Raw genomic sequence first — 72,089 nt, 5'->3', positions numbered from 1 at the left:
CAAGACAATTAAAGTTAATAGTTGAGCAATTATAATTAGGAATGCACAAGAGGGCACAAGTAGAGGAGTACAATTATCTTGTCGGGTTGGAGGAGATTACAAACGGTGAAGGACAAAAGCATGGAGGGACCTGAAGACAGAATAATTTGGTATATAGTGTTTTGAAAGGTGCATGGTATATTCTGTTCATTTGGAGCTACCTAAATATATTTGTACCAGCAGAGAGAGTCTGCTAAAATCTCAGCAGCAGTCGAATAAAGTAAGTCATTTTCCCCATTCAGTTCTTATTCTGACTGTGGCCATCTTTGGTCTCATGAAAGAACTCTGTGGGAAGCTAGGGGAATAACTGCTGGGCCCCTTGTTGAGATATTTGTATCATTGATAGCCATGGGTGAGGTGCCATAAGACTAGAGGGTGGCTAACATGGTACCATTATTTAAGAAATGTGGCAAGGAAAAGTCAGAGAACTAAAGGCCAGTGAGTCTGTGTGCTATTGGAGGGGATTCTGAGGGACAAGGTCTACATCTATTTGGAAAGGCAAGGAATGATTAGGGATAGTCAACATGGTTCTGTGCATGGGAAATTGTGTCTCACTAACTTGATTGAGCTTTTTGAAGAACTGACAAAGAAGATTGATGAAAGCAGAGTGGTAAATGTTGTCTGTATGAACTTCAGCAAGGTGTTTGACAATGTTCCATATGACAGACAGATGAGCAACCTTAGATCACATATAATCCAGGGAGAGCTAGCCATGTGAATACAAAGTTGGCTCAAAAGTAGGAGATCGAGGGTGATGGTGAAAGGTTTTTTTTAATTGGAGGCCTATGAGCAGTGGTGTGCCACAACGGTCGGTGCTGGGTCCACTGCCTTTTATCATTCATATAAATGATTTAGATGTGAATATAGGAGGAATGGTTAGTAAGTTTGCAGAAGACACCAAAATTGGAGGTATAGTGGAAAGCGAAGAAGGTTACCTCAGAGTACAAAGGGACCTTGATCAGATGGGCCAATGGGCTGAGGAGTGGCAGATGGAGTTTACTTTAGATAAATGTGAGGTGCTGCATTTTAGAAAGACAAATCAGGGAAGGACTTAGACACTTAATGGTAAGGTCCTGGGGCATGTTGCCAAACAAAGAGACCTTTGGGAGCAAGTTCACAGTTCCTTGAAGGTGGAGTCATAGGTAGACAGGGGAGTGAAGAAAGTGTTTGATACATGCAGTGATTGGAACGAGGGCCAAGTGGCTTTCATTGACTATGAGATTCTTGCTTGGGATTGTTAACTTGGGCTAATGATGGAGCCCTGGCTGACAGAGATAAATAGGAGATTCCATAAAGTCTCCTCATTGTAAGGATTGGCTCTGAGGTGGCTGGTCAGAGCCCTTGTACTATGTATGCATAAATAAAGGTTGACTTGGAGATGGGATACTGGCTTCTGTGCAGTCATTTCAGTACACTTACTTAGTTTTGGAACACTGTGTTCAATTCTAACCTCCTTGCTATAGGAAAGATGTTGTTAAACTTGAAATGGTGCAGAAAAGATTTACAAGGATGTTGCCAGGGTTGGAGGGTTTGAGTCAAAGGGAGAGGCTGAATAGGCTGGGACTGTTTACCCTGGATCATTGAAGGCTGAGGGGTGACCTTATAGAGGTTTATAAAATCACGAGGGGCATTGATAGGATGAATAGCCAAGGTCTTTTTCCAAGGTAAGGAAGTCCAAAACTAAAGGGCACAGGTTTAAGGTGCCTGGGGATGGGACATAAGGGGTAACATTTTCATGCAGAGGGTGGTGCATGTATGGAATGAGGTGCCAGAGGAAGTGATGTGGACTGGTACAATTATAAAATTTAAAAAGCATTTGGATGGGCAAATGAATAGGAAGGGTAAAGAGAGATATAAGCCAAATGCTGGCAAATAGGACTAGATTAGGTTAGGAAATCTGCTCAGTGTGGATAAGTTGGATCAAAGGGTCTGTTTCTGTGCTGTATAACTCTATGACTCTATGAAATTCACAGATGAGAACTTCCTTGACCTTATAGGAGAACAAGACGTGTTGCTAATTAAGACATAAGAAGCTGTGTTTTAGAGTACATTATGGAAGGGTAAAATAGAACATAGAACATAGAAAAGTACAGCACAGAACAGGCCCTTAGGCCCGCAATGTTGTGCTGAGACTTAATCCGAATGTAAAATATAGTAACTTTGGCGGCACGGTGGCACGGTGGTTAGCACTGCTGCCTCACAGCGCCTGTAGACCCGGGTTCAATTCCCGACTCAGGCGACTGACTGTGTGGAGTTTGCACATTCTCCCCATGTCTGCGTGGGTTTCCTTCGGGTGCTCCGGTTTCCTCCCACAGTCCAAAGATGTGCGGGTCAGGTGAATTGGCCAAGCTAAAAAAATTGCCTGTAGTGTTAGGTAAGGGGTAAATGTAGGGGTATGGGTGGGTTGCGCTTCGGCGGGTCGGTGTGGACTTGTTGGGCTGAAGGGCCTGTTTCCACACTGTAAGTCTAATCTAATCTAACTTAACCTACGCACCCCTCAACTCACTGCTATCCATGTGCATGTCCACCAGTCACTTAAATGTCCCCAATGACTTTGCTTTCACCACCTCAACTGGCAATGCATTCCATGCATTCACAACTCTCTACGTAAATGTGGAAGATCAATAGGAGTGCAGTGGAATAGTTGAGTCCAGAGAAAATGAAAGCAGCTGCACAAACCTCTGGTGCAGCCGCACTTGGAGCATTGCATACAGTTCTGGTCACCGCATTAAAAGAAGGATGCGGAAACTTTGGAAAGAGTTCAGAGGAGGTCTGGTATGGAGGGAAGGCCTTATCAGGAAAGGTGAAGGACTTGAGGCTGTTTTCGCTCAAGAGAAGAAGGTTGAGAGGTGATTAAATTGAGATATATAAGATAATCATAAGGTTAGATAGGGTGGATAGTGAGAGCTTTTTTCCTCAGATGGTGATGGCTCACAAGAGGGGACATAGCTTTTAATTGAGGGGTGAAAGATATAGGACAGATGTCAGAGGTAGATTTTTTACTCAGAGTAGTAGGGCGTGGAATACTCTACCTGTAACAGTCGTAGACTCGTCAACTTTAAGGGCATTTAAATGGTCATTGGACAAATGTATGGATGAAAATGGAATAGTATAGGTTAGACAGGTTTCAGATTGGTTCCCCAGGTTAGCACAACATTGAGGGCTGAAGTGCCTGTACTGCACTGTAATGTTCTGTGTTCTATTAAGCATGGAGATTAGGCAATGTTACAATAAAGCTGTTGAAAGAGATTATATACACAATCACCCTGTGAATTGTCACTTCCTGTTGATTTTTCACCTCAGCAATTGTTTAAGTTGTTAGCCAGCCATCTCAAAGCAATTTGAAATTAGTATTTCATCTTTATTTCCAAGGTGGACATGAATATTCCATTTACAAGACTGTAAATGTCTCCTGAAAATCCAACTTGAAGTATAGTTATTCTCTGAGGTATCTAATTCTTCGTGTAAACCATTATAATACTGTCTGTCCTGACACTCTGCAGCTGATTTAAATATCCTTCAATGATTTCCATCCCTTTTGGATGCTGCAGGTACCTTTAAATCATTCTTAACCTACATAAAAGAAGCATTCTCTCCTGGCTACATATGTTTCTGGACCACAAAGATGATTAAACAGAGCACCTCAAATTGCTGACTTCTTATAAGATGTTATTTGCTGACTTAAATGCATAAGTTGCCTGATAAAGCTGGCAAAGAAATTGCTGCTGTGGAGTTGGTTCCTCTGAATTTCAAAAGAAAACAAACATTAACATCATTAATGTCTTTCTCATAGTTTTTAAAGCACTCTGTGTGGCACTTAAGGCAGCTGATTTAGCATTTTCAAAGAACATTCAACCAACTTTTATCTCCATACTTGTATTTTATAGCTCTTTAGAACAGACATCACATCTCCACGTTTTTTTGTGCGCTGATCAAAACATGCAGAGTTCTAACTTGGCTTCAAACCAGAACACAGCTTTGAATTATGGCTGTTTATCGGTTTCATCACAATCCAGTGATCCTGTTTAACTGCGTTAAAAAAAAACCCTGCAATTTGTAGCAGCTAACTTTAGTTCGAAAAGCCTTTTGGCCTTTGCAATGCATGCTGGTAATATTCAAGGAAAAAGTGAAGTCTGCAGATGCTGGAGATCAGATCTGAAAATGTGTTGCTGCTTAAAGCGCAGCAGGTCAGGCAGCATCCAAGGAACAGGAAATTTGACGTTTCGGGCATAAGCCCGAAGGGCTTCCTGATGAAGGGCTTATGCCCGAAACGTTGAATTTCCTGTTCCTTGGATGCTGTCTGACCTGCTGCGCTTTAACCAGCAACACATTTTCAGCTCATGCTGGTAATATTCGTCAGCTTCTGTTTGCCTGCCCGTAGTAAACAGCAACATGTATTTCACTTAAGCATTGTTGTTACTGGGTTTGCTAACCTGGCCAATCTCAACTACATATTTCCATGAAAGTAACATTACCCTCTCTTACATAAGGGAGCTGGAAGCTTGTTGACAGAATGATGTATTGGCAATTCGAAGCAATGAGCCAGTTGCCATGCTTGTACATACCTCTCCGCATGCATTTTGCAGAGGTTGCTTTTCTGGGAGGATGACCCTTCATTGAGTGCCAGTGGTCAATCATGGTGATTGGTCAGGCTGGCTGACTTTATTTGCAGTTTATCTGAGTGCATGTGTCCCACGGTGCATCTGCAGGTAGTCCAAGGGGACGATACAACAGGAAACCCTTGCCTAAAGCAGTACCAATCAAATCCTTTGTATGAAATAGGGAATTATGGTCCTTGTGATTGAGGATGCATTTGGACATGGGCAAAGTGGCTTAGATATTAGACTTCAAAACTGTCAAGGTGAGAGTGGGCATTTTTAGCACTTTTCAGGGAACTGTGTGGGATCTCACAGGTAGAGTAGGAGATGACATTGACCAGGCAGCACATAGCCTCTATGTGACAGCATTAGTCTTTTATTATTTTCACCACAGATGATGCTGACCGTCATGCATGTGGACTGTGGGGTTTAACTTCATGACAGGATCCCTGAAGGCACAGGGGATGATTGACTGACTCATGAATCCAGCAAGGCAAAGGTTGTGTGTCTTGGTGATTTCAGTTAATGAGAAGGCACATTGACAAGGATCATGTTTAGAAAAGACCACACAGAGTGTTGACAGGAAGCTGTTTCTTCCTCTGTCTCCCTTGCCCAGCTGAGACAGTACCTTATTTGCTGAACTTTTTATGTACCAATGTACTATTAAAAGGAAGTCTTCAGTTTCTACACCATAATTTCCAGAAGGAGAAGATATCACCACATCCTTTGACAGGTTTTTTGAGCATCAAAGATTTTAGATAGCTACAGCCAGATATGACAACAAGTTACAACTAGTGAATGCCTTTGTCTGCCTCTTATTGAATGTCAATTTAGCCAGTTAACTTAGAGTCATGGAGTCATAGAGATGTACAGCACAGAAACAGACCCTTTGGGACAACTCGTCCATGCTGACCAGATATCCCAATCTAATCCAGTCCCATTTGCTAGCACATAGCCCATATCTCTCTGAACCCTTCTTATTCATATACCCATCCAGATGCCTTTTAAACGTTGCAATTGTACCAGCCTCCACCACTTCCTCTGGCAGCTCAATTCGTACATGCACCATCATCTTTGTGAAAACATTGTCCCTTAGGTCCCTTTAATATCTTTCTACTCTCATCCTAAACCTATGCCCTCTAGTTCTGGACTCCCCCATCCTAGGGAAAAGACTTTGTAGTGTCACTTTTGAGAGTCTGTTGCTGGAAAAGCACAGCAGGTCAGGCAGCATCCAAGGAGCAGGAAAATTAATGTTTCGGGCCAGAGCCCTTCACCAGTCTTTCCTGTGCTTTTCCAGCAACACACTCTCAACTCTGATCTCCAGCATCTGCAGACCTTACTGTCTCCTTTGTAATTTCACTGTTTGTTAAGTTTTCTTAGACGCACTCCGATGTCCAGATATACATGAATTCAAACAGCAAAGACAGTTACTGCACAGATGCACTGCTGTGTCAGTTTTCTTTCTCTCTATCTATCTGTCTCTCTCTTTCTCTCTCCCCTTCACTGACCAGGTGCGGCCTATTGTCTGCCCTTCTTCCTTTTAAATATACCGTTGTTTTGCCTTTTTTCCTATGAAGTTCCAAACTATGAAGTAACAGTATATAAAACAGTAAATGCTGCTCCTGGAATTCGAGGAAGTCACCTCAAACACCTAAAATATCTCAAAAAAGGAGCAGCTCTTACAGCCATAAGTTTCTCCCGTCCTCCATCTTGGCTTACCCAGAATCCTCCTCCTCTTCAACTTGTGTTTTGCATGTTTAGACAATAACATATTCATTTTCATCTCTCATCAACTGATTTTAATACCTGGGACTCTCATGGAGTGAAATGGTGTAAAAAAGACAATCACTGACTTACAAATGGCTGCAGAATCACCAGACACAGGTTGAACAAAGTTCTTGAAACCACCAAAAAATTAAAAAAATGTCCAAACCAAAATTAAAAATCACATAATATTGTTATTGTCCAAGTTATAGTCCAACAGATTTATTTGGCAGTATTAGCACTGCTTCTTCATCAGGTGGTTGTGAAGTAGAACCATAAGACATAGAATTATAGCTTAAGATCACAGTGTCATGTAACTGAATCAATACGTTGAAAAACCTAGATTGCTGTTAAGTCTTTCATCTTTTAGAATTGGGTTGCAGGTTTTGGTTCATTATTATGTAAACCGCAGAACTGCTTTCCTGTCACATTCTTGAGATAACTTAAGGTTTTATATAAAAAAAGGTGACATCTCAGCTCAGACAATGACCACCTGCAGATTGCTTTTTGAACAAACTAGAATGTACTTTACTACAATTCTGCAAATGCAAATTCACCCCATTGACTTATGTGCGTGCACAAGTATTGTGGGGGGTGGTGGGGTTGGGGGGGATGTTGGTGGTGGGAATGGGGTAGTGTAGGAGAGAGAGGTGAAGCACACGATCTGCAGGCAGTCAATCCATGTAGCATTTTATGCATTTTGACTTTGGAACTGGAACCAGTCTGACTCAAGATTGGGATACAGACAAATGCTAACCTCACACCTCTAATAAACTGTCTGAGCTGAGATGTTACTTTTCCTTTAATAAAACCTTAAGTTATCTCAAGAATGTGACTGGAAAGCAGTTCTGGGATTTACATATTAATGAACTGAAACCTGCAACCCATTGTGAAAGACAAAAGACTTAACAGCAGTTTTGGTTTGTTCAATATATCGTTTCAGTTGCATGACACTGTGACCTTTTACTATAAATTCTGTGTCTTATGATCCTGCTCCACAGCTACCTGATGAAGGAGCAGTGCTCTGAAAGTTAACAAATAAACCTGTTGGACTATAAGCTGGTGTTGCATCATTTTTAACTTGTCCACCCCAGTCCGACACTGGCACCCCCACATCATGAACTGAAATTGACATTTTAAGCATATGAGACTGAAATCATTGAGCGAGAACTGTAGATGCTATTTGGTTTACACCTCTATGAGAAGTTCACATTGGGGAAAAGATATTGCTGGTGATTATGCAGTAAAAACCAAGGAATTCAGACATTGGAATACACAAAAAAAATGTATTTCAGGCAGCTGCTTTAATGCAGAGCAAAAGGTGTGGATTCATGAGTGAAATGATTGGAGCTGCCTCTCTTTCAGTTTCTCAAAAGAAAAAGCTCACAATGACAACACAAACTGAAGAGAAACATCTGAACACACAGAGAACTCAAAGTTGTCAGGAATATTCTTGGCTGCCATTAATCAAGGATATCCTGAATTAACTAAGGTCTCATGTTAAAACCTAACACTTTAAAAGTATATCAAGGCCTTTTATGCATCAAACACTGTCGTCTTTTTAACGCTGTATATGGGTTTGAGTGCATTTTGATGCCTCATCTTTGTTATTTTCTTGGGGTCAGTAAGGGTTTAAAATTATTCTTCATGCAAGAAAACCTTACAATTAGCTTACTATTTGGTTCTCGTGAGCTAGTAAACTACCTTTAAAATGGAGTGAAGTATATCTGCCTGGTTGATTGCTCAGTTTACAATCCTGAAAGCCACAGGTTCAGTTAATGCTGTGTATTTTAACCAGGCTTACTCAGCCAGGATTGTGCTAGGAATGCTGTCATTGATTTCCCTATGATGAGGGAGTGGAGATTTTGAAACTGGTCATTGTTTAGTGACACCATTAAAAATTCATGTCTAGTAATTAGTTAGCATGAAGATCATCAGGATCTTTCCTTGCCATGGCTGTTTACACAAATGTCATCTGTGAAAGATTGTAATGTAAGGAACATTTAATCACACCTTTTATCTTATTCATTCATGATTATGGGCATTACTGGTCATGCGAACATCCAACACCCATCTGTATTGCTGTGAGACTGTGAACCAGGCAGATATACTTCACTCCATTTTAAAGGTAAATATAGGTCAGTTCAGGTAGGGATGATAGATTGCATAAGTGAGTTAGATGGGTTTTTACAGCAATCTATAGGTCATCATTAGGTAAAAAGTGAGGTCTGCAGATGCTGGAGATCACAGTTGAAAATGTGTTGCTGGTTAAAGCACAGCAGGTTAGGCAGCATCCAAGGAATAGGAAATTCCTATTCCTTGGATGCTGCCTAACCTGCTGTGCTTTAACCAGCAACACATTTTCAACTATAGGTCATCATTAGCCTAACTTGTAATTCTATATTTTTAATTGAATTCAAATTTCACCACCCACTCTGGTGGAATTCAAACTCATGTTCCCAGGGCATCAGCTTGATGTTCTGGATTTCTCACTTAGTGACTGCTGTGTCACCACTTCCCATTTGTCACCCTTCTCATTGTTTCATTCTGTCAGTACATTTCCCACTCTCTATGTCTCACATACTCTGTCACATTGCATATCACAATTACAGAACACATTATTCCAAATTTGTATTCAGTTGTAGTTAATGAATTATTCGTTATTTACCTTTTGTCACAGATAATACATAATTCAATATTAACGGTCTGCTCAGAGATAATGAATTATTTTGTATTGACAGTCTGCCACAGTTAGATAATGTCAATGTAAGGCCGGTTAAATTCTTCCTACGTTGTAGAGAACCAGCCAGTCCTGGGTGGGTTTGATATCTCATGACTTTCCTTGCAGTACTGTGAAAAAAAATGAGGAAAAAAGATAATCTTGCAAATGAGTTTCACCCCTGCCAAACTCATAATATAATGTTGAGAGAAAATAGACATCAGTTTCAGTTTTACCTTAAATGCACAGAAGCCCAGAACAAATATTGAATTTCAATTGTTAGCTGAAATGTTTAACATAACTTAAGGATTTGTGTCAGATTTTCACTTTAACAGAAACAACAAAGCAGGGACAAAGTTTCTGTTTGTATACCACAAGTTTGTCTAAATCAAGCACAGTAGGAGAATTCTAACACACTTTAATGTGCATTTTCATGAGAAGTTATACCAACGCTGGAAGTGCAGAATCCAAGCTGTCACAAGCTGTTTGCTCTCCATCTTCCCAATCAAAATAATTTGTTGAATATAATGTCTATAAATTAAGATTGCGGCACGGTGGCTCAGTGGTTAGCACTGTTGCCTCACACCAGAGTCCCTTGTTCGATTCCAACTTTGGGTGACTGTCTGTGTGGAGTTTGCACATTCTCCTTGTGTCTGAGTGGGTTTCCTCCCATAGTCCAAAGATGTGCAGATTAGGTGAATTGATCATGCTTAAATTGTCAATTAGGTGCATTAGTCAGAGGGAAAAGGGGTTTGGGTGGGTTACTCTTTGGAGGGTCAGTGTGGACCTGTTGGGCTGAAGGGCCTGTTTCCACACTGTAGGGAATCTAATCTAATCTAACTTGGGCACATAGCCACATATTTGTATAATTCTTAACAGTATTCACTTCATTGTTTACTAAAAGGAAAGTAGCATTATACTTTTGCTCTCAGTGAAAAACAATATATGCATTGTAAGTAAACTTGAGTTAAAATTAACTGGAACTGAAAACAAGGTGGGAATTGTTCCAAGTGGATGAAAAGCTGTCTGTTCAGCAATATTGTTTGTCACTGGTACAATGATATGAAAATTGGAAATGAAAAATGCTCCAGAGATTTAGAAACAGGATAAGGAATTCATCATGGCATATTAAACATTAATCATTATTGTCACCAATCACAAATTACACTGAACTAAATAATTTCATACATCATTTGGTAATTATTTTATTTAGAAATGTGCTCTGAATTTACAAAAGACTAATTAATGAATCTAACTTGAACTAAGTGCCAGAAAGAAAGAAGGCTGTGGCTTAAAAACAGAGATTTTGCAATAGAACATAGAACAGTGCAGCACAGTACAGGCCCTTCAGCCCTTGAAGTTGTGCCAGCCTTTTATCACACTCTAAGATCCGACTAACCTACATAGTCTTCATTGTACTAACTTTCATGTGCTTTTCCAAGAACGGCTTAAATTCCCTAATGTATCTGACTCTACTACCACCACTGGCAGTGCATTCCATGCACCCACCACTCTCTCAGTAAAGAATCTCCCCCAAACCTTCCTCCAATTACCTTAAAATTGTGCCACTTCATGATAGATATTTCTGCCCTGAAAAAATATCTGTCTATCCACTCTATCTGTGCCTCTCAACACCTTGTACACCTTTATCAAGTCACTTCTCATCCTTCTTTGGTCCAATGAGAAAAACTCTAGCTTCCTTAATCTTTCTTCAGAAGACATGGCCTCCAGTCCCAGTAGCATTCTGGTAAATGTCCTCTACACCCTCTCTAAAGCTTCCACATCTTTCCTATAATGAGGTAACCAGAACTGAACACAATATTCCAAGTGTGGTCTACCCAGGACTCTATAGAGTTGGAGCATAACCTCGTGGCTCTTAAACTCAATTCCCCTGCTAATGAAAGCCAACACACCATACTCCTTCTTAACAACCCTATCAACCTGGGTGACAATTTTAAGGGAAGTATGGACATGACCCCAAGATCCCTCTGTTCCTCCACACTGCCAAGAATCCTGCCTTTCACCCTGTATTCTGCATTCAAATTTGACCTTCCACAGTGAGGAGCTTCACACTTTTCCAGGTTGAACTCCATCTGCCTCTTGTTTCTGGATAAAGGAAATTAAGGGCTGGATTTTCTGATGTGTGGCAATCACACACGGAGTACCACCCTGTTCCTTTTGTATGTTATGAAAGAGCTCTGCATTTAGAACATTCTGATCAGGCTTCCTCAGGAATTAGAAGCCATGCTTACACTCGATAGGTCTTTCATAATGCAGAACAGGTGGGGGAAAGCAAACAGCACTTCCCTTTTCCCTGCATCAGTTGCCATTTTCTGTGAATTAAAGGTGAAGCATCACAGTTCCTGTGAAAGGGTAAGTACATATTGAATGTATGAGCTTAGGGTTCTGGGGGTGTAGATGCCAGATGGGGACAGGTAGATTGCCAGGTAGGTAAGAAATAGGTAGGGTGTGAGATAAGTAAAGTTGCAGATGGGTATGGTGCCAGTGCACAAGGTTGCAAGTGGACCATGTAAATCATGGAATATTTCTGGTAGATAGGGATGGACAGAGATGTCGGTCCTGGTAGATCCCAGGAAGGGAAGGGGGTTGTTGGGTGCAGGAGCTTTGGTTGGGGTTAGTCCCCAGGTGTGCAATGAGGGGTATTGGTTCCAGTAGCTGGGTGAAAGGGTGTCAGATTCTGGAACAGACAAAGGGGATGTTGGGTCTTGGAAGTGTGAAACCTGTCGGGTACTGTGCATAGTGGGGAGCTGTTGGATTTGCTAACAGAATGGGACTTCAAGTCTGATAGTGGAGTGAAGCATGTTAAGAATTGGGGTAGAAGGGTTTGCTGAATCCCAGAGTGTAGAATAGGTGTTGGCCAGGTTGTGGAAGGTCTAAGAGATCCGCTGGAGGTGTATTTGAGTGTGTGTGTGCTAAATTGGGAGTCAGTTGAACTTTTAATTTTTACAAATTTGTTTGCAGAATGTGGGTATCACTGGCTGGCCAGCATTTATTGCCCATCCCTAGTTGCCCTTGAGAAGGTGAGGGTGAGCTGCCTTCTTGAACCGCTGTAGTCCACCTGCTGCAGGTTGGCCCACAATGCCCTTAGGGAAGGAATTTGAGGATTCTGACCCAGATACAGTGAAGGATCAGCGATATATTTCTAAGTCAGGATGATGAGGAGCTTGGAGGGGAACTTAAATATGGTGGCGTTTCCATATATCTTCTGCCCTTGTCCTTCTGGGTGGAAGTGGCCATCAGTTTAGAAGGTACTGTCTGAAAATGTTTGGTGAATTTCTGCAGTCATCTTGTAGATGGTACACACTGCTGCTACTGAGCATCAGTGGTAGAGGGAGTAGATGCTTGTGGATGTGGTGACAATCAACAGGGCTGTTTTGTCCTCGATGGTGTCAACCTTCTTGAGTGTTGTTGGAACTGCTCTCATCCATCCAAGTGGAGAGTATTCCATCACACTCCTGATTTGTGCCTTGTGGCTGGTGGACAGATTTTGGAGAGTCAGGAGGTAACTTACTCATTGCAGTATTCCTAACCTCTGACTGCTCTTGCAGCCACTGTGTTTATGTGGTGGGTCCCATTGACTTTTTGGTTAATGATAAGTCCCAGGATGTTGATAGTGGGAGATTCAGTGATGATAACACCAATAGATGTCAAAGGGTGGTGACTAGAATATCTCTTATTGGTGATGGTCATAGGCTGGCATTTCTGTGGCGTGAATTCTACTTGCCACTTGTCAGCCCAACCCTTGATATTGTCCAGATCATGGACTTTTCCAGTATCTGAGGAGTACCAAACAGTGCTGATCATTGTGTAATCATTGGCGAACATCCCCACTCTGACCTTATGATGGAAGGAAGGTCATTTATGAAGCAAAGAACAAAAAACAACGAAAATTTACAGCCCAGGAACAGGCCCTTCAACTCTTCAAGCCTGAACTGATCCAAAACCACTGTTTAAACCTATCATCCAATTCCTGAACATCTGTATCCCTCTGCTCCCCACCTCCTCATGCATCTCTCCAGATGCACTTTAAATGAATCTACCATGCCCGCCTCTACTACCTTTCCTGGTCCTTGCTGCGTGTATCCCCCTTACACTTTTCACCTCTCACCTTGAAGGTGTGACCTTTCGTTATTGAATCCCTCACCCTGGGAAAAACATTATCTCAAACTACCCTGTCTAATTATCCCGAGCAGATGAAATGATTGGGTGTAGGATACTACCCTGAGAAACTCTTGCAGAGATGTCCTGGAGCTGACATGACTGACCTCCAACAAACACAACCATCTTCCTATGTGCCAGGTATGACTGCACCATTGGAGAGTTTACCCCTTATACCAATTCATTTTGCTAGGGCTCCTTGATGCCACACTCAGTTGAATGCAGCCTTGATGTCAAGGGCTGTCACTTTTTACCTCTCTGGAATTCAGCCCCTTTGTCCATGTTAGAACCAAGGCTGCAATAAGGTCAGGAGCTGAGTGGCCCTGGTGGCACTCAAACTGGGCGCCACTGAGCAGGTTATTGCTGAGCAGATGCTTCTTGATAGCACTGTTGACGACCCCTTCCATCACTTTACTGATGATTGAGAGTAGACTGATGGGGCGGTAATTGGCTGGGTCAGATTGTCCTGCTTTTCGCATCGAGGACATACCTGGGCAGGTAGATGCCAGTAACTGCACTGAAATAGCATGCCAAGGGGAAGTGCAGATTTTGGAGCACAAGTCTTCAGTCCTATTTTTGGAATGCTGTCAGGCCCCATAACTTTTGCAGAATTCATTGCCCTCCACTCTTACTTGATATCGCATAGAGTGAATCAAGTTGGCTGAAGCTGATATTTGTAATGTTGGGAACCACTGGAGGAGGCCGAGATGGATAATCCACTCTGTCCTATTGGCTGAAGATTGCTGTGAATGCTTCAGTCTTATCTTTTGCACTGATGTGCCAGGTCATTGAGGATGGGACTATTTGTGGAGCCTCCTCCTCCAGAGAGTTCTTCAAATTATCCAGTACCATTCTTGGCTAGATGTGGCAGGGCTGCAGAGCTCAGCTGTCATAGAGTCATAGAGATGTACAGCATGGAAACAGACTCTTCGGTCCAACCCGTCCATGCCGACCAGATACCCAACCCAATCTAGTCCCACCTGCCATCACCTGGGCCATATCCCTTCAAACCCTTCCTATTCAGATACCCATCCAAATGCCTATTAAATGTTGCAATTTTACCAGCCTCCACCACATCCTCTGGCAGCTCATTCCATACACGTACCACCCTTTGTGTGAAAAAGTTGTCCCTTAGGTCTCTTTTATATCTTTCCCCTCTCACCCTAAACCTATGCCCTTTAGTTCTGGACTCCCCGACCCCAGGGAAAAGACTTTGTCTATTTATCCTATCCATGCCCCTCATGATTTTGTAAACCTCTATAAGGTCACCCCCTCAGCCTCCAACGCTTCAGGGAAAACAGCCCCAGCCTGTTCAGCCTCTCCCTGTAGCTCAGATCCTCCAACGTTGGCAACATCCTTGTAAATCTTTTCTGAACTCTTTCAAGTTTCACAACACCTTTCTGATAGGAAGGAGACCAGAATTGCACACAATATTCCAATAGTGGCCTAACCAATGTCCTTTACAGTCTCAGCATGACCTCCCAACTCCAGTACTAAATACTCTGATCAATCAAGGAAAGCATACCAAACGCCTTCTTCATAATCCTATCTATCTGCGATTCCACTTTCAAGGAGCTATGAACCTGCACTCCAAGGTCTCTTTGTTCAGCAGCATCCCTAGGATCTTACTATTAAGTATATAAGTCCTGCTAAGATTTGCTTAGTATCTCCCCCATTTTCTGTGGCTCCACACAAAGGCCGCCTTGCTGATATTCTCTCCCTAGTTACGCTTTTGTCCTTAATATATTTGTAAAAACCCTTTGGATACTCCTTAATTCTATTTGCCAAAGCTATCTCATGTCCCCATTTTGCCCTCCTGATTTCCTTCTTAAGTATACTCCTACTTTCTTTATACTCTTCTAAGGATTCACTCGATTTATTCTGTCTATTCCTGACATATGCTTCCTTCTTTTTCTTAACCAAACCCTCAATTTCTTTAGTCAGCCAGCATTCCCTATACCTACCAGCCTTCCCTTTCACCCTGACAGGAATATACTTTCTCTGGATTGTTGTTATCTCATTTCTGAAGGCTTCCCATTTTCCAGCCATCCCTTTTCCTGCGAACATCTGCCTCCAATCAGCTTTTGAAAGTTCTTGCCTAATACCGTCAAAGTTGGCCTTTCTCCAATTTCGAACATCAACTTTTAGATCTGCTCTTTTGGTTGTGGGATTGCTTATCTCCGTCTGTGTCATTTGCTGCTTATGCTGTTTGGCATGCAAGTAGTCCTTTTTAGTGGCTTCACCAGGGTGACACCTCATCTTCATGGTGCTGCTCCTGGCATGCCCTCCGATACTCCATTGAACCAGGGTTGACCCTCTGGCTTGATGGTCATGATTGAGTGGGGGATATGCCAGGCCATGAGGTTACAGCTTGCATTGGAGTACAATTCTACTGCTGTTGATGGCTCACCTTGTGGATGCTCAGTCTTGAGTTGCTAGCCTTGTTCAAAGTCTGTCCCATTTAGCATGGTGTGGGTGCCACACAACATGATGAAGGGTATTCTCAATGTGAACGTGGAACTTTGTCTCCACAAGGACACTGGTGGCTTTTATTGATACTGTCATGGACAGAAGTATCTGCAGCTGACAGGTTGGTAATGATGAGGTCAAGTATGTTTTTCCCTTTTGTTGGTTCCCTCACCATCTACTCCAGGCCCAGTCTAGTAGCTATGTCTTTTAGGACCCGACCAGCTCGATCAGTAGTACTGCTGCTGTGCCAGTCTTGGTCAAGGACACTGAAATCCCCCACCCTGAGTACATTTAGTGCCCTTGCCATCCTTAGTGCTTTCTCCAAGTGTTGCTCAACATTGGCGAGTACCAATTCATCAGCTGAGGGAGGGCAGTATTTGGTAATAAGGAAGAGGTTTTCTTGTCCATGTTTAACTTGAAACCATGAGACTTCCTGAGGTCCGGAGTCAATGTTGAGGGCTCCCATGGTAACTCCCTTCTGACTGTACACCATTGTGCAACCATCTTGGCTAGGTCTGTTCTGCCGCTGGGGACAGGACATATCCAGGGATGGGGATGACATTGTCTGGGACATTCTCTGGAAGGTATGATTCTGTGAGTATTACTATGTCAGGCTGTAGCTTGATTAGTCTGTGAGACAGCTCTCCCCCTTTTGATACTAGCCCCCAGCTGTTAATGAGGAGGACTTTCAGGGTTGACAAGGCTGTTTATGCCATTGTCTTTTCTGGTACAGGTAGTTCTTCTATAATGTCACAGTTACCCTCCAGCAAAACTAAACAATCGCTTCATATAATTAATGGGGCCTATGGGAAAAGAGGGGTTAGGGGCAGACCAACAAAAAAAAATCACTCACCATCATTCAAAAATCACCCAAAAGTCTAACACAAAGTTTAGCACAGCCTGAATGAAGGTATCAATCATATTTATCATCAAAACTAAAGTAATTTAGCACATTACATTTTTAAAAAATTGTTAATGCAGGGACAGAGGGTCCTCATGGTGCATTAGGTAGATTCCCTCATTCCTGTTAATTGTGCTATATAACATATTCTCTCCTTACACTCACAACACTTTTGAATATCTAGCTTCACTTCCAGTGTTATAGCGTTTCTTTTGTGTTCACCACCTGCAATTTTGTCACCAGATGTTTCATGCTAACATTCTTGTCACTATGTCTTTCCATTTTTTTCAAAAAAAGAGATAATCCAGTAGTGTACCTTTCACAGGAAACTGCTCAATGGTACGAAGACCAGCGATGACATTGCCACATGTGCAGAACGGTACAAAGACCAGTGCTGACATCAGAGAACATCTCCGGTACACCCGCACCAATCAACCCCATCACCACGTGGCCGAAAAGTTCAACTGCCCCTCCCACTCTGCCGAGGACTTGCAGGCCCTGGGCCTCCTCCACTGCCACTCCCTCATCACCCGATGCCTGGAGGGAGAACACCTCATCTTCTGCTTCAGGACCCTTCAACTCCTACGGCATCAATGTGGACTTCACGTTTCCTCATTTCCCCTCCCCCCACCATACCCCTGTTCCAACCTCCCAGCTCAACACCATCCTCATGACCTGTCCCATCTATCAATCTTCCTTGTCACCTATCCGCTCCACCGTCCTCTCTGACCTATCACCTTCACCGCCACATCCATCCACCTATTGGACTCTTAGCTACCTTCTCACCAGCCCCAACCCCCTTCCATTTATCTCTCCACCTCCAAGGCTCCCAGCCTCATTCCTGATGAAGGGCTTTTGCCTGAAACGTCGAGTTTCCTGCTCCTCAGATGCTGCCTGACCTGCTGTGCTTTTCCAGCGCCATTCTAATCTTGACTCAAATCTCCAACATCTGCAGTACCCACTTCTGCCCATTGTTTTTGATCTGTCAAGGGAAATAGAGACAGGCAACAAAATGGAGTAAAGGCTTCAATCAGTTCATTAATGATTTAAATGAATGGCAGAATGGGTTTGAAAGGATCAATGGCTTACTCCAGTTCATATATCTTATGATCTTAAGATCTGAAACACAGAATGGTGAGAAGAATTAATCTACAAAGAAAACACAGATGAAAATATTTAACCTGCCACCTTTGACCTGTTCCTGGTGTATTTTATTGATAACATTTTTCAAGTCAGATGTTAAAGCATAACTCAGTCAGTTTCTGCAATTTGATAAAAACAGTTTTATTTTTTCTGTCAATCTTCAAGGATTCCATGCAACTCAATTCAGTCAACTTTTGAAAGATTTGTGTTTGTTTGAAGCAGTGCAATGTTTTGACAGCTGGAGATCAGATGTTTGAGAAAATTTCTCAAACACTGTTTCACTAAATGGTTTGCAAAACATCATCACTGAATATTTAAACAGTTGTGGGACTCCTACAAATTGTGCTGGGTTCAGTGTTGCTCAGCACCATTAGCACTGTCCTGACATGACTGACAGGATAGTGCCAGTACTGCTAATGTCTCTTCAGCCAATTCCCAGAATTCTAGGCTGAAATTTTATTCCTCCAAAACCAGTAACAACTGACAACTGACCCTGTTGGGGGCCATAAAATTATAGGGTAGGCCATCAAGTTGGGGCTACATTTAACTAGTGCTGGAAAGGAAGCCATGTGGAATGCTGCTTGTTGCTCAAAAGGCAATTTAAAGTCATTTAGTATTGTTTACAATCTTACGAAATGCAATTTTATAGCCCTCTCTGGTATTAAAGATGTGATCATGGGGGCCACAGGTTGTTGAAGACTTTGCAGTTTCTAAACTGTTGTAACATGGCCACAGTAGATGTCATTACTGCAATTGTTAGCCATGGAGTAGACCTTCATAATGAGGAAGTTCCAGCATAGGACAATGGTTCACACACAATGGAAGTAATAGGGAAACTAGAGAGCTGGAATCAAGCTCCCATTGATCCATTGGAAGTTCTGGAGGGTGGGGGGTAGCATAAAGAGGAGTGAGGTGAGCTGCATGGCAGCCATTAATAGCTCATTCCAACGTGCAAAATCCAAGTGCTGTACCCATTGTCCATTCAGGACAAGAATGCTTCATTGAGGAGGAGATCTCTAGAGAGAAGGAGTTCATAGTATCACAGAATCTCAACAGTGTGGATGGAAGCTGGCCATTCGGTCTAACTGGCCCACATTGACGCTCTGAAGTATACCCCACCCAGACCCATACCCCTACCCTATATTTCCCATGACTAACCCACTTAGCTTACACATCCCTGGGCACTATGGGCAATTTAGTATTCCCAGTGGGCGGCACGGTGGCACAGTGGTTAGCACTGCTGTCTCACAGCGCCTGAGACCTGGGTTCAATTCCCGGCTCAGGCGACTGGCTGTGTGGAGTTTGCACATTCTCCCCGTGTCTGCGTGGGTTTCCTCCGGGTGCTCCGGTTTCCTCCCACAGTCCAAAGATGTGCGGGTCAGGTGAATTGGCCATGCTAAATTGCCCATAGTGTTAGGTAAGGGGTAAATATAGGGGTGTGGGTGTGTTGCGCTTCGGCGGGTCGGTGTGGACTTGTTGGGCCGAAGGGCCTGTTTCCACACTGTAAGTAATCTAAAAGTAATCTACTTAATCTACACATCTTTGGACTAGGGGAGGAAACCAGAGCACCTGGAGGAAACCCATGCAGAAACGGGAGAACATACAAACTCCACACAGTCAGGCAGTTGCTCATAGGTGGAATTGAACCAGTGAGCTAGAGTTGAGGAGTGTGGAAAAACACAGCCGGTCAGGCAGTGTCTGAGAACCAGGATAGTGGGCACATGACTTGTGGCAGCAGCAACAAGGATTGATGACTGCTGCTCAGGAGGTAGCAGAAGATTGCAGAAAGGACTCTGAGCAAGTAACACAACACAGATGACGGTAACCAGGATCTATAGACAAAGCAAGAGCCACCTGCAGACATTGGGATTGAAGTGTTGGCAAAGACTGTGCGTCTTTCAAGAGGCCATGATCAATCTCTGTATGGTGGTGGAGGAAGTAAGATGCAATTGCATCAGTTGTCACATGGTGACAGTGACTGGCAAGGTCACTGTGATCCTAAAGCCACATATCAATGCACCAAGGTGGTGACAGATGCTCTCTTCAGGAGAGAAAACCAATATCCGACACAACAGATGTACGCTTAATGAGCCAAAGAATTCACTGCCAATGCTGGATTCCACCCTCGGACGATGACTCTTAGATTGCACACACAAGACCATCATGTTTCCCACAGGTGAACAGAATGCCTATTTCCCCCTTCGTGCCCTTAATATGAAACTCATCCCTGACCATCACAGTAGATCCTGCAGGATTGTGATCATTGCCCTTGATGCAACAGTACCACTTATATTCCCAGCACTCCCAGGTGCTGCATCTTTTCACATTATCTGTACTTCAAGGACAGATTATTGTTGCCAAAGTACATCAGCTGAAGAGATGGCTGCTCATGCTAGAGAGGAGCACCCAAACTGAGACAGAGGAATGCTGTGACATGAGCCAAGCTGTGATTAAATTTGTCATTGAGCAGACCATTGGTCTCCTTGAGATGAGGCTCAGGTTCCAACTGAATAAAACCTCACGAAGGACTTCCAGTTCCTGATTGTATGATGTGCTTTATACAATGTAGTATTGATGAATTAGTGGAGTGTGAGAAATCCTCAAGTGAGGATAAAGATGAGGAAATTGATGAATGGCCACGTTATTCTGGACAAAGTGAGGGGCCACATGAAGGACACAAAGTTATAATGCAAGAAAAGCACTGGATGTATTTAAAGATCTGGTTAATCTTCCCACTGTAGCCATTGACCAAGTAAAGATCCAGATTCCATCCACACCAATATATTTGCCTCTGCTCTAAGCCCAGACCCACTTGTCTACTGCTACTTGGTGCTTCTGCAGTGAACAAAGGATAACCCCAAATGCAAAGATTGCCCCTGAAGCTTTCAGCGTTCTTGCATTCCAGACGTTCACTAGCAATGGAAATTGAGAGAAACCAAGTAAGGCACTTTGCAAATTATGAGGCAGAAACTGGGAAGTGTTCATTATCCAATCACCCATCAGGTTCAACTATACTTGTGTGGTGCTGTACCTTCACTGCTATTGTAGTGAAGGCAGGTAGTGGAGCTTGCTGCCCTGTGGTCCAGGATGATCTTGGTTGCTGCCCTCTGGCTGTTTGAACTCAGAGGGCTCTGTCACAACAACCTGAGGTACTGGTGTCACTAACAGAGGGTCTGGTGAGCTGTTGTCCACACTCTGAGTGCCAGTTAGCTTAGAGCAAACGGTAAATGTTCCATCTCCTTTTGTCAGGCGTACATTTACCTCCCAGCTGACTAGTGAAGGATCTGGTAGAGACTGTAGGTGCTTTTCCTCCCTCTTGTCTTGCCACTGTTCTGTTGAGCTCATGAACAAGGCGATGTCATGCAGGTCAGCTCATTTCACCAATATGTCTACACCCTGCTGAAGTATGTTTCTATTTTCCTTATTGTTTACAGCATTTCCATGTATTGTAATATCTGCAAGCTCTAAAGTTATTTCCAGTCAATCCAAGTCCTGGTCTTTAGCATGCATCCTAAAGAATAGTGGCTCTAATACAAAGCTTGGGTTCTACTGCTATATTCTAACTTCAATCTGAAGAATAGCCATTCACTACTATTTCTACTCTCTGATTTTTAACTATAGTTTCATCCATGTTGTCACTGATCTTTAAATGACAACATGGACTTTTCTAATAAACCAATTAAGTGGTACTTTCCCTTTTGGAGTCGATAGCAGAACAACTGGATGGATTTCATCAACTCTCAATTACTTCTTCAAAGAACTCAGTCACGTTTGTGAAGCATCAGAGGAGGAGGCGAGTTGATATTTCAGGTCAGAACTTCATGAAAGGTTCCAACCTGAAATGTCGACTCCCCTCCTCCTCTGATGCTCCTTGACCTGATGTGCTTTTCCCAGCTCAATGCTCTATCCATCTTATACAGGCCCCCATGTGAGGAAGATTAGAAGATTGTGGCTTGACTTCCTGAAGTCTACACCCGAATTTCCTTCCGTAGTCTGGAATGCAAACCTACTTCTCAAATATCTTGGTTCGGAGGCAGGTGTCTCTGTGGTTAAATGTCATACTTGAGCCCATGAGCACTTCTGCGTAAGGTTCTAAATGATTTGACAACTGCAGTGAGATTAATTCAGCAAACTCAGTTTTGCTTTTGATGGTAATGGGGAAGTGAGGTTATACTAATTAGCTGCTCACATCTTTCAACAAAGATTCCCTGTAGAAAAGTCCCAGACAATGAAGGCATGTTGCATAAATTACTCACTGCACACTTTGGAATGTTGGAGTCAAAAATTGTTTTTTTTTATTTTCTGCATGTTTGCTTTATTCAGCTCTATAATAAAGCTAATCACATTTACTACATTTTCTTAAAAGGTTTCCACTTTTCATTCAGTTCATAGTAATAAAATGCATATTCCACTCAATTTGGATTTTACAACAGTAATCCATTTATTGGAATCAGCAGCTTAAATTAGTGTGAATTCAGGAAGATATTGAGTTGGTTGGCTTAGGAGTCATTAAGCTAACTTGAAAGTGTCTCATAGATTACAAGAAAATGGGATAATGGTCCCTTCATAAAATTAATTTTCAGCTGTGGTATGAACAATCTTTATTTGTGTAATCGTGTCTTGAGGAGTACTTGACTAGGGAACAGTACTCCATTAATAGCTTGACAGGGTAATGAATTATTTCAGAGAGCTGGGGCCTCATCTTATCATCATTCATCATTTAATGCATAGCTGATGATGAGATCATTGTGGTCTAGTGATTCTCCTTCACTTTGTAGTCCCTGGTCCATCTCTCTCTGCACCTGCCTCTGCACATCTAATGTAATCAACTGTGTCATCCTTTAGGTATCCTTGCATCCTTATGCCAGTTGCTTTTCCCCACACAACCAGTTGTCTATAAAGTAGGGTCACTGAGAGCCTGCAGTAAATTCTTTTGCACCATGCATTCATTATAATAACTGCTTTGTAATGAAATTCGTATATGCCCAATTTCTCCCTATTTTTATTTCCAATCCTATTATAGTTTAAATAATCCAGTTTATTATGGGGCTAGTTTTGCATATTCACTCAGGGAACAAGGGCAATCAGCTAACTAAAATAAAAATGCATTTTCTGTATCAAGCACATAGTGATGTCTACTCATTGAAATAATTGATTAGCATTCCCTGCTCAGACTGGGCTGTGTGTAGATAGTGTACTGGTTATCTGACAAAAATAATCCATAACAAGTTGTAGTAATAGAACACCTTTAACAGAATAAAACATCAGAAGGTGCTTCCCCAGGATGCTGGCTAACTGAATTTAATACACAACCACATCAAAAGATATTACAACAAAGAACAAAGGTTTGGATGATTGGAAGGGTATTAAAGAGCATCTTAAAGGACAAAAGGGAGAGAGAGAAGCAGAGTCATTTAGGGAAGGTGTTCCTGTGTCTAAGACCTAAGCAGTAAAGATATAGTAACCAATTTGATAGAGATGACAACTAGTATATACAAGAGGCCAGAATTCAAAAAGCACAGAGATCCCAGAGATCGTCAGGTTGGAGCAGGTTACGCAGAGAGAAAAGGAAGTCAAGAGACTAATTAAGAGAGTCTAGGATTAGTCAGATCTAATCCGTGGCAGTTATGACTGTTTGTGTTTCTTAAAGCTGGGCACCGAGAGAGATTAAGAAAACTGAACTATATTGGAACAAAAATGAGCAGTTTGGAGATTCAGAGAAATAAAAACAGCACTGTCTCATTTGCAGAACCCTGGAATTGTTGCTGAGGGACATTCTACTAATGGGTGGTACAGAAACCTCTGCGTGAGACTTTCCAGACAAGGATGTTGTCAGAGGTTGGGTAGAAATGATAGAGCAGCTGATTGTGTGAGGCAGACATGAACAACTAACACTCTAAGGAAGTTATTCAAGGTTAAATATCATTAATATAATTGCTTCAAGTTTAATAGCAAAGCATGCCTAGATGATAGAGCAAACTTTTCCCAGACACTGAACAATGTGAGCATTGGTGAGAATGCTGGGAGAATCGCATGAGGTTAGCAGTTGAGGAACTTCTCGATATCAACAGCAAATTATCTTGTTTTCCAACCAAATGCAGCATGACAAGATGAGATTCTTGCTGGTGAGTAATGAGTGGCTGATTTGCATGTGTGAACATTACATTATTTGCTAATCTCTCTTAACATACTTGTAATTTCCCATTCTCCATTTCCATTGGATAGAGACGAAATGGTGACAATTCCTGTCAGGAAAGTCAGATAGTGTAGCTGGCTCATGCTTGCTCCTCCTGCCTTCCATCTTGGACACCAATCAACGACATTTTCCATGGTCAGCAACCACATGTGACCCCTGTTGGCATCTGATATTACTGCACCCTCATGGCACATCTTCAATCTATTCGCAAGACGGTTCTGCACTTCCAAGCTGCAGTTTGGAGCATGAGAGTGCAGACAATAGAAGAAGAGTTTGACATCCTGCCATGTATGCAAATACATGTACACATGCCAGAACAGGAGACCTGGGCAGTCCTATAGCAGCAGAGCAGATTCAGTAAATTAGAAAACTTAATTTTTTATTTTTCGAAAATAGACTTTATTTAAAAAAAACCCTTTAAATACATACAAAGTCACTCTAGCCAAGGCACCTTGGGGAAAGACCGCTGTCTAAGGTTTTTCAGCAAAATTACAACCTGGATCTGTTCAGTTATCGGGCCCTCCCAATGCCTGAGATATATGTAAGTAGTATTTTGCACCAGTAAAAAATGGCTTTGTTTGTTGGAATTGTTAGGAAAGTCAAATCCCAATGTTTAACCACATGCAAAGGCTGTACGGAACTGAACTGCTTTAGTGACTCTGTACGTATATGCAAATATATATATAAAATTTTGAGACTTTGCTTCCACGAGGTAAGAGTCGCCTCACTGCCAAACATTCCAGAGGAATACAACAACTTTGACATTGGGTTCTCTGTGATTCCCTTCTTAGTCATGATGACTGAGTCGACTCCTCCTTGGTCACTTCTCACTGTTGCTCTATGTTCAAACTTCTAGTAAGGGAAGGTGAACAACCAGTGCTCTGTGAGAACCAATGACAGAGTAAAGGATAGTTTAGGGGATATTACAGCTGCACATGACACAAAATGGCTGCCTGTGGCTTTTTAGCTGACATCAGCAGTCTGAAAAGGGATTAGCAGCTACATATAGCAGACTTTCACAGTCAGACTTGTGATCGCCATGTAGAGTTACTCGATAGGATAATGAAAGTGTGGGAGTAATAAAAAGGCCTTGGTGAGAAGAAACATCAGGGAATTTAATCAGATTTCTGTAAATAGGAAGCTCTAAAAGCATTGCATTTTGATAAAGTATACCCTTGAAAGAATAAGAGATACCTGGGCACTAACCATAGTCCCAAGTTTGTTATTTAGTAAAATGTAGAAGGAAAAGTCTGATCCCACAGAGTTCCAAATCTTTTGGGTAATTGTCAAGCAGAAATGCAAGTCTACAAACTAACATTAAGGTATTTAACTAAATCCCTTTTAGCAGATAGCTGTAGGCAATAAATAAACTTATTTCTCTGTCAACTGGGAGAGAAACAACAAATGGTCGAAACAGGTAATCTCTAAAACAGCACCATAGCATGGTAGGCGATAGAGAAAGGTTATAAAGCCTAGTTGTTTGACTATGGAGAAATAAACAATTGCAGCTTAAGTACAGATTCTTACATCTAAAGATTAAGGAAAGGATGACAGAGATAAATTATAAAGGTGGGAGTGAGGTCATGCCCTGTTGTACCTTAAGAATTCAAATAAGTTTCTTTTAATGATTCGCTAAAGCTGCATAAGTGCTTGAATTTCACCCTCATCAATGGAATTCAAATAGATGCTGTCTTATTCCATAAAGAGAGCTAGTTTACAATAGAGGCAGTAAGATTTGTCCAAGAATTAACCTGCTGGTTTAAAACCAACTTAAAGCATGCAAATAGCAGAGATTGTAAACTGCAGCTGCAGGACAGCGAGTGTGTTTGTTTGATCTGCCAAGGACAGAGAGAGAGAGAACGAGAAGCTGCCCAAATTTGTTAGCACTGTAGTAAACTTATATTAGAGTTGATATTAAAGGCTTTATAATAATTGGTTAGAAATTAACATACTTTCTAATCTTCTGTACCAAGGTTAGTAGTGAATATAAATTGCAACATAGAATATGAAGAGTCGTAGAGTCTTATAGGTCTATAGCATGAAAACAGGTCCTTTGACCCAACTTGTCCATGACACTCAGTTTTCACAATTTAAACTAGTCCCATTTGCCTGTGTTTGGTCCATATCCCTTCCATACTGGAAAAGCGCAGCAGGTCAGGCAGCATCCAAGGAGCAGGAGAGTCGATGTTTCAGGCATGAGCCCTTCTTCAGGATCTCCAGCATCTGCAGTCCTCACTTTCTCCCATATCCCTCCATACCAATCCCATTCATGTACCTGTCTAAATGTTTCTTAAAGGACAAAATTGTACATGCTTTCACCAATGCCTCTGACAAACTGTTCCAGACACTCACTGTGTGAAGAAATTGGCCCTCTGGATCCTTTCGTGTCTCTCCCCTCTCACCTGAAACCTATGCCCTCGAGTTTTAGATGCCTCTGTCATGGGGAAAAGCTGTCCGCTGCCTACCTAATCGATGCCTCCCATGATTTTATATATCGCTGTAAAGAAACCCCTTGGTCTCCCACACTCCAGGGAAACAGTCCCAGCCTATCCAACCTCTCCTTGTAACTCAAACCTACCAGTCCAGATAGCATCCTATTAAATATTTTCTGCACTCTTTCTAATTTAATTATATCCTTTTTAAAGTAGGGTGATCAGAACTGCATGCAATACTCCAAATGTGACCTCACCAATGTCGAGCGCAACTGCAACAAGATGTCCCATCTTCTATACTCAGTGCTTTGACCAATGAAAGCAAGTATGCCAAAAGCTTCTTCACCCCCCTGTCTACCTCTGACTCCATTTTCAGGGAGAAGTCCTTAGTGATAAGCAAGTATCCAGGTTATTGACATGAATGTCATGCAGCTGGCAATTGCCTGGGAAAGACTAAAACTGGTAGAATAATTTATTTGCATGTATTGTAAGATCCCAAAGATAGGTGATTATGAGAGGACCTAGGGGTGTTCATAAAGTAGTCAATCATTGATTGTGTGCTTACAGGATTGGGTGCATAGATTAGGGGGATGTGGCTAACAATGCCATTAATTTTGCATGCAATTATTGTAACTGGAAATGTATAAATGCTGTACTTGGCTGAGAAAGGCAGAGTTTCCTCGAGAAGGATCTTTCCCGTATTCCCAGGGAGCTCCGGACAAAGGTCAGTTGTGCTGCTGAACATGGAACTCAAGACTCCTCTTTGAGATTTCCCTCCAGGGGACTTGCAGGGTCAGCTTCACGAGTGAGGGAATAGTATGAAACTCAGCATCTCCAGGGCAGTAATCTCAAAAATATTTCTTGTGCCACAAGTTTCACTATTTATGCAAAGGCAGATCAGGGAGGTAAATGCATGACTTGAGAGATGGTGTAGAGAGGGGGGAGGGGTTATTGGGACAATGAGATCACTTTTAGGAAAGGAGAAAGCTGCTCAGAGGAGCTCGCCTTCACCTCGGCAGAAAAGGAACTTGCCTCCTGGCTCTAGTGTGGTAAGAATGGATTTAAACTTGTAAGGCAGAGGTATTAGTTTTGGAATTACTGTAGGGGCAAAAGAGAGAAGATGGGGAACAGAGAAAAGAAGTGAGGGAAGGCTTGAGTGTTGAACAAAGAAATGGTCATCTTCCAATGGGCAAGAAAGAGATATGGACTAGGTTAGACTATATTTGTGAAATGCATTGAGTATAGTGAACAAAATTAAGGACTTGGAAGCAACAATTGCTCTAGGGGTATATGACATTGTAGCACTGACAGAAATGGGGCTCATGGCAGAACAGGGCTTGATACTTCATAAGAAAGTGAGGACTGCAGATGCTGGACAGAGTTAAAAAGTGTGGCACTAGAAAAACACAGCAGATGAGGCAACATCAGAGGAGGAGAGCCAATGTTTTGGGCATAAGCCCTTCAACAGGTACATTCCTGTTGAAGAGCTTATGCCTGAAACATTAATCTTCCTGCTCCTCGGATGCAATCTGACCTGCTGTGCTTTTCCAATGTCAGACTTTTCAACTTGGATACTTAATAACCCAAGTTATAAGGCTTTTAGTAGAAACAGAATGGATGAAAAGGGAGGAGGTGCAGCTGTCTTGGTCAAAGATTGCATCATTGTCCTTGAAAAAGATGCAGTTCCTGAATTTGAATCTATATGGTTGGAGGTGAGAAACAGGAAGAAGGTGGTGTCCTTGCTGGGTGTTTATTATTGACCTCCTAATAGTAGGGAGGAAGTAGAAGAAAGCATTTGCAGGTAAGTCACAGAAATCTGTAAGGTCAGTAGCGTTGCAATAGTTGGTGATTTCAATTACATAAAAGATAGACTGGAAAAAAGTTAGAGTGTGGGACAGGGAAGGGAAAAAAAGTTCTGCAATGCATGCAGGATAATTTTCTGAAAAAGTATGTCCCCAATCCCACTCGGAAGGGAGCTGTGCTGGATCTGGAAATGAGGCAGGCCAAGTGGAGAATGTCAAAGTGGGGGACCATTTCAGAAATAGTGATCATAACATATTAAGGTTCAATGTTAAGATGGAAAAGGACAAAAATCAATCAATAATTAAGATTCTAGTTTGGAAAACAGCAGAGTTTTGATCTAAAAGTTGAACTGGAGGATGTTGATTGGAAATGCATTCAGGTGGAGAAAACAGTGGATGATAAATGGGAGAATTTCAAAAGAAAGTTAGATTACTTACTTACAGTGTGGAAACAGGCCCTTCGGCCCAACAAGTCCACACCGACCCGCCACCCACCCATACCCCTACATTTACCCCTTACTACAGGCAATTTAGCATGGCCAATTCACCTGACCTGTACATCTTTGGAGGAAACCCACGCAGACACGGGGAGAACGTGCAAACTCAACACAGTCAGTCGCCTGAGGCGGGAATTGAACCCAGATCTCTGGCGCTGTGAGGCAGCAGTGCTAACCACTGTGCCACTGTACCGCTCACAGTGAATAGGATACAAATTAGATACACACATGAGAAATAAATGCAACGTATCCAAAGCTAGAGTACCCCTGGTGACTAAAGGTATTGATTAAAAAAAAGAAGAGAAAGGAGGCAAAGGACACATGCCAGAATAGTAATAGCAATAGAAATCAGGAAGAGCACCTCCAATGCAGGAGCGAGGCTAAGGCTAGAGTCAAAAAGGCGAAGAGGAAGCATGAGGAAAAGATGGCAGACCCTGCTATAAAATAAAATTGTGAAATGTTTTTCAAACATACTAATAGTAAAAGGTTAATGAAGGATAGAGTGGAACCCATAAAGAACAAGCAGGGTAAGCTGCTTACTGAAGCAAAGGATATGGCAGAGGAGCTAAATGAACATTTTGCTTCTGTCTTTACCAAATTAGAAAATAGTGACAATGGCCTACTTGAAAATGTGATGTTGAGCAACTGAGCAGAGTAATGATGGATAAAGAAGAGGTGCTAAAAAGGTTGGGAGCATTCCAGGTAGAGAATTCACCAGGCTTGAATAGGATGCACCCTAGATCACTGAGAGAGATAGAAGAACAAATGGTCAAGCCCTTGACAGATATTTTCCAGGCCTCTCCAACCACAAGGTTAATCCTGGGGGATTGGTGAATTGCAAATGTGGCACACTATTTAAGAAAGAGGAACAGGATAACCCAGGAAACTGCTTGATATCAATAGTGGAAAAACTGATGGGTAAGATAAATATACAGTTAGAGAAAAATAACTTAATGCTAGACAGCCAACATGGCTTTGTAAAGAACAGGTCATGTCTAACCAATTTAATTGAGTTCTTTGACAAGGTGATGCAGGCAGCGGATGAGGGTTGTGCTGTGGATGTTGTATATTTGAACTTCCAGAAAGCATTGGATACATTGCCACATGGCAGGTTGGTTAGCAAATTAGAAATGTGAGGGGTTGATAGGTCCTTAGCAGTGTAGATTAGAAGTTAGTTAAAAGATAAGAAACAGAGGGTAAATAGAGAGGGGCCTTTCTCAGATTGGAGATGAGTTGAAAGTATTGTTTCCCAGAAATTAGTGTTAAAACCCTTTTTTTTTTCTCATTTATACAAATAATTTGGAGAAGGTGTTGAGGGCAAAATCTCTAAATTTGCAGATGATACTAGGCTAGGAAGAGTAGTGAACTGTGGGGATGATGCTGAGTGCTTCAGAGAGACATTGATAAGTTGGCTAAATGGGCAGACACCTGGCAGATGAATTTCAGTGCAGAGTAATGTGAAGTAATACAAACAAGGAGAGGCAATACACGCTCAATAGTGCAACTTTGAAAGGAGTAAAGGAACAAAGGGGCCTTAGGGTTCATGTGCATGATTGGCTAGGCAAGTTGAAATAGTTGTGAAGAAGGATCATTGGGTTTATTAATAGAGGCATAAAGTATAGAAGCAAGGAAGTGATGCTACATCTCTACGAATCATTACTCAACCACATTTGAAATATTGTGGTCTGTTTTGGGTAGCTTATTTAAAGATGGATGTTAAAGCCCTGGAGAGAGTTCAAAGGAGATTTACTAGGATGATATCAGGAATGAGACATTTTAGAGGCAAGGTAAGAGAAATTGTGCTTATTCTCCATGGGGCAGAGAAGATTAAGAGGTGACCTTATTGAGGTGTTCAAAATTATGAACAATTTTGACAGAATAAAGAAGGATATTTTGTTTTCATTAATTGGCAGTCAGTAAGTAGGGCTCACAATTTTAGGATTGTCAGTGAGAGAACTCAGAGTGAGATGAGAAAAACCTCTTCTCTCAGAGAATTGTTCGGATTTAGAATGTGCTGCCTGGGAGAGGGGAGAGCAGATTTCATAGGAGTTTTCAAAGAGAGTTGGATGTACATTTTATAGGGGTGAAGTTACAGGGCTATGGAGTTGGGGCTGGAGAATGGAACTGGCTGGGTAACTTTTTAGGGAAGTGGTATGGACACAATGGGCTGAATGGCCTACTGTAAAATTCTATGATTTTATGTGGGTTCGGTAAAAGGATGAAGTTAAGTCCTTTGCTGAGCACAGTCTTAGGGTCGTGTAGAACGTGATACATGAGCACAAGAGGACTGACAGAGTTAGTTGGAGAGCTGGAAAAATTGGGCTGTTGGCCAGTCAGAAAATCCCTCTTCTCAGATGAAGAGGTGTGTGATCCAGATTTCTAGCTGAGGCAGCGCAAAAGGTTCATGATGATTCACTTCGAGAAATTAACTTCCTACATCTGGTTCATCATGACAGATACTTCAAAGACCTCTCAGACAATCTCCTATCAAATCCCTCAGATACATGCACATATGACTGAAAAGGAGACCAGGGCAGTTTGTTAATGTAGCAGCACAGCTGATGCGACCTCTCGCAGGTAAATTACACAATTTGGTTTCTGTGAGGCAAGAATCACTTCACTGCCAAAGTTACCCAGAGGAATACAACAGTTGTAGAATAATGGTTAAATCCTATCACTTCTAATAGATAGCATATATCATCTGTGCTGATGTCAGAGCACTTGAAGTTGGCTTTTGAGCAAACACAGAATGCTCTCTCCTCCTCCTTATATCTATTAGTATTGTTTATAGTTTAATACAAATTCTTGGTTGCAAAGACCATTTCTGAACAGAAACAAACTGCTTCATGCAGTATTGCTTTTTCTGGAACCAGATGGTGGCGGCAAGGTTCCTTCAGACAGAGCTCATCCACTCTGTCCATTTCCTTTTCTTCCTTTCTCACGCTTTTCTTCTATCTTGTGATTTTTTTTCTTTTTTCTCTGTTCTTTCTTCTCCCAGCCACGGACTCCTGGCCTCACACTTAGCATAGACTCAGTGGAGTGATTTCCTGGCCCGATGTTGTGGACTTTCAACCTGGCTTAGTGATATCTCAGCTGGTGTGGTGGTCTCTCAGCCTGGTGTGGTGGTCTCTCAGCCTGGTGTGGTAGTCTCTCAGCCTGGTGTGGTGGTCTCTCAGCCTGGTGTGGTAGTCTCTCAGCCTGGTGTGGTGGTCTCTCAGCCTGGTGTGGTGGTCTCTCGGCCTGACGCAGTGATCTCTCAGCCTGGTGTGGTGGTCTCTCGGCCTGACGCAGTGATCTCTCAGCCTGACGCAGTGATCTCTCAGCCTGGTGTGGTGGTCTCTCGGCCTGACGCAGTGATCTCTCAGCCTGACGCGGTGATCTCTCAGCCTGGTGTGGTGGTCTCTCAGCCTGGTGTGTGGTGCTCTCTCAGCCTGACGCGGCTATCTCTCAGCCTGGTGTAGTGGTCTCTTGGCCTGGCGCGGTGGTCTCTCAGCCTGGCGCGGTGGTCTCTCAGCCTGGCATGTTGGTCTCTCGGCCTGGCATGGTGGTCTTTCAGATATACATGGCAGTCTCTTGGCCCAGCATGCCTCAGCATGGACTTCTGGTCTTGAGGTGATTTCTAGAAGAGCAGTCCCACCGTGGCTAAGAGCTTAAGAAAGACTGTAACGTTTGTTTTATTTCTTTATTTTCTACTTAAAACTAAGAAGGTCTGCAATGTATAATGTTTCACCTGATTTTGTATGTTTTATGTTATACTATAATTTCTGTAAAGTTTAACTTTTAATTTTGTTCTTTCTTTCTACCTTGTTCTTAAGATTCTGTACCTAGCTACTTGTACATAAGATAGTTCCTTGTATGGTGACATTATACACTTTTCACTGTATAATGTCACCACTTGAATACATGTGACATTAAGATCAAATCAAATTAAATCAAAAGTGCACCTAGGAAATACTAAATTTAAAAGGTCATGTGTTATGTGCTGGGACCAAGAAGAGGTGCACTGGGAAGACACACAAAGTTGTAGATGGGCTGCATTTTTTAAAACTTTATAGTTCCATTAAATTTGTGAGGGGATGTTGCCCCTTAAAATTCTTGGTGCTGTTAACATAGCCTCAGCTGTAGCAGAACCTCCATCCTTTGGTTAGCAGTAGCACTTGTCTCAACAGTACCTGAAGGATCAGTTTCTTGCCTTAGTGGCAGGCCAAGAGCACAATTTCCTGTAGTTGTTGGAGCAAACTGATGGAGGAAGGTTGGTCCTGCAAAATTTAAGAACTGGCATCATACTTTCTTCCCTGAATGGAATTGGAAAATTGGTATTTCTCATGATGAACTCTTTGAAAAAACCCCTGGCACATTGTAATATACGGAAAGGCTGGGTACGGTTTGTGAACAGTAACCTTGGCAATCTCTGAATATGTGGTGGGAGTGCATTGATCTGTGCACTCAGTTGCAATCAAAATAATGTGTTCTCTAAATAATCTGGTCATCTACAGTTGCTTCTATTTTCCTTACACCCAAAAGTGAAAAGGAAGTAAATCTCAGAAGCCTGTTAATCCACTTATGACCTCGGTGAAAAGGAATGAAACAGTTCTCCTCTTTTCCGTCTTCTCAGTAGCCACAATAAAAAATTATTGTTCCTTTTACCATGAGGCTATTTCCCTCTTTAATAAAAATGTAGTCACCTAATATGTAAAGAAACAATGAGAAGCAAATGAAGATTTTTAAAAGCCATTTTATCTGCAATCTCCCTGTCAAAAATAATATAAATGTGATGTCAGTCACACGAACATATGCACTGGCACAAAGTTAAAAGGAAGAGAAATGATCGAATTTTCCCCAAAATCAGCTCAGTGTCAGTTTTAGGGAGTTCCATGGCGGATTCCTCTCTATGAGGTCCAGTGGGTTTTCTCACACAATTCCGATCTTCACTTCATTATATGCACACCACACCTCTGCGGCATCACTCTTACACTGTGTTCTGTTCACCCGATGGATTGGCTTTGGCCCACCACCTTGGGCAGTCTGACTGGATTGCCCAGACGAGAAGAGCCCAGACCCCTAAATGTATCTCTTCCCTTGTCTGTTAGCACTAACTCCCAGACTGGCTGCTATGGAACCACAGAATTGACTGTGTTCCATTCCCCACACTGCAGAACCGCTGACCCCCCTGAATGAGAACATCGTGACCAGACACAATTGTGGTCAATTCCCTGGACTGGAATTGAAGACTGCCTTAACCTACTGAGCCAGGATCCCTGAAGGATAGGTCATTCCATGGAATTCAGTGAGGACCACTCTCCTAAGATTTTGAGATATGGCTGCGGGTTTGTTAGCCCCTGTCTTATGTGTTTGCCATATACATTGTTGGAATGGCAATACTAGACACAGCTGGAATAATGTGAGCATATAGATAGATGCCAAATAAGTGAGCAAGCCTGAGCAGCAGTCTGATCCAATGCTGTGAGCTGGGTCTTGTCCCTGCAGGCAAAGTATCCCTGCTGCAGCCTTCCAGTTCTACTTGTTGGTGTGCCATGCATGTAAGCCTATGCTTCCAGAGTGCACTGCTAGTATATCAAAAAGGTGTTCAATGGTCATGAGGGTGCCAGATGCCAATGTTCATGAATGAGGGGTGCATTGTAGATTGTGTCCTGAGCTGCAGTTTGCTTGTGGGCAGCATGGATGTTGTTCAGAGCAAGTGGTGAGCTGACTGCACTAGACACGTGCTGTGGTTTGCATACTGAGTTATCTCAACATGGAGTTTGTTTGGTAAGTTTGGGAAAATAGAAAGCTGAATATTAATTAGATGAGTTGCATTGTCCACAAGGTGTTTGCCAAGCAATAATTCCCCTTAATTAGCACCTTGACATTTCCTTACTGAGAAAGTTACTTCGCAATTTGTGAAAAATATTAAAGATTGAGTCTTGATGTGAGGTGGGCCTCACTGAATGTCCCATCTAATTCTGCCACACACCTCATCATAGTCCACATTTCTCAGACCCCATAAGATTGTATTCTAGTTCTACCTTTACATTCTCTGGTCAGCTCTTCCAGAAGCCCTGCGATTTTCTTCCAAATCATCCAAATGAGGCCAAGTTTAATCCCCAGTGTAGCATGGGTTGACTGATCTCCTCTGGGGCTGCAATTTATTTAGTCTCAGTGCCTTGGACTACGTTAGCTAAGACTTTTACTTGTGGTATTCAAGCAAATTTAAAAAAAACAAGCTGAAACAAAAGACGTTCGATTATATTGTGCCTTTTACAACCTCAGGATGTCTCATGGCATACTTTTGAAATGTAGCACTGTTGCAATTGCGGGAAGCCCAGCAAGTAATTTGTGCACAGTGCTCCCATCAAGAACAACAAAGTTACAAACAGATAAATCATTCTAGAATTATTTTCTCCCTTTCTTTCTTGAGATATGAGCATGATGGGTAAGGCCAGTAATTGTTGCCCATCCTTAATGCCCTTGAACTGAATGGATTACTCAGTATTTTAGGGGGCAGTTACAAGTCAATTGCATCACTGTGGATCTGGAGTCACATGTAGACCAGATGAACTAAAAAAGGCAGGTTTCTTTTCCTGAAGATCACCAATGAACTGGTTGAGTTTTTTTGATAGCAGTGTCGCAGTCACCACTATTGAAACTAACATTTAGTTCTGCATTTGTTTTATCTGTAGAGTTTTATTCCATAAAGTTACCATAAAGGAATTCGAACATCTGTCTCCAAAGCATTAAGCTGTGCCTTTTCATTATCCGTCCAGTAATATTATAGCAACACTATCATTTCCTCCAATAATGTTAGTTGACGACTTGAGTAAAATGTATGAGATTGTTGAATGCCCATGGAACTGCGTACTCAAAATAAATAACCATATTTTGAAAAGGGGGGAGAAAATTATCAAAGGCAAAAATTATAATCACCATCATGTGGGGTGGTACCGACAGTTAAAAGTATAATTGTTTGATCTTTGAAAATGTTTAGCTGGTCAGCGTTAATGGTTACTTCTTGACACAAAGAGAAAGAAACTGGTCTAGCTCTGTGCAATGTATTAGTATGTAAGATACAGGGACCTAAACTGACCTTCCCTCATGCAATCCACCAGTTTCACTCAACTGAGAGGGTTTGAAAATATTGCTATTAATAAGTATGTCAAGTGTATTAAAGGTCCTTCTTTGTACCAGAAGAAATCAATTTTAAAAGAGAAGTACCTATAATTTTAGTTTTAACTAATATGCATGCTATGCCACAAGATTTTAATTGAGCTATTTTTGAACTTATATTAGAACATTAAGAAGAGAATAGTTTTAATAATGTTTTCTTTTAATATTTCAGCATCTAATACCTCTCCATCATATTGCTAAATGACACCCACACTAATAGCAATTTTGGAAAGCTGCTAGACAATCATCAAGTAAATTACCCTTATTTTTTATTCTCAAATGCATGATAGATGCACTTATTTATAGTTAAAAATGTGACATTTGACAAATGTTTATGGGCTGTAATAATTTATTTCTCATTGTTGTAATAAAGGGAGTCACATCCTGCTCCTGATTTAGGAGTGACTGGAGATTTGCTGAATTGTATGACATCCAAAACATAATTAAAGACTGATATTGTATCAGTGTGAAGGACTGAGTTACACAAGACACACCTGAGAATACTCTGTGGTCCCAATGATAAGTTGCTCTCATAAAATGATTCCAGGTTATTTTACTTTGGGGAGCTATGTGGCATTTGGATGTGAAGCATAACGAACATTATGCATTATACATTCCAAGAGTCTAGCTGCAAAGGCTTATGGAATTTGTTAGAGTTAATCAAACCCAGCTAAACCATAATAAGGTGTAAACCAGGTATGACCTACAGCCTTTCTTTGAAGTAATCTTATTTTAATTAACAACAAATTCACCAGGAGTAAGAATTCTTTCAAGATTTTGGCAGAGTAGGGAGGGCTGAGCCCACGGCTCGTCTGCTCCCATCAACTTTCTTTGTCTTTTTTTTGCTTTTGCTATTTTTTCTTTTGACTGTTTCTTCTTTGTGTTCTTTGTTTTTCATACTGGAGAGTGGTGATTGAAGGAGGAGATCGCTGACGGCAGTGGCAGCAACACCAGGATGAGCTGAACACGCTCCCTCTCTCGCCCAGGGTCTCTCAGTGAGTGAGGAATGTGTCCCATGCTCACTCCCCTGGCTGAGGCTCCAGGTCCAAGCTAGGCCCAGGCTCCTGAAGGAGGAGAAAGGCAGTCTTGGTCTGGTGTGGCAGTCTCCTTGTGTGGTCGTCTTGTCCCAGGATGGAGGTCTTATCGGTATCAATGTGTTCCAGTGGGTTGGCAGGTGGTCTTATCCTGGCCGCATTTCCAGGGTATTTCATTTTTCCTAGTTTGGTTTTCCAAGCCCAAGAACAATTAACTGAACTTTGATGAATTTTATCTTAATTTTACTTTTTAAAATTCTTACGTGTGAGTTCTGTCATTGAGGTATGAGCCCTGGTGGGGCGTTCCACTTTATTTTTCATGTAAAGGTACACGTTACAATAAATTTCTATCCTATTCTATCTGTCATTTTCAACTTGACACAAATTACACAGTTCTTTTACACCAGGACAAATTAATTATTCAGTCTGGTCCATGTCAGTGGGTGGGAAACTTGATAATATCATACATTTTTGTGGAATAGTGGTTAACTCTTTGTTGTTACTTTCTTTTTATCTTGCCAATTAAAATAAGCAGTGAGGGTAAAAGATTAAGATGTTAAATGTACAGTAAGTCATCACAATCTATTCTTTTTCTCAAACCATTTACAGTATTCCTTAGTTAAGGACTGAAGACTACAACAGAGCTCTCTGTCCAGTCTGTAGAAAAGGCAAAGATTTAACATTTATCGATTCCTGCCTCTGACTGACTACAGTAAACTCCCTGGTATCTAGCATGCAAGGGGAATGGGTGATGCCATGAATGAGCCAGTTGCAGCTAGGACCAAACATAATTACCGTCAGTGAGGTTTGATTGAAATGACAGAGTGATGACTAAATGGTCAGTTCTCAGAGTGAGGAAACCTACCCCACCAATTATCATTGTATGGGAATTCTAGATACAGGGCGTAGGATAACAGGGATGTTACTGTATATTGAAATAATTTTTAAATTGTGTTATCATCCCTACTGATGGCAATACTGAACAAGTCAAATTTCAGGCTGAAAAATGGTTTGAAACAGCCTAAGTTTTATTTTTGTAGTTTTGTCCCCCCATGGTGGTCAGTCCCTGAATATATTCACACAGGCTTGTCTCGAAAACTTTAACATTTTACCAGCTCCAGTTTTTCATTTCTTAATAAAATTCATGCATGGGATGTGGGCAACAACATTTATTACCCATTCCTAGTTGCCTTTGAGAAGGTGGTGGTGAACAATCTCTGTAAGTTGGTGCAGTCTCTTTGCTGCTGGTAGTTGCACATTGCTCAATGTTAAAAAGTCTCTCCACTCCCTGAGGCTCCCAGCCTCATTCCTGATGAAGGACTTTTGCTTGAAACATCAATATTCCTGCTCCTCGGATACTGCCTGACCTGCTGCGCTTTTCCAGCACCACTCTAATCTTAACTCTAATCTCCAACATCTGCAGTGCCTACTTCTGTCAGGACGGAGCTCCAGGAGTTTGACCCAGCACCACTGAAGGAATGGCAATGTATCTCCAATTCAGGATTGGTGAGTGGCTTGGAGTGGAATATTCAGGTGGGGGTGTTCCTATGTGTCTGCTGCCCATTTCCTTCAAGGTGGTCATGGTCTTGAGTTTGGAAGATGCTGCCTTGGTGAATTTCTGCAGTGCATCTTGTAGATGGATCATACTATTGTTATTGAATGATGATGGTGGAGGGAATGGATGTTTGTGGATATGTTGGCAATCAAGTGGGCTGCTTTATCTGCAATAGTATCAAGCTTCTTGGGTATTGCTGGAGCTGTACCCATCCAGGCAAGTGGGGAGTATTCCATCACTTTCCTGATTTCTGCCTTGTAGATGGTGAACAGCTTTGGGAAGTCAGGAGGTGAATTACTCACAGCAAAATTTCTGGTCTCAGATCTGCTCTTATAGCCAATATACTTCCATAGTGAGTCCTGATCAATTTCTGGTCAATGATTATGCCCAACATGTTGACAGTAAGACTGAACTTCAACAACCACAGCCATCTTCCTTTGTGTCAGGCATCTCTCCAAACAATGGAGTGATTTTCTTGGTTCATGCTCTCTTCAATTTTGCCAGGGCTCCTTGATTCCATACTCAGTTGAATGCAGTCTTGATGTTAAGGGCTGTCACTCTCACTTCCCATCTGGAATTTTGCTCTTTTGCCCATGTTTGTATCACAGCTATAACAAGGTCAGAAGCTGAATGGCCCTGGCAGAACCCAAACTGGGTATCACTGAGTAGTTTATTGCTGAGTAGGTGCTGCTTGATAGCACCGTTGATGACACCTTCCATCACTTTACTAATGAGCCAGAGTAGACTGAAGGAGTGGTAATTGACATACATGGGCAAGTTTCCATATCCTCGGGTAAATGCTGCTGTTAAAGCTGTACTGGAACATCTTGGTGTGGTAATTCCTAAAGATGCAGCAGGCAGTGAAGAAGGCAAATAAGTATGTTAACTTTCGTAGGAAGAGGACTTGAGTACAGGAACAGGGATGTCTTGTTGCAATTGTATAGGGCCTTGGATTATTATGTGCAGTTTTAGTCTCCTTATCTGAAGGGATTGCAGTTAAGATTTACTAGACTGATCCCTATGATGGCAAGACTAACACATAGAAAGAGTTTGGATTATTTAGGACTAGAATGACTGGAGATTAGAAGAAGAAAGAGTGAAGAGTGATCCCACAGAAGCCTACAAGATTCTAATAACAACTAAACAGGGTAACAGCAGGAAGGATGTTCTCAATCAGTGGGGAGTCCAGAACCAGGGATCACAGTCTAGTGACACAGGGCAGGCCATTTAGGTCCATGATGAGGAGAAATTTCTTCATTTAGAGAGCCATACGTCTGTGGAATTCTCTGTCACAGAAAGCTTTTGAGGAGTTAGTTACACTTCTTGTGGCTAAAGAGATCAAATAATATGGGGCGAAAACAGGAACAGGAGTGGATGATTAGCCAGGCTCAAATTGCATGGCAGGGCAGGCTTGAAGGGCCAAATGGTTTACTTCTGCACTTAGTTTTTGTTGTTCCTGCAGAGCACAGGTCTCCAGTGCTACTTGTAGAATGTTTGGCATACTAGTGGACCTGTTTTGTTGCTTTACCAGGTTGCCACCTCGTTTTTAGATATGCCTGGTGCTGCTGCGAACCATCCTATTTTCTCCATTGAACCAGGGTAGCTCCCCGGACTTAATGGTAATGGTAGAGTGGTCATATGCCAAACCAAGAGGTTGAAGATTGTGTTGGAGTGTGATTGTGCTTCTGATGGCCCCCTACTCTTCATGGATTCTCAGTCTTAAGTTGCTAGAAGTCTTGTTCAAAGTCAATCTCATTTAGCACAGTCTTAGTATCACACAATATGATGGAGGGTATTTTCAATATAAAAGCAGGACTTTGTCTCCATAAGGACTGTCTGTTGGTGACTCCCTCTGATACTGTCATGAATGGATGCATTCAGTGACAGACAGATGAGGTTGAGGTCAAGAACATTTTTTCCCTCTTGTTGGTGCTCTCACCACCTGTCACAGACCCAGTCAAGCAGCTATGTCCTTTAGGACTTGATCACCTCAGTCAGTAATAGTATTGCTGTGCCACTCTTGGTGGTAAACATTGACATGTCCCACCCAAGTGCATTCTGTCCCCTTGGGATGGTGGTGGTGTTGTCTAGTTTATCATGTAACAGGTGTAATTCCCTGAGCGTGACAATGTCAACTGTTGCTTGACTGGGTTTGTGAGACAGCTCTGTCAATTTTCATGCTGATCACAAAATCCAAAAAATGTTAGGACACAGAAGGACGCCTTTCAACTCTGTGCCTGCACCAGTTTGTTAAAGGAGTCTCATTACTCAGTGCCAACCTCCTGCTTTCTCCTCGTAACTTTGTACACTATTTTTATTCAAGTAATCACACAACACTCTCTCGATTGCCTCAATTGAACCTGTCTGTAACATATTTCCAGGCCTAACTGCTTGCTGGGTGGAAATGTTTTCCCTCAATTCTCTTGCAGATGACTTTAAACCGATGCTGTCTTGTTCTTGTTTCTTTGATGAGCCTGCAAACATTAGTACCAAAGAGTTTGCAGGGTCAACCAGCTGTGTTTGCTGTTATTTCTGGTGCCTTTGTTGGTACCAGGTAAACAGTTTGGTTTCATTCCACTGTTTTCCTTTCGAGCAGTTGAGATAACTGAATTGTTTTCTAGGCCATTTCAGAGGGCAGTTGAGAGTCAACCATACTGCTGTGGGTCTGAATTCCTATGTAGGCTAGACAAGGTAAGGATGGCAATTTCCTTCCCTATAGGACATTTGATGAGCTAGTTAAGAATGATCTTTTGTAATTCACATGCTTTGATTTGGTTTCCCTGAAAATTAACACTTAGGTCAGAGGTTTTAGTCTCTAAGCTTTGATCTCTAATGTTTTCTTTAATCACCTTGAAGGATAATACAGACACTTTATGTCTGTATATCAGTTCAAATCCTGTGAACTCATGTTAAACTGTAATAAGGAGCTCCTTTATCCCAATCATTCGTACCTTCTTGACAAAGCTCTAATCATGGCCTTTGAAGTTTGAACCAATCTTTCCAATGTTCCTTGAAAATGTGAACAATGGAGAAGTAAATTATATAATTTCCAAATTATTCAATACTTCTTTTAATATTTGAGACTTAAAATTTGAACCTTAATCTGGTCCTATTTCTTTGGGTAATATTGCAATAACATTGTGCAATAAAAAATAGGTTAACATTTCCATTCCCCTTTTTGTTGTTACTTTCCCTAGAGGCACCTGCCTCAGGAAATCTTGCTGAAACATCCATGATTGTTAAAATATATTGATTCCTACTTTTGATTTTAGAAAGGATTCCTACACAATTTATCAAGATCCGACTAAATGTCATTTTAGAAGCTGGTATTGGAATTAATGGTGCAGGTTTAATTGATGGGTGGGGTTTCTCCACCATTTCCTATTTGGCAAAATTTCACCACTGTGTAATGCAATCCTGATAATAAAATTGTTTTCATATTTTAGCCTGTATTTTCCTGACATCCAAGTGAGCTAACATTTGAATTTTGCAAGCCATGTGGAAATTTTTGTTCCAATCCTCACCAACTGATGGGTCAGCCTTGATCTTATTGAATGGCAGAGCAGGCCCGATGGGCTGTAACATACTCCTTTTCCTGTGATCTTATGTTTCTATGCTCCTACTGTCCATTCCTGATCAGCTGGTCTTAGAGGTGGACTCCATGCCCTCATTAACACTTTGTGTTAGCGAATGATAATATTCAGGATCTGATTCAATTTCTGAACTGTTTGGTGTAGCTCTCAATCCAGCATCTGTGTTATATTTCTGTTGAAAGTAGATGGGCTAAACATGTCAGTTTCATTATCTTTTCCAAAATTCAGCCCCAAAATAAATATGTTCTGTATATGTGCTCAGTCAATGATCTTACAAATTAATATTTTAGCAAACACATTTTCATGACAATAGGATCAGAGAAAAAAACACAGTCAAGTCCTGATGACTTACCTACTTTGCAACCAGTGATATAATTCATGTCCAAAACTGTGCTACTATATTATTTTCATTTGCTCATAAAGAAATGAAGCTTGACAACATACAATTCTAACATTCAATAAATTCTTTACAATTTATAATTTATTTAGTAGAAAACGTTTTGCATTGCTGTTACTGTACTTGCAACCATTCAGTTCAACTCCACACAACACTATGATTTTCTGAAAAGCGTCCCACATATAATTTTTCCTTTAAACAATTTCAGCTGGTTCGCTGAAATAGATGACCACGTATTAAATCTGCAACATGACTTTTTTTAGCCCTGCTCTAGTTGAAAGATGTGTCTTGTTAAAGTCTCAAGAAAATGCTGCATTCTTTCTTTGCAAGCTCATTAAGAAGCAACTGCAGCACCATTTGTCCAATTAAATTGGATCACAACACCTTTCTCCCTGCATAGAACTTGACAAAATACAGATATTAGTCACCTCCAAGTTATTTTGATGTTTTCATTATTCTGTCCAACGGTTTCTTTTAAATCAAGACCATTTACTTGATATTTCTGTGGGAATAAAAGCTCACAACAATCCAACAAGTTCAGTCTTTGTAATCCCTGATGAGAGCCAACATCAAAGCCATGCTGAAATATGCTACTTGCTGTACTGGCAGTTAGGGACAGAAAAACATTGAAATGTTAAATATGAATGAGTTTACAATTTCAAAACCAGAAATCTCAATTGCAAGGTTTAAAAGTGCATTCTCTTATAATTACATCATACTGGGGCCATTAATAGCAACACAACACTATGTCCGAAAGTCTTGAAAAGTTCAACTCTTATACAGAATGAAAACAATCCCTTAAATGGAAAGTAAATAATTAATGAACGTAGGATCTGATTAAAAACTGAAAGAACTATGGATGCTGGAAATCAGAAACAAAAACAGAAACTGCTGGAAAAGCTCAACAGGTCTGGCAGCATCTATGGAGAGAAATTAGAGTTAACGTTTTGAGTCCAGTGACCTTCCTCAGAACTGAGAATCTGATTAGTTTGCTACAGTTTGCTAAAAAAAATGTTAATTAATGGATTCATGATCTTATTGGCAATTCTTCACCTTGAAATGGTGTGCAATTCAGTCCAAGGAGATGAATGAAAGAGACATTTTTCTTAGTGATAAAAAATTGCACTGATGACAAAGAAGCTGTGGGCGGCACGGTAGCACAGTGGTTAGCACTGTTGCCTCACAGCGCCTGAGACCTGGGTTCAATTCCCGACTCAGGTGACTGACTGTGTGGAGTTTGCACGTTCTCCCCGTGTCTGCGTGGGTTTCCTCTGGGTGCTCCGGTTTCCTCCCACAGTCCAAAGATGTGCGGGTCAGGTGAATTGGCCATGCTAAATTGCCCGTAGTGTTAGGTAAGGGGTAAATGTAGGGGTATGGGTGGGTTGCGCTTCGGCGGGTCGGTGTGGACTTGTTGGGCCGAAGGGCCTGTTTCCACACTGTAAATAATCTAATCTAATCTAAAAAAAAAGCTGCTATCACTAACTATTTTGTCACTTTTAGGGTTCATGTATATTCTGCAGTTTTGACATTAATGCGAACTAAGTGACTTTGTGCCTCCATTTCATGTGGAGTCTAAATAAGGTGCTGAGGATGAAGCGTACCCTGATGCTTCATTCTGACATCAGGAGCCAATTTTAGGCTCATGTGCCTCCACTGCTGCTACAAAACCATGGCAATAAACACCTCCTTTCAGGCAGTGTTTCAATGCATCCCTCAAGCTAAAGTTAGGAGTCAATAGAAATGCTATGCTAATTATACTGATTATTAATTCCATTTAAAACATTACATGCACATTATGATACAGATTATTTCCTAACTAAATGCGTGCAAGCATTTAGGTCTGTGCCCAAATATAATTCTGATTGTGGTCACAACTAAGTGATGTGTATGACCTCAGCTGATGAAGCTTTTTGTTTGTCATGGCATAGATGGGATTAAGAATCCAAAAAAAGACAACAAACAGAAGATACTGGAAATACTCAAAAGATCTGATGACATTTGTGGAGACTTCAGGAGGTAATGCTTCAGTTTGCTGGCCTTTTATTGAAAAAGGAAGATCCTGTCTCTCCACGGATGCTGCCTGTCCTTACTGAGTACTTCCATCAGTTATTTTATCTCAATTTCAGATTTCTAGCATCTGCTGTATTTTCTTTTGTCATTCCATCATAAATTGAAAGTGCATACCTGAATGCTTCCATTTTATGGAAGAAAGTTTTGGAACTAGATTGACAGTTCCATTCAATAGTTAGGCCACAACACTTTCTCCATCAAAAAAAACTTATATTTCTGCACAATATTTTTAAAATTGTATTAAATGTAGAAACCCTGGAGTCACCTTAACAAAAAGTCCACTCATGTAAATGCACGTCTGATCTATAAGCCAGGAATTTCTAATACATAAACGTTAGTCTTTCAGCAGTCAATTTAACAACATATTGAAATGTTACATGCAAGAATTTTGAAATGTAATTATATAAGGTTAGAAAATGACATTCTCTCAATCTGTATTTAAGTCTTAGACAAAATATGTATACAAAACCCTTGATTTACAAAATGCAATCCAGTATATGTTTCACTTACTTTATCAACTATCTATTTAGAAGGTTTTGCTAATTTCATTACGGACAGATATAAATAATTTAATGTATTTTCCTTGTGCAAAGTATAATTTATTAACATCTAAAAAATGAATTGAAGATACAGGTTAAATATATATAAACTTCAGTCATAAAAATTGTTGAATTTTAGCTTTAAAATTGACTACAGATCCTTTCTTTTGTATGTTAATTTGTTTTATTGTAAGTAAACTTTCTTACAAGAATAAACACCTGAGTTACCTAATTAATGTTCAATAAAAATCTGTTCAGATCACATTAGTTGACATTGTGACCCTTGAGTGAAAGATATTCCATTGAGCTTTATTGTTGATACAATAGCAACACAATACTAAAGAGTCACACTGTACAATCAGAATTTTCATTCAATTGCAGCTTTGGTGAGCTTGTTAGGTTTACACTGCATTCTGAGAAAAGAGGGCAGCAGTGTCACACGACTGTATTACTGAACAGAGGCTCCCATTATTCAGAAAATCTATCCTATGTATCACTGAAAGATGGAGGACTGCAGATGCTGGAGATCAGAGCTGAAAATGTGTTGCTGGAAAAGCGCAGCAGGTCAGGCAGCATCCAAGGAGCAGGAGAATCGACGTTTCGGGCATGAGCCCGAATCGTCGATTCTCCTGCTCCTTGGATGCTGCCAGACTTGCTGTGCTTTTCCAGCAACACATTTTCAGCTTACCACTGAAAGATGGCTGTTTCAGAACTAGGAGTGAATTAAATTCAGAGTTGGAAGGATGTGGAAGAGTCAGGAGTTGCCATGGCATTTAATGAGTCAGAGTCATATTTTTCTGAGATGATGCTTTAGTGACACCAATTATAGTATATCCTGTCAATTGAAACATCATTTTTGTGCTTTTCTAAACAAGGAAAAGCTTTCCTTATAACTTTATAATGAGGACAATTCCCCTTTAAAGACATTTTGAGGAACTGCCAGCTTTCTGTGGAATATGAATGTTCTTCACATCTTTTGTCATTTTTGTTCTTTTGGTGTTTCAACTCTTCTTAAAAGTTTCACTTGGCTTTCTAATTTTAGACATCGTTTCTTTCCCTCAATGCTGTATCTCATTACTGTTGCACATTTGATTTCTTTTTTCGTTATTTGTGCTAATTCTCCTTTTCTAATGTTATTAATCCTTAGTATCTTGATATTGAGTCATTTGAAACAGAAGCATAAAAACAACTTCATTAAAAATGTTCTCAAATCAATGTAGTAAAAGAAAGAATCACCTTCTATGCTATGATTATAATCTGAAAGATGACATGAAAGAGAGATCAGAGAAATCAATTGTTCTGCACCTGTAAGTCAGTGACTGGCATAATCACATAATGGTGTGAGCATTTAATATTTCTTTAAAATAATGTTCTTTTCATCAAAATTAATTTGATATAAATGATTCTGGAAAGATGTGCAACATTTAAAAGTTCCACACAAACGGTGTTGTTTAATTTTCACTTTAGCAATGATCATAAAATATAGACTCAATGGCGTTAACCATTTATTTTACCATTGCAGATTTAAAGTAACATAGAATTAGACAGCAGGCAACCATTTTCTGTGAAAACATAGACTTCAGATGGAGCCTTATTACTGCGAGAAAATTGAGAGGAACTCGCCTTACAAAACTCATTTTTCTCTAATGAGAAACAGTTCAGCGCTGTGGCAGCATATGTTAATGATGGAGCAGCGCTAAATGGCAGGAGGACTGAAACTATGCCACGCTTGGAATGAATTATCTTTTTCAGCATTTGTTAAATGTAGTCTTGAACGAAAGCAATACAGCCCTCTCTGGGGTTCAGAGTCCTTCCTCTGTAGCATTTATGCAGAAGCTTCCAGAATTTCTAAATGAATGCTTCCTCATTAAGATGAGTGACAGATGAATGGTTCCCATCTGGTTCAGAAATGTACCTGTTTTGTAGCTGTCAGAGAATATTCTTTACAGAAGACTCACCAATCTACTCAGACGGAAAGAAAAAAAATCACCTCATATTTAAAATCAGCTTATTACAGGACAGCAGATGAGCCATTTCTGAAAGCCATGACAATATTAATGCATTAATATCTGAAACCATAGGTTGGCATATGAGCTGATTATCACTTCATCTGGGCAATTACCTACCATAGGAAGATATGTGATCTGCATGCCAAGGTCATCAGAAAAGATTCTGACATTGGTCACGTGGGAAAAGTCTCTATGCAATGTGCAGAAAAGGAGCTGACAAGCCTTGTTTTTTAGACGTTTTCTGAATCAGTTGACCTTGGTCGGTTGAATGTTGTAATTGATTCCACTTTCCTGGGAATGTGAAGGGGATGAAAGTAAGATGGGATTCCTGTACTGATTTGCCAGCCAGTGATCTTGTTTGGAATTTGAATGGACATGAGGTCGGAATTGGAGTAGGCTCCATATGAGAGAGGTCTGCTGTCACTACTTGGGAGGCCTTCTGAAGGGAAATCTCCCGTTGACCCCAAACCTCAGGATTAGAGCTGTGTAAAACCTGAAAGAATGTCATTGTCAGTAGTTTTGAGTGTTTCTATATTATGATCGGATTGACCCACAAGTGAGTGAACATCAACAGACTATGTCGAACATATACAAAATAGATAATGATAAGAAGGGGCTGGTCAGCTTGGATGGCTGGTTTGCAAAGTAGAGCAACGCCATCAGTGTGGGGTCAATTCTTGTGTTGGCTAAGGTGAAATTGAAGGACTCTTTTTCTCCACCCTTCCCCTCATCTGAGGTATGGTGACCCTCATGTTAAACCACCACCAGTCATCTTTCTCTAATAAGAGTGCACGATTATGGTCTGGCCAGACTTTGGCAAGTTCACCTTTTACATGTAATGAGTGGTAAGGGAGGACAAACTCTACAGACTCAGGTTTCAGTTTTACGTGATCTGGTGTCACTGAGAGATCACTCCTTATGAACAGGCTCAGTAGCTATTCTTTGAGAAAATGAAGACTCAACCCTTTAGTCCATAATTTCTGCAACTCTACATCAGACAAGTGGATCCACCTTCCCTGGCTCCCCCCACACCCATTTTACTATTTACGCTCAAATATAAAGAGTGAGGGAATAACATTTTGAAAAATTGAAATTTGTGTCAGTTTATTAATAATGTAGATGTACTAAGTCAGGTAAAAGTTTTACATTTACCCGGCTCTGGTCTCCATCTGGTATTATGATCTGACTAGCTGCATTGACCAAATTTGGAGTCGGATGTTAGCGAGAGTTTGATGTATATCGAGTTAGCTGTTGTTGTGACGAATGCATGCATTTTGCTTGCAAGAACAGAACTGAGTCTGACTGTGATACATCTACAATAAAACTACCATTCGGCCAACATCAGCAAGACTCACACAGACTTAATGGCATCAGATCATCAGTGAAAAGAAGGAAGATGTTGGCCAAGAGAAAATAGTTGTTTTCCTCAGAGTCAGTAATGAAAGTTATTTTCCTACTATTGCTTAAGCATTACTTTCTAAAATAGCACTTGACATGCAAAAACAATGCAGTTATTTGAAAAAACATCTGACGTCAGTGAGTCGGTCTACTGTTGTCCCAATTGGAAAAGTTATACAGCTAAGTGGGAAGACGCTGGTTCTCAACATTTCGTTTCTAAAGCACGTTTTAAAGGTTCCTACTTACAAGTTTCAGCAGAATTTACATGACTATGGTAAAAGTTAAAAATCATACAACACCAGGTTATAGTCCAACTATAACCTGTGTTGTGTGATTTTTAACTTTGTCCACCCCAATCCAATACCGGTGATGAAGTTTGAGAACACCAAACATAAAAGATTTTGTTTTACTGGCTTATCGTAGTGTTTTGGGGTATTGGGAATTCAAGGGTTAAAGATCCCCTATTAGATTGACTCACTATATGTTTAATTGTGTACCTGTCCTCTGACAGGCTGAGACCGGAAATCACAGCGAGCGTCTGGCTACCTCCAAACTGCCAAAATCACCTGGAGCCAGGTGTGTGTATTTTTCTAGGAGAAAGTGAGGACTGTAGATGCTGGAACTCAGATTTGAGAGTGTAGTGCTGGAAAAGTACAGCAGGTCAGGCAGCATCTGAGGAGCAGAAGAATCGATGTTTCGGGCATAAGCCGGTCATCAGGAATGAGGATTGTGGGTTGGGGCTGAGAGATAAATGGGAGGGGGTGGGGTTGGGGGCAAGATAGCTGCGAAAGCTGCTGTGGATGAAGGTGAGGGAGAAGGTGATAGGTCAGAGGAGGACAAAAATATTTATTTCCCTGAATAAGATTGTCAGCCCTGGTTATAAATCTTATTAACTGCCTCCTGTTCCTATTAACACACTTCCTTACATATTAAATAGGGTATGTAAAGACTAACAATGAGAACATTACTAAATCTTATTATCTACTTCCTTTCCTATTAACATAAGATTGTAATCAATACGGTAACAACCTCCTGTGAACAATTTGATATCTGTCACAGGAAGGTAGCAATCACTCGTCATTGTAAGATTGAGAAATGCCTGTTTTAACAACATAATAGTAATCAGCCATGTGATGTTAAGAACTTTGTATTAGTCACACCTGAACAAAATATAAAATAAACTGCTTGCATGTAATGCTCAGAGATTCATCGAGGGGTGCCACCACAAGAAGGCTATGAGACTCCTTTGGTGTCACCCTGAATCTCTTGCTGGCTGTTCAGAAATAAAGGCTTGTTTCACTTTAAGCTGAAATTTGTGTCGCTGGAATTAAGAGTCCACACCGGCACCTCCACACCATGACTATGGTAAGCTACAAATGTGCAATGTACAAATAAGCCTCTGCAAATATTACCAATTTCACAAAAAAAACAGAACTATGAGTATTATACTCTGCACTTATATGTTCCCCAATGTACCCAGTGTATATTATAGCGAAGAAAATGATCATTCATGCACAAAAACTACGAGTTGAATTTTCCTACTTTTTGACAAAATGTTTTTTCTATGGTATTGAATTCACATTCCCAACTCAACTTCTCTCACACAGTCACCCACTTTTCATCTCATTAATGATGCCTTTATAGTGCCCAGCCCATGCAGTCATGTGGCAACAGAAGCAGATATGCTCACCACTTCTGCCACTAAATGACATTCATGACTCCATTTTTAAATGCCAACCCCACAGCGCTAGGCACTGCAAGGCATAAGCTACCCTTCCCAGTATGCTGCTTGAGGGCATCACAAAGGACATGGTGCAGAAAGACAAGATATTGGCTCTGTCGACAGGTTGCTGGAGGTTGCTGGTGGATAGGACAGTGAAAAGAGTCGCCTCAGATTTGCCTCAGGGTTGCTCTCAACTTGCTGTCTATTTTTAAAAATGGCGCTGCACAACATTGGGCAGCACGGTGGCACAGTGGTTAGTACTGCTGCCTCACAGCGCCAGAGACCCGGGTTCAGTTCCTGACTCGGGCAACTGACTGGATAGAGTTTGCACATTCTCCCCATAGTCCAAAAATATGCGGGTTAGGTGAATTGGCCATGCGAAATTGCCTGTAGTGTTAGGTGAAGGGGTAAATGTAGGGGAATGGGTCTGGGTGAGTTGCTCTTCGGAGGGTCAGTGTGGACTTGTCGGGCCGAAGGGCCTGTTTCCACACCGTGGGGAATCTAATCATTCGGCTGTCATGTACTAAATGAACCCTTAAAAACCACCTAACCTCAGTGTCATGTGATAGTACTGCCCTGTCTTACCAACTGCTGCTGTCTCTCTCATGGTTAGGCAAACCTTTAAAGTGTAGAATCTTGAAAATGGGATCACCTGAAAATATCAAACATGCAGTTACCATTGTTCTTGCTATTGAGCAGTTGATGTTGGATTAAGGATGCTCAGGTTTCGATGTCATGTTCTTGTAAGTAACTTGCTGGCTCTACTTGTGAGGCAGGATGAACCTCCCCATCCCTTTGTGTTCCCTTTGTGTTTCTGTCTTCGCCTCCACCCCACATCTTTTTTCTGTTCATCCACTTTGTAAATATTTTCTGATCAGCCTGTTTAGAGATGCTTATTACACACTTCTGAAACAGGTGGGATTTGAATCTAAGCCTCCTGACTCAGAGATAGGGACACTACATTTGCACCACTATATATAACAGCTAATGTTACTCAACCCCTGTGCCCACGGCTTTGTGATATTGCCATTCCATTTTAATAATCTATTCTCTCCTCAGAGATTTTATGAATTGGGTGAATTCCCCCACCACAGCAGTTTCCTGTGTCTTCCTATGCTCTATGAGATCTCACCCTTCTATCTTATAAATTGCCAAATGTTATGATGGCTCCCTCAGTGAGCCAGTCCAATGAACCCTAAACTCAGGCTTGACAGTTGCACTTTCCACAGTAGTCCTGGACTGCCCCCTGACCAGTGTTACCCAAAACACCAAGACTGGCTGTGGCCCATCCCCATTGCCATTAGAATAAATCGCACAACAGTCCCAAGTTGGAAAGCATTAGATCCTGGATGGAGAGCCAACTCAGTTAATATCATTGTATTTCCTAAAATAGTTGCACTAGTCCTGCAGGACTGACCGTGGCATCCCTTTGTCATCTTGATTACTTCCTTATTTTCCAGCTCCTCTATCGTTTCTTTCATATTAGACTTGCGAGCAGTTGGAACTCTCCTCTTTGTGGATTTCATGGTGGATTATGAACAACACTCTACTCTCTGTAACAGCTTTGGTTGTCCAACATTCAATTGGATATGGGCACATACCTCCGAGCTGCTTGTTGAGGCATGACTATTCCCTCCTTGGCAAGCTCCTAATGCTACACTGTGTGAGGGCGTGAGAATTCATAACATTGTGTTTTCTTTCTGACATTCCTTACTGATTATCTCGCCATGCTGCAGGAGTCATTGTGGCCTTGATTCAGTAAAAGCAATACAGAAGGAAGCAGCAATTAGAATATCATCATTAAACCCAGCCAGAACTGTAGTCTCCAATGACAGCCTCCACAGTGAGACAGAGAAAGAGAGACACTGCAGGTCAAGATCCACCAAACAGGTGGAAGAGAATGATAAGACCTCACAACTACAGGCTTCTCCATCATGTTCTTCAACTGTATGCAAGGCAGTGTAGGTGATGATTAAGGATGTCCCTCTCAAACATCTTCAAACTGAGTCATTCACTGGAGGACAACCTGCAGTCAGAAGGACTGGGTGGCAATCTATGCTCGAATGAGAGTACTCCGGGAGCAATTGGAAACCTGTTTGGAATTACCCAATCCTCAACACAAAAATGCACCTGAGTAACTGAAGTCATTTTTGCCAAGGTACACCTTTTCATATCCTTCCCGATGAATTGGCAGAATGATGATGAGGTTGAAGATCAGGACATTTACAGGAAGGCCATTCAGGACAGCATGACAAAGCAATGTATTTCGTGAGGCCAAAGATAACTTTATAACTGCCTTCTTCCTGGATGAATGAGCTGCAATTGGATGGTATTTAATTGGTGACAATTCTGTGGTTAGTCTGGCAAAATCTCCTGCTTAGGGCAAAGGCCACATGGACTTTGTTCTTTAAACTTTAAGGTTTAATCTTTGGTGCTCCTGAACAAATGATTTGTTAACCATGAGACTGCATGATGTATTTGGGTGTTCCCATTTTAAAGCATCTGACATCACCTGCTCCTTATGACTGTTATGGAAAAAGCAACAGTGAGACAGTACATTAATATCACATGGTGCTTATACTGGGTATCTCAAAGCATTCATCAGTATTTTAAATATGACTTTGGAATCAAGATAGACACAGAAGCTATTCAATGTTTCAGAGTATGCAACGACTGTAAAGTTACCCAGATATGCTTGAGCATCCTTGATGAAGCACTGAACCTGCGGGAAGCAGTGCTTTGTGCAGCTTTTCTGAGCAGACCAATAAACTATAATGGAGGGTAGAAATGTGACCTGCTCATTGTTCGTCTTCCAGCCTTTAGTGTGCTCTCTTGAACAGCTGATGCATAGAATGAATTTTTCCCTCCCGACATATGTGTAACCTTAGTTGATTCCATGCTCTCACCCACAGCATCTGTGTAAGTGTGGACTGATATGGGCAGGTCAGGCTTTTGCACATTTTCTACACATTTTCTATGTTCAGCCTCAGTATTGTGCATATTAGTATGTGATGCTTTGGTTGCAGGCATCAATGTTATGTTTTAAATTGGAGAAGATAGATAAAAGCTTGAGTACTTGGATACTAAATTACTGCTGGTGGTAATAGGAAAGCAGCAAAGCACAATACAGCCGACTGGAATGGTTGCCTATTGATGTTTCCCCATTGCCACGATCCTTCGTTTCTCCAACCAGCTCTTTCTTCTGACCCCACTCTCATCAGTCTTGGACTTCCCAACCCTGGAAGAGAGCTGAAAATGTGTTGCTGGAAAAGCGCAGCAGGTCAGGCAGCATCCAAGGAACAAGAAATTCAACGTTTTGGGCATAAGCCCTTCTTCAGGAAGGGCTGAAGAAAGGCTTATAACCGAAACGTCGAATTTCCTGTTCCTTGGATGCTGCCTGACCTGCTGCGCTTTTCCAGCAACACATTTTCAGTTCTGATCTCCAGCATCTGCAGACCTCACTTTTAACCCTGAAAGAGAGCCAATGCAATGTGAGAAAGCAAGGGGTTGAGTATGTTATAAATGGATACATGTGGGTGGTGCAGAAACAAGGGAAATGGTTAGGCTTCCTCAATGAGTGAGGAAGCACATAGGGCAGGAAAGGTGAATAGGTGGGAAAGGAAATGGGGAAGAACCTTTGATTGAGCTGCCAGAGGAGGTGGTGGAGGCTGGTACAATTACAACACTTAAAAGACATCTGGATGGGTATGTGAATAGGAAGGGCTTAGAGGGAAATGGGCCAAATGCTGGCAAATGGGACTAAATTAATTTAAGACATCTGGTCGACATGGGCGAGTTGGATCGAAGGATCTGTTTCCGTGCTGTGTTACTCTATGATTCTATGATTCTAAAAGCACTTCAGTGGGCCCTTGCATCTGATACTGAAGGTTGTAAGTCACCATATTTGGTGTGCAGTGACAGAATTACGATAGGTTTTGGTCCTTCAAGTGTGAGGTTCCAGAGAGAAGATACAGCCTTTATCTCTGCAAAATGCTCATTGCAGCACTCTGGGTATTCTGATTCAATGGGAGTCTGCACTGAATGGTGCTACCATTTCCAGACAGGCTAATTGTATCTGTTAAGTGGCCTCTTGTGATGGCCTGTAGTGAAGTGAACTGAACTTCCCTCCATCATCTTATCTATCAGAACTGCCAGATCTCCATCTGCAGGGAACACGCATCATTTACTTAGTGGGGTATCACCTTGGCCATTAGCCTCGGATATTACAACTAGAGGGGTCCTTCCTGGCTTGCAGCATCTGAAGTGGTGTTCATCCAGGTTTCAAATGTGGTGCCAGATGCATGGAGACCTGAAAGCAATTCCTCCCCATCCAACACATGATTTCCCCAAGAACCAAACCCAACAACTTGGTGGTATAATTATGGAGATGAAAGATGGAAGATCAGGTGTAAACCTGGGCCGTGGTGGATTAGATGTCACGAAGGTCACTCACCGCCACACATTAACTGCAAATTGGATAATGTAACCACACAATCCATGTAACGTGCTCTTATGGCAAGTACTTATAAAATGAAAACAAGTGGCAAAAAAGGACACATGACTCTGGTAAACCACAAATGCATTTCTCCACAACATAACATATGTAATAGAGAACTAGAAGAAGACTTTCTACAATATTTTAAATTAAAACTATCCACATGACCGAAAATGTGATTGTCTACTAGAGATATTCTGAACTGAAATTTTCCAGTTGAGTTTTTTGCATAGATAGTTCAGGGAGTAAATCATAAATATTTACGAGCTAGCAGAATCATTTGTTTATTCATGAGTAAAAGGTAATCACTTTAGTGCTTTTATATTCAGTCCTGTTCCTCATCATTCATTTTTTTTCTACATTTCCTTGTTTGTAGTACCCCAAAGATGTCACCACTTCTGTTACATAAATCTTGGCAGGACACATTAATGCATCAGTGGATTGACAATAGAATCATTCAGGACAATGCTGTCGCTCATGATTTTTCATTAGTTTCAGATGGTTCTAGTATTCCTTCCGGAATAAAAGTGGGTCACATCCCCACTGGGACAGAGATGTACAAGCGATCACAGGTATGATGACATTATCCCTCTGATTTCTGTAATGCAGCATGAATCTCTTTTATGTGCAAAGTATTTGTTGATCATATATTTTCCTGAGTGTGCAAAAGATAGAGTTACGTTACATTTTCAGTGGTTTCGGACAGTTTTGCAAATCCATCTTTTAACCAGCTGTGTTGAGTTGTGTTTTATTTAATTTTTCATTCCCTATTCGTCATGCAGAGCTTGTCTGGAAACTTGCTTAGCAACGTGACCCTGAGTTCCCACTAATAATCCATCTTTATTACTGGTAGCTCCCATAGAATGCAGAAGCTTATCATCTGAGAGGGATTTATCACTTGCGCCAGACTGATAACTTTGTTGACTTCATGAACACACCAGTTTAAGAGTCATGAGAATGAACCTGCACTGTTGCATTGTATTAAATGCAGGACATTGGTACATCATTGTGTTTTGTCGCTGGGCCACTTTATAATAAACTGATTGAGACTCTCTTGGCAGCGCGAATGTCCCTATCTCTGACCCTGAAAAGCTGGAATTACGTTTCACTTGCTGTCGAGATGTGTCATAATAGGTTGCTTTAAATTCTTTAAAAATATGATGTACATCTTAGAGCACTGTTTAAGGGAGATTAAAAGCTCACTATATTTTGGATTTTTGGGCAGTCTTCAAATAATTAAAATTATTCCCCCAAGGATCATTCGTTTTCCCATGCTATTTAGGGCATCATATTTACTACTGAAATCAGATCTGAATTTGAGACACAGTTAATTTTCCTACAGGGAAATTAGGCACTAATTTCTGGAATAATTACGAGCCTACGTTGCTAAGATACACTTGCTTTTCCTTGCTTCATTACCTCTAACTGTGCTGCAGTCTTCTGCATTTTAATAAGGAATCTGTTTATTTATTGTTCAAATGCAACAGATAATAATCATCATGAATAAAAACACAACACATTTATTTTAATGCTGAGCAAACATAGGCTACCTTTGGAATCTACACTTTTCTGTTTTCTCCAAAAAAAAGTACACCAAAGCAGTTGGAAGACTGAATGTTAAGGTTAGCACAGTTGTGGTTATGATTACTGTAGGCTATTGGGAGTTATTATGAATGTAGTAACAAAATGTATGAAGAGCAAAAGAGTGAATGCAATGAGGAAAGACTGTTAAGTATTTAAAGTCTATCTCTTTTACAGACCATGTACAATCTGCTCCATCATGCATGGATTCCACCTAACCCAACAGGGAAGATTCTGTTAAATTGCTGTGTGCCTTCTGAAACTTCTGAATATTCTTCTAGCCTCACATCTAACATTATTCATCCTTTACTGTGTCTTCCTTTGCACGTCATTTTAGTGATTTAGCAGCTCAGTACTCATCATATTCTGCAGGGCATTCAATCATCTCAATACTGATCCTCATAAATCTATTTTGCATGTTCAACAGGGGAAGCTTTGAATCTCAAATTTAGCTTGAAGCTGATTAATGTTGTGGATAGATTTCAGGGATAGATTCAGAACTGGTGTCTAACAGCTCAAAACAACACATCCATGAAATGTTGTGTGTCATCAACAACAGAATTGATTCCAGCCATGATCAGTAACATGTCAGCCTGTATATCTCTCTCTAACTACCATTACCACAATTCAGAGGAGTAACTCTGGTTCAATAAGGAGGGTAGAAAGCATACCAGCCATGCCCTCCCATGGTGTTCAAATGAAGTGCTGCATGTTAACCCTATAGGCTTCAATTGGAAGTTTTGCTGTTGGCTTTGAGTCTTGGGAGAAGCTTACCCAGAGTTGTTGTAACTTCTGAAACCACATGAAAATAATCTGTACTCCTTCCTTTGAGGAAAGATGCATATCAGAGGCAGATAGAAAGTGCAAGCAATCCTTGATTTTGGGTACTTCGGTGGGCCACAGTCACAATTACAAAACCCTTTGGACAAGAGCCCAAGAGAGAAGGCTGAAGTGATTGTAGTCAAGGTCACCAGTAGTGCCAAGTGAATGATTCCCTTCTCCTGAGGTCATCTTTATCAGTTTTCAACCAATTTAATTCGCCCCATATGAGATCAGGAAATAGATCTGAGGAAATGGACACTGCATCTGGCAAAAGCTATGGGCAGTGACAACATCCGGGTGGCCGAAATGAAAGCTTGTGCTCCAGGACAACCTATATTTTTAGGCAACTCACTTTGCTCCGTTATGTCCTAATTGTAAACAAGAGGATAAATCCAATCTAGCCAAGTATCTCCCCATCAGCCTTCTCTCAATTATCAGTAAAGTGTTGGATGATATTGTCAACAGTGCTATTAAGCAGTGTTTAATTTCCAATTCTCACTAATGCTCAGATTCAGCCAGAGACATACAGCTCCAGATGATATATTAGTGCATCATATTTATGACTGAATTCAGATCAGAATTCAAACACACAGTTGCAGACATTAGATTATATATGGACAAATGAGCTGAATTACAAAGGTGAGATGGGAGTGACTACCCTGGACATCCCAGAAACATTTTCCTGTGTGCTGTCTTAGGATCCTAATAAGTTAGAAGTCAAAAAGAGCCATTGGCTAAAGTCATACCTTAGTACAAAGAAAAATGCAGGAGATCAGTCACCTTAGTCCCAGAGCAGAGCTGCAGAGCAATTCAGTGATTGGTGTGAGCAAATGTTTTGTGAAGTGAACGTTTCTTGGTAGCACCATCAACTACCTTTTCCACCACTTTGGTGATCATTAAGGCTTTATTGGATAGATACTAACTGGCCAGATTGTATTTGTCCTGATTTTTATGGACAGAGGATGACTGGGATCTTTTTGAACTTTTTTGGTGTCTAATTATTATTAGCTGCATCATTTATGACCTCCTTTCCAACACAAGACCAGAATGGGGTCATTCGCTGATGACCGTGCATTGTTTGGTTCCATTTGCAACTCCTCAAATAATGAAGCAGTGCTCTCCTGTTGTTATGATTTTCATGGGAATCCATAAAATAAAAGTAATAAATTTACTAAATGCAGCATCATATAAAGAAAATAGAGTAAAGTGTCTACTTTTTGCTTTAACAAGTCAGAATCAACTACAAATCATGTTGATGTGTGCTATAAAATGGAGTACAAATTATATAACAGACTACCTTACTGAGTTAGTAGGCAGTCCCCTCTACCTGGTTACTCATTGCTTTAGCTGTACTGTTCTTCCAACACACAATTCCAGTTCCCTAGCCTCTTGCTCTTACCTGGAAGGCCTGCTGTGGGATCTGAGGAGTTGTGGTGAGGATGAGCTCTGTCAACGATTGGGGGAAGATAATGTGTTACCTGACCAAGCAGACATGAATTGAAAAGGACAAAGAAATCTCCCACAAGAGTCTGGTGCCTCCAACCTGGAAACCTTGCAGCAAGAGGATTCAAGATTTCAGGCTGTGACAGATGATAGGCAGAACACTTTCACAGACCAGGCCCCACATTTTGACATTCCCAACATTCTGTCACACAGCATTCCTCAGATCAACGCACCTTGTAGCTGTGTTCATTCTCTTTCTCAAAGGGACTTTTAACCTTTTAACATTTCCATCCGAACTGCCTCACACTCACCCACATCCTATTGCCCTCTCACACCAATGTCTCCTAACCATCCTCATCAAATTTTACTGTTTTACCTTTTACACTAGCCATTGCTAACACTGACAATTCATACTTCTGCTTTTTATAGGAGGAGAGAAAACACAATTTAGCAAGAGTCAGAATTTGGGATGGGGATAAACCATAACCTAAGGTAATTGCTTACAGGGAGATAGTTGACTCTTGGTTCATCTGGCTGCCACTTGTCTGTAATAAAAACTGCACTGGTAAGTGTGGCAGAAATCACATGACGTACAATTGAGGACAACAGATCACAAAATTCTACAAATATCAACAGCAGATCCCTGAAAGGAAGTAGACACAGACAGATTAAAGGCTGTGCTGATTTTGACAGTCACTGACAATATATGCCCAAATCTTTGAAATCTTCATCCAGGGGATTGCTAATGTCAGTGATCACTCCGCATGATAACCTGACCTTTCTGAAATGATGATACTGTGTATTGTCCAGAAAGTCTACTTTCTGCCTATATACCTTGTGTTTATTACCTCTTATGAGGTGAAACTCTATGTTCTTTCCAGCAGTTATGTCAAGTGGCATGGTGTTAAGGAAAATGTTCTTGCTGCTGTTACATTTTTTTTCTTTATTCATTCACGAGGTGAGGACATTGCTGACTAGGCAGCATTTATTGCCCGCCTCTGGAGACTAGGAATACTGCGGTGAGTAACTCACTGCCTGATGCCACAATCTCTATCCATCATCTACAAAGCTCAAGTCAGGAGTGTTATGGAATACTCCCCACTTGCCTGGATGGGTGCAGCTCCAACAATACTCGATACGATGGCTCAGTGGTTAGCACTGCTGCCTCACAGCACCAGAGTCCCAGGTTCAATTCCAGCCTTGGGCAACTGTCTGTGTGGAATTTGCACATTCTCCCCGTGTCTGCATGGGTATCCTTCGGGTGCTCCGGTTTCCTTCCATAGTCCAAGGATGTGCAGATCAAGTGAATTGGCCTGCCAAATTGTCCATAGTGTTAGGTGCATCAATCAGAGAGAAATGGGTCTGGGTGGGTTACTCTTCGGAGGGTCAGTGTGGACTTGTTGGGCCAAAGGGCCTGTTTCTACTCTGTAGCGAATCTAATCTAATCTAACACTCAGGAAGCTTGACACCATCCAGGACAAAGCAACCCACTTGATTGACACTACATCTACAAACATTCAATCCCTCCATCATTTGAACTCCGTAGCATCAGTGTGTACTATCTACAAGATGCACCGAAGAAATTCACTAAAGTCCTTAGAAAGCATCTTCCAAACCCTTGACCACTTCCACCTAGAAGGACAAGGGCAGCAGGTACTTGGGAACTTGACCACCCACTACAAGTGCTCCTCCAAGCCAATCACCACCCTGACTTGGAAATATTCCACCGTTCCTTCACAGTCGTTGGGTAAAAATCCTGACATTCCCTCCTTACCGCATTGTGGGTCAACCCACAGCAAGTGGACTGCAGCAGTTCAAGAAGGCAGCTCACCACCACCTTCTCAAGGGCAAATAGGGATGGGCTATCAATGCTGGCAGCCAGCTTCACCCAAGTCTCTCAAATGAATTTAGAAAGAAATTGCCAAGAGGGCAGCTAAGAGTCAAGCACATTGCTGTGGGTCTGGAGTCACATGTAGGCCAGACCAAGTAAGGATGGCAGTTTCTCTCCCTAAAGGACATTAGTGAATGGGATGAGTTTTTCTGACAATCAAAAATGGATTCATGGTCATCATTAGATTCTTCACTCAGATTTTTTAAAAAATTGAATTTAAATTCCACCATCTGCATGGCAGGATTTGAACTGCTCCTACTTTTGCTGGTGTTCTTGCTATAGATCATCTTGATCCTCATTTGTGGTCCAAAGTAGAAGCTCCCAAAGGCTGGCAATTGAGAGGTGTGAGTGAAAGACAAAAATACCGGAAGAAACATCAAAGCAGCGCTTCACACGAGGCTCCAACAGCACTGATGATGTTCCCTAGCCAGGGAACGAAACGTTTGCAGCAAAAACCTCCAGCTCGGCGAGCAGAACCACAACAACGGATACCCGAGCTACAAATCGTCAATCAGATTTTGAAAGACAAAAAGCTTTGAGAAATGATCTACAAAGAAATCAGCTCCAAATCAACTAAATCATTGGTTTTATTCCCAACTTACTTAAATATATTTTTCCATAACATTGATTCACTTGTTATCAAGAAGGCTCTCTGATAGAAATAAGAATTCTAATGTAATCAACTTTGATTCATGAATAGAGCTGTTGAATATGACTTTAGAAATCACTTATATTACAATTGTTTAACTACTGTTCAACGTAATGAATATACAAATAACATGTGTTTAGAGAGCAATCGTGTTTAATTGGCTATGAGAGCAAGATAATATAAGACAGTTTCTTAGCCCTAAGGGCAAATTCTTTCAGAAATTGGATTTTTTTTATTGCAGCTATTCAGCCACCTATAATTGAACAAATGTAACCATGGAAAACTGGTAGTATTGTGACCAGCATGCAATTGTTGGGCAGAATTAATTTTCTCACTTAAAGCAAAATTGTATATCATGGAAATAAATGTTTTCAAATCTTCATAATTCCTATTCTAATAATCATGATGCCAGTTGTCTCCAAGGGAATTGGGGTTGATGTAGCACAGTAAACATAACTTCGCAACAGTTTCTAAATACTTTTCCTAGAAAATTGATTCTGAATAAAATGTCACAGGGATTCATGCAGAAAGTTGATTGCTTCATTTTAATTTTGTGACAAATCCTAATTGTATAAAAACTTAAAGAAGAGGAAGATGGCAACTTTGAAACAAAACTGGGTTTCAGTCAGTCACACCAGTAATCTGACTACAAAATAATAGTTTTATCAATGTGTTATGTGGTTTGCTAAGATTTTGTCAACTTACTCCTTGTAATATCATATGGTAAAATATCAACCTTTTTGTTGTTTTGATCCATTCCACTCAGTTCTCTGTAAAGTGTCCTAGTTAACAAAATCCATTTCAACAAATATGTCATAGAAACTATGAGCAAGAAGCACGTCATTTGACCCTGTGAGTTTGCTCCATCATTCAGCATGATTGTAGTTCAACCTCTATCTTAGTATCATAGTCCTGCTTTCTCACTTAAAGTTGGGAGCATAGGCTGTCAGGGAAGGATGTCATTGAAATGTGGAACTTTTTCCAAGAACAGATACGACATGTCCTTGATATGTATGTACCTGTCAGGCAGGAAAGAGATGGTCGTGTGAGGGAACCTTGGTTGACGAGGGAGGTTGAATGTCTAGTAAAGAGGAAGAAGGAGGCTTACATAAGGTTGAGGAAACAAGGTTCAGACAGAGCGTTGGAAGGATACAGGATAGCCAGGAGGGAGATGAAGAAAGCGATTAGGTGAGCTAAGAGAGGGCATGAAAAATCTTTGGCGGGTAGGATCAAGGATCACCCCAAGGCCTTTTATGCGTATGTGAGAAACATGAGAATGACGAGAATGAGGGTAGGTCCGATCAAGGACAGTAGTGGGAGACTGTGTATTGAGTCGGAAGAGATAGGAGAGGTCTTGAATGAGTACTTTTCTTCAGTATTTACAAATGAGAGGGACCGTATTGTTGAAGAGGAGAGTATGAAACGGACTGGTAAGCTAGAGGAGATACTTGTTAGGAAGGAAGATGTGTTGGGCATTTTAAAAAACTTGAGGATAGACAAGTCCCCAGGCCTGACGGGATATATCCTAGGATTATGTGGGAAGCAAGAGAGGAAATTGCAGTACCGTTGGCAATGATCTTTTCGTCTTCACTGTCAACGGGGGTGGTACCAGGGGACTGGAGAGTGGTGAATGTTGTGCCTTTGTTCAAAAAAGGGAATAGGGATAACTCCGGGAATTACAGGCCAGTTAGTCTTACTTTGGTGGTAGACAAAGTAATGGAAAGGGTACTGAGGGATAGGATTTATGAGTATCTGGAAAGACATTGCTTGATTAAAGACAGCCAGCATGGATTTGTGACAAGTAGGTCTTGCCTTACATGTCTTATTGAATTCTTTGAGGAGGTGACCAAGCATGTGGATGAGGGTAGAGCAGTGGATGTAGTGTACATGGATTTTAGTAAGGCATTTGATAAGATTCTCCATGGTAGGCTTATGTGGAAAGTCAGGAGGCATGGGGTAGTAGAAAGTTTGGCCTGTTGGATAGAGAACTGGCTAACCGGTCAAAGTCAGAGAGTGGTGATAGATGGTAAATATTCAGCCTTGAGCCCAGTTACAAGTGGAGTTCTGCAGGGATCAGTTCTGGGTCCTCTGCTGTTTGTAATTTTTATTAATGACTTGGAAGAGGGAGCCAAAGGGAGGGTCAGTAAATCTGCAGACGATACGAAGATTAGCGGAGTTGTGGATAATGAGGAGGGCTGTTGTCGGCTGCAAAGGGGCTTAGATATGATGCAGAGCTGGGCTGAGGAGTGGCAGATGGAGTTCAACCCTGTCAAGTGTGAGGTTGTCCATTTTGGAAGGACAAATTAGAATGTGGAATACAGGGTTAACGGTAGAGTTCTTAGTAAGGTGGAGGAGCAGAGGGATCTTGGGGTCTATGTTCATAGCTCTTCGAAAGTTGCCACTCAGGTGGATAGAGCTTGTAAGAAGGCCTATGGTGTATTAGTGTTCCTTAGCAGAGGGATTGAATTCAAGAGTCGTGAGGTGATGTTGCAGCTGTATAGGACCTTGGTAAGGCCACACTGTGTGCAGTTCTGGTCGCCTCATTTTAGGAAAGATGTGGAAGCTTTGGAGAGGGTGCAGAAGAGATTTACCAGGATGTTGCCTGGAATGGAGAATAGGTCGTACAAGGATAGGTTGAGAGTGCTAGGCCTTTTCTCATTGGAACGGCGAAGATGAGGGGTGACTTGAGAGAGGTTTATAAGATGATCAGGGGAATAGATAGAGTAGACAGTCAGAGACTTTTTCCCCGGGTACAACAGAGTGTTACCAGGGGACATAAATTTAAGGTGAAGGGTGGAAGGTATCGGGGGGATGTCAGGGGTAAGTTCTTTACCCAGAGAGTGGTGGGGGCATGGAATGCGCTGCCTGTGGGAGTGGCAGAGTCAGAATCATTGGTGACCTTTAAGCGGCAATTGGATAGGTACATGGATAGGTGCTTAAGCTAGGACAAATGTTCGGCACAACATCGTGGGCCGAAGGGCCTGTTCTGTGCTGTATTGTTCTATGTTCTATGTCCCCATACCACCTGATCCCTTTAAAATCTGAAATTGTATCAATCACTTTTTTGAATAAATTCATTGACTTAATTTTTATCATCTTTTGTAGAATAGAATTCCACTGGTTCACTACTCTTTGAATGAAGAAATCTTTCCTGATCTCAGTCCTAAATGGATGGCCCCATATTCTGAGACTCTGGCTCCTGGTTCAAGATTCTCAAATCAGGAGAACATCCTTGCTGCATGTAGTCTGTTCAGCCCTGTTAGAATACATACATTACAATCAGATCCCTCTCATCATTCTAAACTCAAGTGAATACAGGCCCAATTGAACCTATCTTTACTTAAGGAGAATCCTGCCATTCCTGGTATTAACTTAGTGAACCTTCACTGCTCTTCTTCTATGTATATTCTTTCTTAGATATAGAAGAATGCCCATGTTCTTTAAATATGACTCATTGCCTATCCCATGGTCACCCCCTATAATAAGGTTCCATTTTCATGCATGCTACAAGCTCTGGTCAAACCTGAACCAACCTCAGCACTAGGGATATTAGGTGGTAGGGTAAATGTCTCCATTTTGAATTCATTATTGAAAACAAAATAGTGTGGATGCTGGAAACCCGAAACAAAGGTAGAAAATTCTGGAAGAACTGAGCAGTTCTGACATCATCTGTGGAGAGAATCAAAATTAAGTTTTGAGCCTAAAGGCCCCTGTTCTAGAAAAAAAATTCTTGAATTTTGAAATATTTCTCTCTCTACAGTTGTTGTCAGGCCTGCTGAGTTTCTCCAGCATCTTCCTTTTTCCGTTAGGTCATTATTAGCTTGTTAATCACCAAGGAAATAAGTAAAAATCAAACTCTTCTTGCTTTTCGATTTGAAGAAGAATATTAAGGTTATTAAGCTGAGTTTTTGAAGATTATGAGAATGATTCATAAATTGTTATTCATTCAACTCAATACAGGGCACAAATGTCAGAAGAGAGAAATAGAGTCAGCATCAAAGGGAAAGATTTTGTGCAAAGAATAAATTATTATGCAGGCAATTGATACAGGCAGTATGAATGGGTTCAAAAGACTATTGGATATGCTCTGGTGAGAGATGGAATTGAGAAATGTATCCAAATGTTAGTTTGTGAAAAAAGGACAGGTTTAGATGTCTAAATCAAAAGATATTGTTCTATTTCGAAAAGTAATTCATTGCAGATGAATGATTCAATTAGCTAATTACTTGTGAAACAGTATTAATTCCACATGAAATATAAATAAATCATTTTGTAATGCTAGTTACCATTAAAAATGATGTAAATGTGGCTGAAGTCACTTCACAACATAAGACCCAATGTATCATGTTGGAAAATTGACCAAGGAAGGATGGCACTAATTTACTGAACATATCTGTAGAAGTAATCAAAAGAATTGATTGACAGCAAAAGAAAGAAATGCAAGATGTAATCTTTCTCTGGTGTCCAGTTCTTTCCAGCTTTTTCCCTTCCTACATAAAAGACAATTATAATTTTTTTCCCTAATCCCCCTGTTCAGAGATGTTATTATAGACCACCACAGCAGGTAGGATTTGAACTCAGGACTCCTGGCTCAGAGATAGGGAGACTATCAACGTGGCACAAGTGCTTCTGTATTGTTTCGAAACCTGCTCAGAGACATTTTTGCACACCTCTGGAGAAATGGGAATTGAATCGGGATTCCTGGCTCAGAGGTAGGGATTGTATCAGTACACACCACAAGAACCTTTCCAAGTGCTTCTGACTGCTTGTTTAACACATTTCAGTTGCTGACTGATTGTGTCTTATTAAAGTAAAATGCATTTGAAGTGGCTATTTGACTTGAGATTTTTTTTCCCCTGGGTTGCACGGATTCTCTCCCCTGTAGTTACATAGAACATAGAACATAGAAGGATACAGCGCAGTACAGGCCCTTCGGCCCTCGATGTTGCGCCGACCGAATCCTACCTAGCCTATACTAGCCCAATAACTTCCAAATGCCTATCCAATGCCCGCTTAAATGACCATAAAGAAGGAGAGTTCACCACTGATACGGGCAGGGCATTCCATGAACTCACAACCCGCTGTGTGAAGAATCTACCCCTAACATCTGTCCTATACCTACCACCCCTTAATTTAAAGCTATGTCCCCTAGTAACACCTGACTCCATTAGCGGTAAAAGGTTCTTAGTATCTACCCTATCTAAACCCCTAATCATCTTATAATACCTTGAGGTATTTCACCAATGACCATCATGTTGTATTAGGTGCTGGGTATTGAGCTCTCATCAAACCTATTTTCATTGCTGCAGCAATGGGTACAAGGTCTCTGGAAAAATTAGGCATAATTGCAAAAAGCATATGTTGAACCAGAAGTGACTCTGATCCCTTTGGGATTTTGTGCAAATCTGTCTACTTCTGAACCCCAAAATTGTGTGGCATAACCAAAGGGTGGAGTGTTATGCAACTTCAGCATAAACTCTTTTAGAACCAGTATCTTTTACAGTATCAGATATAGATTTGTTTTTGTCAAGCAAATTCCCTTTTGATTTGAAATGTTCTGAACAATATGCACCTCTCATGCAATGGCCTTATGATAATTATTCTTCATGTTCGCAAATTTTGTTTCAAAATCGACTAAAATATATCTAAGATATTTCCGATATTGTTTGACAGTGTCCACAAAAGGGGATTCATTGGATACGCCAGCTGAAATTGATAGTATCAGTTGTGATTGATTTCAATGTATTTTCAAGTAGTCTTTGTAATCAACCTGTGACCAAAGAGAATTGTTCACTCAATTAAAAATTATGGAGAACCATGGCCAAAAAAATACCATTTGAAATTTGCCGGGGATTCAAAAAGAATATACTTAAAAGATTAAGAGGTTTCACTGAAATTATGTTCTTTTAAGTACACTAAGCTGAAGAAATGCAATTACATTCAGAAATGCCAGTTGATTTTCACAAGTTATGTGGCTGGATGAAAAAATGAATGATGTACAGGTTAATAGTCTTTGGCTTGGATTTTACGGTCAGTGATGAAGTGATTGCACTCACTGCCGGAATCGAGCTACTCACTTAAGACTTAACAGCTCTGTGGTATAGATTTGACCTTTCCCAATGTTAATTTCATGCAGAGGCCAGCTACAGACCATCAATAGCATTCAGAAGTAGTGATGTCAACAAACTAACAAGGCAAAGCAATTATCACATTGAACAATTCTCACAGACAGCGAACCAGGAAGTAGCAAGTAGATTTGATCATTCACGGTTTTATAAACTTACAGGAAAAAAATGGACCTGCACATAAGATCAAGGTAGTAGCTAAAATAATACAAGCAAATATTTAATTTAATGATATTAAAAATCCACTGAAGCTCTAACCATGGAATTTTGAACATTTGACATTTCACAAACATAACATTTGTTTTTCTGACCAGTAAAACTATTAAAAGGAAATTATAATTTAGTATGCTGTTGAAAATACAATTATATTTCAGTTAACGAGGCGTTAAGTTTGCAAGACCTTTAACAATGAGAATAAAAGCATAAAAAGTGGAAGGCCATGTCAATTCAGACATGAAACCATGCCCCTCATGAGTTTAGAGTAATAGAGATGTATAGCATAGAAACAGACTCTTCAGTCCAACTCGTCCATGCCGACCAGGTATTCCAATTCAATCTAGTCCTACCTGCTAGCACTCAGCCCATATCCCTCAAAACCCTTCCTATTCATATACCCATCCAGCTGCCTTTTAAATGCTGTAATTGTACCAATCTCCACCATTATCTCTAGCAGCTCATTCCATACACATACCACCCTCTGCATGAAAAAGTTGTCCCTTAGGTCTCTTTCATATCTTTCCCCTCTCAGTCTAAACCAAGCCCTCTATTTCTGGACTCCTCCAACCAGGGAAAAGACTTTATCTATTTATCCTGCCCACGCTCCTCATGATTTTATAAACCACTATATGCTTACCCTCAGCCTCCGATGCTCCAGGGAAAACAGGTCTAGCTTAATAAGCATCTCCCTATAGCTCAAATCCTCCAACCCTGGCAACATCCTTGTAAATCTTTTCTGAACACTTTCAAGCTTCACAACATCCTTCCGATAGGAAGGAGACCAGAATTGCACATGGCATTACAAAAGTGGCCTAACCAATGTCTTGTACTGCTTCAACATGACCTCCCAACTCCTGTACTCAGTGCGCTGACCAACAAAAGAAAGTATACCAAACACCTTCTTCATTATCCTATCTACCAACGACACTACTTCCAAGGAACTATGAACCTGCACCCAAAGCTCTATTTGTTCAGCATTACCATTAAGTGTATAAGTCCTTCTCTGATTTGCTTTTCCAAAATGCAGCACCTCACATTTATCTAAATTAAACTCCATCTGCCACTTCTCAGCCTATTGACCCATCGGATCAAGATCCCGTTGTAATCTGAGGTAACCTTCTTCACTGTGCACTACGCCTCCAATTTTGGTGTCATCCGCGAACGTACTGACTATACCTCCTATGTTCATATCCAAATCATTTATATAAATGTCAATAAGCAGTGGACCCAGCACTGATCATTGTGGCACTCCACTGGTCACAGGCCTCCAGTCTGAAAAATAACCCTCCACCACCACCAATGTCTTCTACCTTCAAGTCAGTTCTGTATCTAAATGGCTTGTTCTCCCTGTATTCCATGAGATCTAACCTTGCTAACCAGTCTCCCATGGGGAATCTTGTTGAACACCTTACTATATTCCATATTGATCACATCTACTGCTCTGCCCTCATCAATCCTCTTTGTTACTTCTTCAAAAAACTCAGTCAAATTTGTGAGACATGATTTCCCACGTACAAAGCCATGTTGACTATTCCTAATTAGTCCTGGCATTTCCAAATACTTGCAAATCCTATCTTTCAGGATTCCCTCCAACAACATGCCCACTACCGATGTCAGTCTCACCCTGGCTTGTCCTTATCATCTTTTTTAAATAGTGATACCATGTTAGAGATGATACAAATATCGCAGCAAGGGGACCAGCAATCACTTCACTAGTTTCCCACAGAATTCTAGGGTACATTTGATCAGGTCCTGGTGATTTATCCACTCTTATGCATATCAAGACATCCAGCACTTCCTCCTCTGTAATATGAACATTTTTCAAGATGTCACCATCTATTTCCCTACATTCTACATCTTCTGTATACTGTGCCCTACTGCACAGTAAATACTGATGCAAAATATTCATTTAGAATCTTCCCCAATTCCTGTGACTCCACACATAGGTGCCTTACTGAACTTTGAGGGGCCCTATTCTCTCCCTAGTTACCCTTTTGTCCTTAATGTATTTATAAAATCCCTTTGGATTCTCCTTAACCTCATTTGCCAAAGTTATCTTATGTCCCTTTATTGCCCTCCAGATTTCCCCCTTAAGTATACTCCTACTGCCTTTATACTCTTCGAAGGATTCTCTCGATTGCTCCTATCTGCACCTGACATGTGCTTCCTTCTTTTTCTTAACCAAAGCCTCAATTTCTCTCATAATTCAGCATTCCCTATACCTACCAGCCCTTTCTTTCACCTTGACAGGAATATACTGTCTCTGGACTCTTGTTATCTCATTTCTGAAGGCTTCTCATTTTCCAGCCGTCCCTTTACCTGCAAACATCTGCTCCCAATCGAAAGTTCTTGCCTAATGCCATCAAAATGAACCTTCCTCCAATTTAGAACTTCAACTGTTAGATATGGTCTATCTTTTTCCATTCACTATTTTAAAACTAATAGAATTGTGGTCGCTAGCCCCAAAGTGCTCCCCTTTTTAATTGCTTTTCAAGTGTGATGGCTTCAACAATGGAGGAGCAAGGAATCACCATTAGCAACCTCTGGGATTCCACTTTTGACCATGTTTATAGCAGACTGGAAGTTGCTGCCAGTCACACAGAATAATTATTGTGAATGCTATAGTTTCATCATCATAAGAGCACAAAATCCAAATGATTTATGGTAATATAATCATAACCAGTGTCTTATTAAGGTATTGGAGCAGCTATAAAGCAGAGAAATTTTGAATCAAAGCATGATCCATTAGAAATATGGGTATGACTTTTATGCCGTTGTGATTCATAAATTAGATTATATAATATTCAACTGATAATACTGACAGGCAATTAAAACAATACAAGCACCAAGAGCAGCTTCAGTGCTGAATATCGAAGTCTTTGAATCAAATTTTAATAAACAAGGCAGACTAGCTCAGTAACTGGTTGAAACCTAACTCTGAGATTAGTAAATTCTTTTGCAAAACTGTATTTTGTAAGCTTGCCACACAATCAGTCATAGATAGGGTTGAATAATAATATTTGATAGTTCGAAATAAATAAAGTGCTTAATACAAAGAGAATCTGAGATAACAGTGTCACCATCATTTCTCCTGAATAATAAAAAAGGCTTAAAGATCCAAACTTTTCTTGGAATTATTCAGCAAAACAATGTTTAAATAACATTGCATATAAACAGTCATAATAAGCATCATTGTTCAGAGATTTAATTTAGAGTCATAGAGATGTACAGCACGGAAACAGACACTCCAGTCTAACTCGTCCATGCCGACCAGATATCCCAACCCAATCTAATCCCACCTGCCTGCACCCGGCCCATATCCCTCCAAAACCTTCCTATTCATATATTATCCATTAAACATTTTACTTAAGTGTTGCAATTGCATTAGCCTCCACCACTTCATCTGGCAGCTCATTCCATACACGTACCACCCTCTGAGTGAAAAGGTTGCCCCTTAGGTTTCTTTTATATATTTGCCCTCTCACCCTAAACCTATGCCCTCTAGTTCTGAACTCCTCCAACCCTGAGAAAAGACTTTGTCTATTTATCCTATCCATGCCCCTCATGATTTTATAAACCTCTATAAGGTCACCCCTCAGCCTCTGCCGCTCCAGGGAAAACAGCCCTAGCCTATTCAACCTCTCCCTATAGCTTAAATCCTCCAAACCTGGCAACATCCTTGCAAATCTTTTCTGAATCTTTTCATGTTTTACGACATCATTCCGATAGGAAGGACACCAGAATTTACACACAATATTCCAACAGTGTCCAAACCAATATCCTGTACAGTAGCAACATGACCTCCCAACTCCTGTACTCAATACTCTGACCAATAAAGGAAAGCATACCAAATGCCTTCTTCACTATCCTATCTACCTGCAACTCCACTTTCAAGGAGCCATGAACCTGCACCCCAATGTCTCTTTGTTCAGCAGCATTCCCATTAAGTCCTGCTAAGATTTGCTTTCCCAAAATGCAGCACCTTACATTTAGCTCCATCTGCCATTTCTCAGACAATTGGCCCATCTGATCAAGATCCCATTGTAATCTGAGGTGACCTTCTTCACTGTGCACTACATCCCTAATTTTGGTGTCATCAGCAAACTTACTAACTATACCTCTTATACTCACATCCAAATCTTTTATATAAATGATGAAAAGTCGTGGACCAGCACCGATCCTTGTGGCACTCCACTGGTCACAGGCCTCCAGTCTGAATGACAACCCTCCACCACCACCCTCTGTCTTCCACCTTTGAGCCAGTTCTGTATCCAAATGGCAAGTTCTTCATTTTTCCACAAGATCTAACCTTGCTCATTAGTTTTCCATGGGGAATCTTGTTGAACATCTTACTGAAGTCCATAAAGATCACATCTACCACTCAGACCTCATCAATCCTCTTTGTTCCTTTTTCAAAAACCTTAGTCAAGTTTGTGAGACATGATTTCACACGCACAAAACCATGTTGACTATCCCTAATCAGTCCTTGCCTTTCCAAATACATGTATATCCTGTCCCTCAGGATTTCCTCCAACAACTTGCCCACCACCGAGGTCAGGCTCACTGGTTAATAGTTCCCTGGCTTGTCCTTACCACCTTTCTTAATCATTGGCACCATGTTAGCCAACCTCCAGTCGTCTGGCACC

This window comes from Hemiscyllium ocellatum, chromosome 7 (genome assembly GCF_020745735.1).
Source record: "Hemiscyllium ocellatum isolate sHemOce1 chromosome 7, sHemOce1.pat.X.cur, whole genome shotgun sequence".
Taxonomy (NCBI): domain Eukaryota; kingdom Metazoa; phylum Chordata; class Chondrichthyes; order Orectolobiformes; family Hemiscylliidae; genus Hemiscyllium; species Hemiscyllium ocellatum.
The sequence above is the reverse complement of the archived record's forward strand: the minus strand, read 5'-3'. Positions refer to the sequence as shown.